Raw genomic sequence first — 69,102 nt, 5'->3', positions numbered from 1 at the left:
AAATATTTGCAGAAAATTTATTAATTGATTTATTTTCTCAAAAATACTTATTTAGCACCTTTTATTGCCAGGCACTGTTTATATGGTGGGATTACAGCAGTTAATAAAATATTAAGGTCTCAACCCTGATGGAGTCTCAGTTGTTTTGGAAGAAAACTGATCAAAAAAGATCTATACAAAAAGAAGATCTTATTTTATTTTTGTCTTACCGTTACTAAACTAAATGATTTCTATGAATATTTGGTTTAATCATATCTCCTTATTTCCAATAAGACTGAGATTTTCATTTGAGCATTCCCTTTGTTTGTTCCGCTAATCCAGATGTTGTCTGGGACTGGTTGGTTTGTTTCTTCCCATTTCTACCCACTCCTTGATCTTCATCCCCACACACCTAATGATGTCTCTTCTCATTTGTGCCACATAACTTTAGAGATCATAAACTATGCTTCATTTTTTCTCTCTGACCTCTTGGTGACTTACCAAAGGGTCAGGTTCTGGCAGCATAACATAAAATATACGTTAACACTTTTGACCAAAATGTGCTAAATGCTTGATTTTGTTGCATTTCTTTAATTTCTTGTAAAAAATAACAATATCCCTTGACATATCATCTTCAAGCCCAGATTTTTTAACTAAATTTCTGAACTAAAAACGTTTCAGGAAAAAAGTCCCTAATTCATCTGCAAAATGTCCTTTCCAATATTTAAAAGCTCTTTATTAAGGAAAAAATTTTTTTCTCGATTTTTCTGATGGGTGCTATATAATTCTTTATTAATTTTACTTCATGTAAGGCCTCCATAAGTTTCCAAATAATTTTTTATTGTCAGTACTCAAAAAAAAGAAGATAGTGCTCTATTATAGATCATTACATATAGGGAAGATGGCATTGAATTTTCTTTATTTTATAATTAGTATTTTATATATCAATTTTTAAGCCAGAACTTCATTATTAACTAATATATTCTAAGTTACTCTTCCTTTAAATCTTCTCTTTCCTTTTTCTACCCAGGTCGTCTCTATTTCATCTAGAATTTTTTTACAGAACAAAACAGTTTCTTTTTAACTTAATTCTATATTTCAGGTGTATATTTTAATATTATTTTGAAATATTATAAACTAAATGATGAAGTGGGAAGTTGGATGTTCTAAACAAGTTTGCCAAATCCACTCTTCTTCTGAACAAGTCACTTGTAAACATTGCAAGTAGCACATGTTCCCATACAACTGCTGCAATTTCTTGACTCAATATGTTCCCTCCACAGACTACCTGTTGGATAAAGCTTTCCCATAGTTATTCATATTGCCAAACAATAATTTAAATATATTTTATTTTATGGCTGTGGTATGTTTAATCAAATTAGAAGAGATTTAATTCAAGAAAGAGATCTTTTAATATAGCCTGTTAATTAGCCTTGTACTAAAAAAATAGTAATCATTGTTACGACATTTTCTTAAACTCATAAAACTATTTAGTCGTTATAATTTCTACCAGTCTTTATAGGTACTTCTATTTTTTTTAACCTAAGTGTTGAAAATAGTGTCAACACTACCATAAATACCCTTATATCAAAGACTATATTTTAAGCAATTATTTTCTTCATATATCTCAACCTAGTTTGATATGAAGGTGAAGAGGGGATATGTCAAATTTATAGCTGAAATTCTTACCTTTTTTCCAAGGTGGAGGACAAGAAGTGAAGGAGTAGGTAAGTGGATGATGGTTTGGTCTGCCTTTGTGGCTGTTTATATACTATATTTCATGGGATGCTAATTTTGTGGTTTGAAATAAAATCAATGGTGAGTTTCAATTCCAGGAAGTCTGTATAATTAGAAAATGATTTCTATCTATTATCTGTCCCCAGAAATTCTGGGGAACATTTTAACAAGGCAGCAATTCACAAGCTAATACAAGAAATTTGTCCAGGAAATGTGATTGCCTAGTAATTAAAGACAATGACTGAAGGACAGTGAGACTCTGGCCCAGTCCCCAAGTTATTGTGGACACAATTAGGTCTCTTTAGCACTTGGTGGGTCTTCAAGATTTCAATTGTGGGACAATTACATATGAGCACCAGAGATTCACAGGGCCTTCACAAAGGCCGCATTTTCATGCTAACCTGAGCAGTTGATACTATTTTGCACTACAATGGAGAAACTGACAAGATAACAATTCCATGTGCTTAGTCAGGTAAGGCAAACTGCTTAGTTCCCAGGGCCATTTGATTTAAGACAAATAAATCATTCACTTCAAACCAGTATTTTGTACACAAGAAGAATAAACCTTCCTCTGCAATGAAACATCTCAGAAAAGTAACCTGGTAGGCTGGTAGAGGCAAAATCCTTGGTAAATCTGTTATAGAGGTTTTGCAGAATGTCATGGAGTATATTAACCTGATAAATATTGATTAGCTTCTATTTCAGGCATAATAATTATAACAGTCTTTTTTTAATTTAGTATCAACCCTATGCCAGGCACTGCGCACTTTACAGACAGTATTTTGTATAATCTTCACAAAAATGTCATGAGGTACCTCTCCTCTCCATATTTTGTTTGAAGAAATTGAGACATCAAAAGGTTATGTAACTTGCTTAAAACCATATTGTTTGTTAATAGCAAAATTCCTTTTAAAACCAGACTACATATGTGTTTCTATTTGATCATATGCAGCGCCTAAGTTTTAACCCTCTGAGATTTTGTTATAAAATTTAGCTAGCAATGTAGCATTTGGCCTTAAATATGCAGAATTTAACTATGCCTGGATTAGAGGACTGGGGTATTGGTGTTGAGTATGGACAGGGTCAGCTGGTGATAAAGGAGCTGCTATTTTAGTTGGACTTTAAAAGAATGAGTAGAATTTTTAGGGACAATTAACTAGGAATGAAGTATTTTGGCTGAAGGAAATACAGGAGCTCAAAGAACAAAATACCAAGTTTGATAGGTTCTGTATTTTAGGATACATAGAGGGTATAGAGCCAGCCTTCAGGGACTAGTGGCTAAGTTTCAGCACTCACTGCCACAATGTAGGTTCATTTCCTGGTCAGGGAACCCTACCACCCATCTGTCACTTGTCATATTGTGGCAGCTGCATGTTGCTGTGATGGTGAAAGCTATGCCACTGGTATTTCAAATATCAGCAGGGTCATCCATGGTGGATAGATTTCAGCAGAGCTTCCAGATGAAGAAAGAGTAGGAAGAATGGCCTGGCCTCCCACTTCCAAAAAACTGGCCATGGAAACTTTATGAATAGCAGCAGCCTTGCCTGATATAGTGCTGGAAGGTGAGAGGATGGCCTAAAATGGTTGGGCAGGTTCTCCTAGGGTCACTAGGAGTCAGAATCCACTTGAGGGAATGAACAGAAACAAAGCTGGTTTAGGGTATGAGTTATCACTGCAGAGGTTTGATGGAGTAAGATCATAGATGCCTTTAAATTTCAATTATGTAGTGTGACATAATTCACTGGAAATAAGGGAAGATATTAGAAATTTTAAAGAAGGAGGGATTGTGAAATTCTTTGTATTTTATGACTTGATGACAATATCTCAGGTAACATAGTAAAAGAAGCTGTTACATCATGTTAATATGGTAATTTAAGACAGTTACAGGATTCAGCGCAGGCCACCCCAAGATGTGCCACTCTGGTATGCAGATTGTTTTGAGCTGAAGACAATAAAGGCTCAGACTCAGCAAGAACGTTCGACCATTCCCCTCTAGCTGCCTAAAAGAAATTTAAAATAAAGGCCTGTCCCCAGGACAGATCATCACTATAGATAACTTTGGGTTCAGTAGACTGGTAGGATCCTTGCTAAGCCCACTCTTATCAAAGTTCTATTTACCAAACATCTGCCTTTCCATTTCCATGTGGGTTGCCTTCCTCCCGTTTGAAGACTCAAACCACTGCCCCAAAGGTCCTCCTTGTCTGTAGCTGAAGATACTTAGACAGGCAGCCTCAGCCAGTTGGCTGAGTTACTCAGTTTTTCTGGGTCTCTCCCATGTATACATATTATAAAGCTTTGTTTAATTTTCTCCTGTTATTCTGTCTTATGTGAATTTAATTCATTGTCCAGCCAGAAGGACCCAGAGTGGGTACAGGAAATGTCTTCCTCCCCTACAACACACATTATGATGACCTCAACTAGGAAGAGGATGCTGAGCTTCTCAGTCATTGAAAGGCAGACTTGTCATTAAAACATGAGAAACACAAGAAATCAGGGAAATGAATAAATAGAATATGCCTGGGTGATTGAAAAGTTAGCCATGCTATTGCAGGGGACTGGAATTGGCCACCTCAAGATACATCTCTTTGGCATGAGGCTTATTTTGGGCTGCTCACTTTTAAAAACTGCAGACATGAGAGAAACTCTGAAAAGTAGAAGTTACCCTTTGTTAAGAGACATTTACATTTGTAAAGGAAATCTCCATCTGTAAAGGTGTGACCCTCTCTGTACCAGGGAGAAGGGGGAATGCCTTATCTCTAGAAACTCTTATCAGTGTGGAAGGCAAGGACTTAAATCTGCATAATACCCTTACTCTTGTTTACTGTACTTTTCTAGTAACCTCCCATAACTGACTTCCTCCACCCCCAAAATCCTCCTCTGTCTTTAGCTGTGGATGGTATTTAAGGTGAGAGCTTCCACCATTTTGGCGAGTTGCTCAGTTTTTTTGGGTCTCTCCCATGTGTACATGTTATAATGCTTTGTTGGATTTTCTCCTGTTATTCTGTCTCATGTGAATTTAATTCATTGTCTAGCTAGAAGGACCCAGAGTGGGTAGAGGAAATGTCTTCCTCCCCTACATTATAAACCAAGATAAGAAACCAAGCTGAAATTAGAAAAGAATTCAAGTATCCCCTATTTTTCAGGGGCTGGTAAAGCAAAAGGAACTAGGAAAAATACAGAGTATCAAGGAGAAGAGAATAGAGGGTCATGGGAGCCATGGGAAGAAATAATTAGAAGAAGCAAGTGGAATCAAAAGCATAAATGCTACAGAAACTTGGATTAAGATGGAAACAGGGAGGAGATTTTTGAGCATAGGGATTCATTATCACTGAGATGCAGTCCAAGTGGTTAAGAAGTAAGTAATGTGTGAGGAACTGGAAGCAACACCACTCATTTGAGATTTTAGAAGAGGAGGTAAGGAAACCTACGGAATGGTGTCTATGACTACAGGGACAACCAGAATCACAGGAAGGTATTTTTAGAATAGAGATTTGCAGCTTAAAAGTAAAAGGCCAGTGGTGAGAAAGAGCTGAAACACACCAAAGGTGTGGGAATAAATTGATGGAGCAAGTTCCAGTAGGATCAGAATCACAGCCAAAAGAAGTAGACCTATAAAAATTGCACCAGTTTTCCTGAGGCAGGAGAAAAGGAAGAGAAGATAAGTAAATATGAAACATACTTTGAAATATAAGGTAGAGAAGCTGAAATTAAGTGGTCTTAATTTTCCAGTGAGGTGGAGGATGGGGTTCTCAACTGACAGTAAGGAAAGTGGTTAGGAGTTTGGGAGATTTAAAAGAGAGGAAAATTTTGGTTAATGTGAAAATAAAAATGAATAAAAGATCCACAGCAGTAAGTAATACCTAGATGAGATTAGACATTAGATTGTTTTCTTTACTCAAGTAAATACATGTCAAGATGGTGCAGTCTAATATCAAAAGGTCAAGAGAATTGCTGAGGTGAGGAGAGGGTATTGAATGTATTTGTACTGATATGACTAACAATGAAGTATTGATTGAGCTAGGAAGAAAAAGAAGCCAGTGGTTGAGTAGTCAACCAGCACACTAGAAAGAGCTTGAATGACTAGAGATAAAAAAAGGCAAAGACCAGGCCTTATGAAAGTGAATCAGTCTTCAAGGTTCTTTGCTTCTTTGTTGACTGGTGTTCACAAATGTAACTGACTGATTGTATTTGGCACTACTCATTTTTGTAATGCTCTTTTCTTCTATTCACTGCCTGAAATGGGTATATGAGGACTTAGGCACAGATAGATGTCCTTCTAAAGAAAGCAAGTAGAGTATTGGCATAATTAATAATTTTCTTTCATGACATAAACTTGCATTCATATCTTGCGTGTATGAGGGAGTGGATTGCTTCTGATTTTCATATATGTTTGCTTAGAGAACCTAAGTCAATGTCTACTATGTACTTGAATTACTCAGTTAATATTCATTCTAAGACTATGTTCATATTGAGCCAGAAGGAAGCCATGAATAGAAATTGTGAAATGACCCCAATGTCAAAAGTCCAATTAAAAAAGCCCTTGGCTGCCCAGTGTGCCCTTATGTATTAGCTCTCAGCTGCCAAGGCCATAGGCAAAAAAGTATGGTTTCTAAGAAAAGGAATTCAAAAGCAAGCATGCCCTACCCATTCAATATTTCCTTTTTCTTTTCTCAGCAAGATGTTCTAGATATTGTGCAATAAATATGGCATTTCCTTGTGACTTTCTTTCACCAATTTTGAGTTATGTTAATCAGTACAGTTATGGACTCAATTGAGCCAGAAAAGTAATCAAACCTGGATCAAGAAAATCACTAACAACCTACTAGAGAAAGAGTCTTGTCCGGGGGAAAATTGAAAAGCCAGAGATTTAAGATCACACAGGCGTCACTAGCCAGGTAAGCATCAGAACACAATGATAAGTAAAGAGCAAAGTGCCATGTGAGCAACCCAAGCTTTCCTAATGCATACCTTATGAATTGCCATTTTCATAAAGTAAAATGACAATTTCATCCCTTGAAATTTTATAAGACAATCCTGGGGGAGGAGAAAGATATAATCAAAAAAGATGTAGGACTTGGACTATTTGTCATAAACAGAATTTATTCAGTCAAAGCTCTTTCCCATATTGGGTGATGGACATGAAATAGGCAAGCATGAGATTTGGGAGAAGCAAAAAGGTGAAGCCATGTAAATAACACCCTCAAGAAAGAAAGCAGATAGAAAGGCAGGATAAAGAGTACAATAAAGGGACCAAACAATGTTCAGAAAATAAGAATTGGAAGAGACTCTAGATCTCATCCATATGCTTTAAAGATCTTTTAGAGATGAAGTCCTGAGAATTTGCAATATTTGCTTAGGATGCTACAGCTATTTATAAATGGAGCTTGTACTAAAAAACCTCTATTTCCTGAGTAATATTTAAGGCATTGTTTAACAACTTTCAAAACATGGGGGTAAATAGGAAAATAAAATAAACAAATAGTGTAGATTTGTATAATGATCCAGGTTTATGAAGAATATAACATATCATTGATTAACTCTGACAAATTATTAAAGATAAATATCTTAGCCTTATTCGTATAGATGGAGTATTTTAATTCTCACAACAAGATTATTCAAATATAATAAAATAACATCTTATTTATCTGAAATGTATTTGTTAAAATTAATTTGTAAAGTTAATCAAGAATCATAGATTAAGAAAAATGTTCTCTAAGCAGAAGGCCATCATGGAGCCATAAAGGTGCTGATTCATAGGACAGATTCTTAATCGTAATTACTCCTATTTTACATAGAATCATAAAATTTCACTCAACTTCAAGATGCATTTGTTAATTAACACACTCTACGATAGACCAAGGTTTCTCAACCTTTGTACTATGGACGTGTGGGGCAGGGCAATTTTCTGTTGTAGTGGCTGTCCTGTGTATTGTAGTATGTTTAGCAGCGTCCCTGACCTCTACCTATAAAATGCCAATAACACCAACCACTCAGCTATTAGAACCAAAAATGTCTCAAGAAATTCTCAAATGTCCCCTGAGGTGGGCAAAATCATCCCAGATTTAGCACCATGCTGCTACATGATACAAAAGGTCACACAATGATACAGAGATGAAGATGACATGGTTCATGCTAATGAGCAGATCACAAATGTGGAAGGACAAATAGACTTTGTCATGTAAGTAGCTTCATCATTCCATAATCTTATTTTCATCCTTCCTACTCTCCTATACCATTTCCTATCCACTGAATAAACCCTTTTTAATATCTGAAGTAAAAAGTTGATTCCATCGGAACCTAGGATCTTCCAATGAACCTAACAATTTTTCAGCGCCCCTTAAACTCCTTATGTCTACGTGTTCTTTTCCCATTTCGAACTTCATGGTAATCATATTGTCACACCTTTACATATATACTCAAATTGTGTACTTGTCTCTGATTTTACTATACTAGCTTAACTAAATCATCTGCCAAGTTAAAGCAAATTCTACTTTCTGCCTCTGTGAATATAGCTTAGAAAAAATACTTAACCATGACAATTGTTCTCAGTTTAAAATGAAGCCTAGCAGTCATATTCTATACTTATTCCCATTTTTCTAGACCATTATTTAATACTCAAAGCAGCAATACCACTTCTCCATCTTCATATTCAACAGCAGATGACTTTGCTTCCTATTTTACTGAGAAAATAGAAACAATCAGAAAAGAGATTTTAGAAGTTTGCCTCACCTCATGACTCCCCCATCTATTTATTTTCCCATAGTCTTTGTCTCTTACTCTGCAGGAGTTATTCCTGCTCTCAGCAAAGCCAAACACTACACTTGTGCTTTAGAAACCATCGCCTCCTGCCAACTCAAGGAAATTGCACGGCATCACCATTTTCCCTTCCTTAACACATCCTTCTCGTCAACCTTCTGTAATTTCTCCCATCTTAAAAAGCATACTCCTTTGATCCCATTCTCTTGGTGACACTACTCCATTTCTCTCCTACTGTTTGCAGGGGTAGGAGAAATAACTTTATCAAAAGGTATCCATAGTTGATATCCCCAGTTTCTCTTCTCTTGTTTTTTTTTCGTGTAACAACTCTTAGCAAGGTCAAAATTGACATTTGTTTTTCTAAATCAAATAGACATTTCTAAGTCTTCCTCTCACTTGTGTTAACAGAAACATTTAACATTTGTGACACTTTCTTTGTTTGACCCCCTGCTGCTACCCTCTCTTCATTCTTCTATCTTTTTGGTCAGTTTTTCTCAGACTCACTGATAGTTCCTCCTCATTTACAGGACATAGGATGGAAAAGTGTCCTAAGGATCAGTTCTTGGGCTTCTCTTTTCTTTCTATTCTCACTTCTCTGTTGAACTTAATCCAGGCTCATGTTTTTAATTATCATCAACTTATGTCTGTCAAATTTAGCTGCAAGCAAAACCTCTCCCCTAAATTTCAGGCTTGCATATCCAACAGTTTAATCACCTATCTCCTTGAATGTCTTAACAGAAAATGTCCAAGTTAACATATCTAAACCCGAGCTCTTGATCTTCTGCAAAAAACTTTCTGCTCTTATAAGCTTTCCATTACAATTGACTTTCCATCATCATTCCTCAGGCCAAAAACTATGTAGTCATCCTTGACTCGTCTCCTTTTTTCTCACACCCCACATCTAATCCATTAGCAGATCCCTTTGGCTCTATTTTCAAACAATATCCAGAATCTGACACTTTCACTAGCTTATTGCTACATCTATAGTTCAGGCCACCATTATATTTTCCTTGGATTCTGGCAGTAGCCCTCTTAACTGATTTCACTGCTTCTTCCCTTCAAGCTATTTGTAAATGAAAAGTCAGAGGGACACTCTTAAATGCAATTCATGGTTTCTCACTCCGTTACATACAATCTTCCACTGGTTTCCTGTCACTCCCAGATTAAAACCCAAAGCCATTAAAATAACCTAAAATACCTTACTTCCTCAGGCTCCTTGATGCTTCTCTGACTGCATGTTCTAAACTCTCCATCTTGTTCTTGCTCTTATCCTGCTGGGCTCTTTGCTATTCTTTGAGCACACAAAGTCAGCTGCCACCTGAGAGCTTTCCACTTGCTGCTTCCTCAGTCTGGAATTTTCTCCTTAGATAAACACAGGAACCACTCTCCTCTCTTCTCCTCCTTAAGTCTTTGCTCACTTTTTTCTTGAGGCTTTTCCTGGCCGAATTATCCAACACTCCTCCTGACATTTCCTACCCCACTTTCTTTACCTAATTTTCTTCTTAGCATATATTATCATCTAAATACCATACACTTTACACTTTTAAATTCTGATTTTTTTGCTACCTATCTCCAATTATTTGTGTTTCTAGAACCCTGCACACTTTTAAATCTGTATCCCTTAAAAAGAATGTTAGTTTCGTGAGGGCTATATGCCAAGAGTCTAGTATAATGCCTCTAGTTTAGTTTAAATTGTTTTTGTAATAAATTTATGTATGTTTATTTAAATATTTTAAATAACTGTTGAATGAGTGAATGAATGAATAAATCTATGTTATTAACTAAAATATAGCATCAATGTAAATACTCTGTTAATGAACACATCAAACAAGCAATTACTATACCTATCCGAGGCTTGGAAGATATTTTCACAGAAATGTTCAAATTTCAACTCTGTCTTTTAAAATATATAGGAGTTTGTTAGAGAATGTGAAGGGAGGGCATTCTCTGTCAGAGGTCTATAGGAAAGTCATAAAGACGTAAAATTATGTTTTCAGGAAATGGAGGAGGCATAAGGAGAGGTAAGAGGTGAGGCTAGATATATCTTCCAGGAAAGATATGAAATAGCCTTGAATGCTCTGTTAATACCGTGGATATTATTCAGTATATTATATGAGGCCATAAAAATATTTTTTTGCAGTGAAATGACTTCTCACATCTGTTTTTGCAATATACTTCTGAGAATAATATGGATAATGACCTAGAAAAATGTCAGGTTAGAAGTAGAAAGACCAATTAGGAAACAAACTACAATTATTCAATAAAATGATAGTGACATGAATGAGGCGAATGTCAGGTGAATGAAGAAGTTATGGAACAGAATCCACAAATATGTGTCTTTTTGGTTGTTTGTTTTCCTACATATTTCAAGGTAAAAGGTAGGAGAAAAGTGATGATGTAGCTCAAGGAATTGAGAATTATGAGGTAGTATTTGCAGAACGTAGGCTCAGAGAAAACTGATGGCCTGTCTAAGCTAAAGGAAGACCGGTGGAAATCAAGTAAAGATGTAGAGAGAAAAGGGGAAAAATAGGATAATGGGCTTAGAGGAGGCATTAAGGGAAGACCTACCCAAGACAAATGATTGATTCAGAGCTTCTCCGGAGAGTTAGAGGAATGAAAAAGCATGGGTATCAAGCTCCAGGCCGGTTGATGGGGATGCACAAATGACAAAGATAGATTTCTTGCCCTCAGGAGACAACGTTTTATAATAGATTCATACAAAACAATATGACTGATAGGCAGTCATAAAAATCGATGGGCACAACAATGTGGTTGAAAAGACATACAAATCAGAAACAGTAAAAAAATAGCAATTTTAGGAAACCAATCCTATGTGACAAACCACTTTAAATTAGTCAATGACTGTAAATAAAATATGCAATAATTGACCTTCCTTAAAACTACTTTTAAGCCATCATTTTAAGAATATTTTCTTTAGTATTTCAGAGTTTAGTAATGTGTGGTAAATTTTAAAATTCTTTCTCTACAAGATGGTTAGTGATTTTTTTAACATCTTTATGCTTAAAAGTTAATTTTTAGGCTAAAGAGAACACCAGCTGTCCAAAATGACCCATTCCCCAGAATACAGAGAACACAAACATTGAGCATAAAACAATATGTAATAATAGTTACATCTTAGAATTCAGATGGGTTAGTGGTATTTTAAACCACAGAGTTACCATATCATGGAGAAACAACGTTTAAATAGTGCTGAGATAACCCATCTCAGAGCATCACTCCCTGGATTTCTTGTCTTCCTTTTAGGAAAGAAGGTAATATTTTCATATATGTTTTGTCTTGTGCATTCTTACCTATGAAAAATATATGTACAACCAAATAATATTTAGCCAAAAGATACAAATAGTATTTTTAAAGACACTAAAATAAAGATATTTTTGAGAATGTTTCTACTAATTAGCACAAGACTTATTTATCATTCTTTATCAGGTTTTTCTTGATAGAATTGACATATAGAAACGAAACAGTTTATTATGTTGGTTTTATTTTATTATTACATGCCAAGATCTTACTTTTTAATGGGAGGACATTCAAAATGAAGATTTTAGAAATTCAGGAAACTCTTCATCCGTAAAATAGTGATTTTTTTATCATGTCTTCATATATTTCATTTCCCTTTACTCATTATCTGTGAAAAAGATACACAAATGCAAAAAAATATAATTTGAAAGGAGGAAATGCATTACTGATTTTCTCTATCTACGTTCACAGGACTAAGTAAACATGAAATTCCTTTTCCTTGCCTGCCTTCTGGCTGTTGCAGATGCTAAACATGCAAGTATAATGGGACTTTTAACCATCTCCATCCTTATTCAAAGAGAAAATCTCAGGACATTTTACTATGTGCAGAGGATAGGGGGTGAACAACACTGATTATGTTCAAACTCTGTGGCTCTGAGCTATTGAACAGCAATTACAGACAGCACTAACCCTTTCTTCTCCAGAATGTGAAAGTGCTATAATATCACAGAGGTTTTGAGATGCCCTCACTGTTGTATTGGAGTTGCGGTTCTAACTAGATATGGAAAAGCAGGCATTATACCCTATGTTTGAATTCGCTTGAGAGCTCACATTCCTTTGGCAGGGTAGATAAGGGGCCCAGGTACATCATGGTTTGTTAGAACAATGGCAGCATTTCACCATACTTAATAACAATGGTCCAGAATCCGTGATGGTTAGACACAAGAAAACAATATGTGACAAAGATCTGAACTTGCATTCAGAATGTCTGACTGTGAGTTGGAACCGTGCAATTTACTAGTTCTGTGGCCTAGTGAAAATACCTCAGTTTGTCTGAGCTTTATTTTCCCTAGATGTGAGGAACTCATAACGGTACTCATACAAATTTTGAGTATTTAACTAGATAAGAAATACCAAAATGCTTTATACATTAAAACAACACTATAAAAATGTAATAAAGCATCATATTCATTATCATCTTGCAGAATATTATAGGAATATCTCATAGTTTGTTCCTTAACCTACAGGGCACACCCTTCCCTTCTCCCACCTCAACTGCTCACTCCCTCTCCTCACAATGTATTTTGGTGCTGAAAGCCTTCGCTACATTCAGTATCTGATGCATACATTTTGAAGGGCTTTGATACCGTCTTAAAATTGTAGATAATTTCAAAATTAAAATGTGGGATTTGCACTCCATATATAAACAATTTGGGTAAAAAGAAAAAATCTGAGTAATTAATCATTCACATCAATCAGTTGGTTGACTCTTCCTTTCCCTCTGTTATCCTTCAACCATTCTTTACTTTGTTTTCCTTCCAAGAGTTTGACTCCATCATTTCTTTTCATGAAATCTTTTTACTCAGCTTAGAAAAAGATGAAGCCGTTAGCAGTTGTAAGATAATGAGAACTACAAACTGCTTTTGCCATCACTTTCTAAGAACTTAAGGATAATGATGGATTTGTATATCAAGTATTCACAATAAGAAAATTACTTCAGCCTTCAATTCTGACTTTGGTAGGTGAGGAGACACTTGCTAAATGTTCTTAATTACAACATAAAATATAAAACAAGATGAAACATATTATTCCCCTGAAGATCTAAATATGATACCCAAAATAGTTCAGTATCTTATGGTAGGTTTACATACAAACCATTCTATATTTAAAATATTTGACAAATTCATTGACTTTATTAAAAATCCAAGAGCCCAAGCAATTGCAAAAGGTAGGAAATGTATTAAGGGGAATAGGATTTACTCCAAACACAAAATTTTTAATGTTTACATTGTAGAAGGCTGCAAAATTACTAATTTTCCCCCCAGTAAAGTATTGTGAAGGTTTTCTCACTAAATGGAAAAAAACAAGATACCGTTTGGTTTTATGGGTGAAACTAAAAATGAAAATATAGTCTTTTTCATTTCTATCTGGAAGAACATACAGCTCTCTTCCTCCACTGAGGTAAAGAACTTTATTAGGAATATGATATCCTGGCACCTAGTAAGAGAGATTGCATTCTGTGCGACTCAACCCTCAACTGTCGTAGAATACAGCAAGTTTGGGGAAGGCCCACCAACAACACATACATTTGAAGGCACAGATTGGTTTTGCTCACTGGCAGAATCTTCAGAAAATTCCTCTTTACTGTTCTAGATGTCACTGAACAACAGTAATGTTGTCACCATGGCCATGATGTTAAATATACCTTGTGAACAGAGACAAAGTGAACTCTGAAACAAGACAGGGCTTTCTGCTTCCATTAAAGAGCTAATTCAATATCGCTGAAGAATTGGCCTCCCTTCCCTGCTGCTTACTTTATCTCTAAAAAGGAGGAAAGTAATCTGAGGAAAAGTAAAGAATTTCCTCCCATAGTTGATGTTGATTTTTGCAAAGAGCTGTAATTCTCTCTATTTAGCCGAGTTTGAGAAGATAATGACTCAGCTATGTGGAATATAATGAGTTAGTTACCTAGAGAAAATTTGACTGTATGATGTTAAAAAAAATTGACTTTACACTATGGTCATACTTACACTATAATTCAGCTAGAGGCAACATATCTCACCCGGAGTTTTCATATGATTGTGGTTCTATGCTTCTTTTGTATATATATGGAAAATAATGTGAGAAAGTAAGTCATCAAAAAAAAATTTTTCCCCTAAGGAATCTGCCAACTTCTCTCAGGAAGTAAGTCATAACATTTTTATATACATAAGAATTTAAAATTGTTTTTTTAATATTGCCAGAGTTATTTATTTTGCAGAAATATGGGTGGTGTAGAAGGTGGACATCATTCCAAGTCAAGTAAAACATATTTATTGTCCTGTTCATTTTTTATTTGACAAGGTATATCTTATTCCAGTAAACATTACTGATTTTCCCACTCACCCAGAATGAGTGTTGTTTTTTATATTTGAGTGTAAAGGTGTGATGTTTTCTCTGCTGTACCAACCGTAGACCTGTGTGAAGGGATCCCAGGCAGGAAAGCTGACTCCTGGGCCATTTGAGAACCACACTGTCAAAGCAGGATCTCTCTGAAAAGAGTTAATGTTAATGTTCCATCACCTTCATTTGCTTTTCTCAATTCTGTAGTCTTTTGATCACAATTTTGTGTTTTGTAAGGTACTATTTGATTTTATACCAAAAAATACTGTCCTGGCATTGCTGTAGAAGATAGATTTCTCTTCAAATGAGTTAAAACAACACTTATTTTTTGTTTCATTTCTTTTCAGGGAGACATTCAGTTCACCTTCCATTGAAGTAAAACACCTTGACCCATGTCATCATAACATGAATTTAAAATATTATTCTCATTTTTATATAGGTTTAAATTAAGGAGATGGTAAAATAGAGCATAAATTTTAGAACTCATCTGTTATTTCCTTTTTCTGAATAGGATGGAGTGTAAAGTCCAAATGAAACATATATTTTCTCATCTCTCATATCACACCTCACTACCGCATATTTTGGTAAATTTAGCAAAAGGACAGTGCAGAAAAAACGAAGACCATGATGCAATGTAGTCACTGTGTTTTGTGATACTTGCCTTCCTGATTGATGTTTGAGGAGATGGTTGTAATTTCTAACTGTTGATCTGTTTACACTGCTGTTTCTAACTCATGGAAACTCATTTTTTTCTTTCTTAAAGAAATAAATTTCAATCACAACCTTATGTTTATAGTCTTAATTTCTATTTTTCATATTGACAGACTAAGCTGGCATAACCATTCCTTTAACTGCTTCCTTTTCCCAGTTTGAGTAGCATTGAAGCAACCTTCTATGAGAGTATCTTTGAAGTCAACTAATTCTAACTTATTTTATTGTATTTCATATCCTCCAAATATATAGTACATAGCTTCAGCTGGGTTCTCTGAACTATTTATTCTGGCATTTGCCTGAATTGTCCCTGGCTCCATTTACCACAGTATCTATCCTAAAGTATCTAACTTCACCAGGGTCCTCACATTTCCTATATTAGTCCATAGAGGCCAAAGTTAACCCCTAATGTCACTCCATAGCAGTAGGCAGGCACTGAGAACATAAATCTTTTGATGCCTTCAATAGCGGTGTCAACGGTGAACTCCATTCTCAAATATTTATTCAGTGTTTGTTTATTGAGTGGCTAGCCCTCAAGCACTGTCCTAGGTGCTGAAGGCGTAGCAAGGAAGAAAAAGAGTCAAAAGCCCTGCCTTCATGAACATTAGATTGCAGTTGGGAGGAACAGACAAGAAGTAGGCTCATAATCCATAATCCTTCAAGTGATGATAAGTGCTCTAAAGAAATAAAAGGCAGGGCAGGGTCACCGTGGCAATTCTAAATAGGAGAGTCAACAACATCTTCTCTGGTACAGTAACATTGAAGAAAAGTTATAAATAAGTATGGGAGAGGGCATGGGGGAAGAAAGTTACAAATAGAAGAAATAGCAAGTGCAAATTTACATCAAAAGAAATGCGTTTCTTGTGTTTGAGGAAACTTCAAGGAGACCAGCCTAGAGAGAGAAGAAGGCAAGAAGTGAATATAAAGAAACCAGGTCACAGAGAAAGGGGAGTGCAGGCTATTAGAGCGTCTACGTTAGGTTTAGACTTTGGTTTGAGATGGAAGCCATTTGAAGAGGATACAATCTTATTTATATTTTGGAAAGAGGCAAAAGTTGGAACAGAGATACTTTTACATTGATTTTACAGAAAACTCTAGGCCCTGGATCTTCCCATTTCCTGTTATTTCCTCTGTTCCTTTTCAATTAGTTCATTTCTTCTAATCTAGCATTTCATATTCATCATTTACTACATGCCTGCAATAACTCAAATAACTCCTGTGAACCTCTGGTTTTGAGGAGCCCTACTTGCTAAAATCTCACTCCTGGGAAGTCCTTAAATTTCCTTATACTGCAGCCCCATCAAGGATACTCAATTCAAAAGGAAAAAATATTCCTTTTATGTTTTCCAAACATAGAATAAAACACTGTTTACCAAATATTTCCCTTGCATTTGGTCATATACCTCTCACCTTTTCCCTTCAACATATATCATTAATTTTTTGAAGCACCTAAATCATCCTACCTGTGAGTCAATTCTGGAAAATGATTATCTATTTCATAATGAAAATTGAGTTCATTTGGCATAACTGCCTTCAACTTCCCACCCTCACTCTTCTGTAAATTGATTTTTGCCTGATCAGATTTCTAACTTTCACCCTCCATTCTTACAGGTTCAGGTAATGCTCATATTTTCCAAAGATATTTCATCACTGTACTTTGATCTTCATTTCCTCCTTTATCCTTAGAGAATTTTTTAAATGAAGATGTTCTTTCTAATGAAGATTATGATCACAAAAATTAAAATTTATAATCCTTAATGTTTATATTTGAACAACTCCTATTTGCAATGTGATTTATGTACATTCTCATTTAATCCAGTCCCAATTATTGGGATAACTATTCCAGATAAGAAAATTGTAGTTTAAAGAGATTAAGCAACCTCCAAGGTCATTGTTACCTTTGTTCATGATGATTAAACTTCCTTCTTGAAATCTGATCCCCTTGGCTTCCACAATTCACCAATTGCCTGGAAACTCTCCTGTCTTCTGTTATTCTTTTCCTTCCAGGAGATTTTTGTGGACTTCTCCATTTTCTCTCACACATTACATTGGTCTTCTCTAAGGGTTCTGTCCTCAGCTTACTCCTCTTCTGACTCTGTATTTTTTCTCCTATATTATCTCTTCAATTTTCACAATTTTGATTAAAATCGAGAAGATGATTTCTCCTATATCTTCAACTATAATCTGAACATTTTCTAAATTTAGATGCATAGATTCAGCCGTTTCCTAGGCTCTTCTCTCTGCAGTTGCCTTTAACCTTGTTTGTTTCACAAAGTAAAAGACGTCTTAGTCAACTAACCCTGCTCTAACGAAGTACCAGACATTGGGTGGCTCAAACAGCAGATATTTATTTTTCACAGTTCTGGAGGCTGGGAAGTTTTATTATTTGTCTACAGACAAATAATACATTTATGAGACTATTATGTGACTTCTTAAACTTTACGGTACACAGGAATCTCCTGAGATATTGTTAAAATGAGATTCCTAGTGCTCTTCCAAGACCCTGATTCAACATGTCTGGAAAGACGGCCTATGTATTTGCATCTCCAACAAAGTCTCAGGTGATGCTGATTCTGATGGTCCCATATACTACACTTTGAGTAACAATGGACTTGGATACACAATTTACTTAAATTTTACAAATCATTTTATGATATTCAATTCTGAATATACTGAATCATCCACCCAACAGCAAAGAGGACCATTTTTATCCACCTTAGCCTAGAGACTTGGTGAAACCTAATTTTTCCCTCTGACTAGTATAATCATGCCAACACATAGCTTCCCTTGAGGAACAGGAACCCCTAAAGACTCAGAAGAAGTAAAACAAATTCCAAAGCATATGCATCTAGTTGCTATGTGAGATATATAGTATGGAGCTCCTGTGGTCATTTGACTTTAAAAATAAGAATTATTTTATCACACAATACCTAAAGTGTTACCAAATTTTTGCAAACATTTGAATATCCTATCAGAGTTAGTATACTCTAAAGTCAATAGAATAAATGTGCAATTTAATAATTTGTAGGAAACACATTTGAAATAAATCACGGCTCATTTCATTATGCCAGATGTTACCATATGTTAGGCAACAGGGCACATTTTCATAAGACATATCATTTTTAACATAGATTTGTTCCATGTTGTACACACAATTGTTGAAATAGATTAGATGGCCTTCTACGGAAATATGTTTACCATTTCAATTCATTTCTATACTTGATTTACTCCTGTAAACTTTTCCCTTTGTCTTATTCACACATGCCGAGACTAACACTGGGATTAACATTTGCGGGTCCATTTGGTTCCTGATCACTGCTTCACAATCTTCTATTGTAAAATCACCCTGTTAAGTTCACTAGTATCTGTGGGGACAGATTTTGGGCATTATTTCCAGTTCCATAATGTGATGTCATAGTCAACATGATTTAGATAAACAAATGGAGGATTTCAGTGTGTTTAAACAGATGAGTCTTCTGGAAAAGCACATCGTTTCTGAGGAATTCAGAATTTCAGCTTCTTTGACTCAAGTCTCATCTTTGGTAAAAGGTACTATATTCATATACAATCTAACATGATGTCTTATTCTAATCTTTTGTTTGCTAGAGTAAGTTGAAAAAATTTATAAAATGTATATTATTGATTGATAATTTCTCATAAAGAAACGCTTTAAAGCAATGATAACTCTATGTCAGAATCTGAAGGTGAGTTCACGATCTCAATGCCTCTGAATTGACAGCAATCATTTTACAAAGTGAATGATGTGTAAAATGGAGGAGATGTGTTCCATCTTCTTTGTTCGTGGGATACCTAGAAGCCTTTTTATTTTTTGACTAAATATATTATATCCACATTGTTAATAATTACTTTTACCTTTAACTTCAAGCTGAAGTTTAAACTGTATAAGAAAATGATCTCTTGAGTAGCATAAGCTCTCTTTTTGCAAATATATGTATTATTTCCAAGGTTTAAGTAACCTTTTTCTTTTCTTTTCTTTTCTTTTGAGGAAGATTAGCCCTGAGCTAACTACTGCCAATCCTCCTCTTTTTGCTGAGGAATATTGGCCCTGAGCTAACATCCATGTCAATCTTCCTCTATTTTATACATGGGACGCCTACCACAGCATGGCTTTTTGCCAAGCGGTGCCATGTCGGCACCCAGGATCCGATCGAGGGAACCCGGGGCCGCCGAGAAGCAAACGTGCACACTTAACTGCTGGGCCACTGGGCCAGCCCCACAACTAACTTTTTTCAAATTCCTTTATTGTCATCTAATTCATTTTCCAAACCTTTTCATAATTCAAAATTGTTTTTGATTTTCTGCATAATTAACACTGTGTAAGAGACTATTTTGTTTCAATAATTCATTTCATTTCACACATTTTCATTTCGTTTCTGATTTGGCTGCACATAAAGGTTTTTCTGTGTTAAAATTTTATCATTGTGTTCTTTGGGAAATATTTTCTCAAAGCCCTGAAGTTATCTCTCTCTCTCTATCTATAGAAGACCACTTTCTGTGAATTTCCTTCAACAACTCTACTTTCAATAAAATTCTAGGCATAAAAACAATGAAAGTTGCATCCTTTTTTGTGTCATAACATGGCTGGCTATTTGATTCAACTAGTAGATGATACAAAAATTTCGTCAAGAGATATATAATTTTCACAGTTTTTCTAATGCCACAGTGCTGAGTTTAAACCAATGAGGGAAAAGCAGCAGATGAGAAACAAAGGAAGTGCCATCAGTTCTGACTTCTGCTTCATGTGTTAGAGGTTTAGAGTAAGTTAGTAGAAGAATAGTTTCTTCTGTCATTAGACAATGTTACTGTAATGTTGTATCTAAGCTGATGGCTAAAATGATCAAGAGAAAAGAAAAAACCCATTATTTACCTTATGGTTTGTAAAATATTTTCATTTAGATGTCTATAATTCAGAAATAAGTAATCTGCTTAACTTCTTTTTCAACAGCAACGGAATTGGGTTCACTTGCATATACAGAATTACAAAGACATATCAAAGATTCCCAGAGTAGGTTAATTTTGCTGAATAAGATCCTTTGGAAGATTAAATCATTTTTACCAATTCACTTTATCAAAGCATCTACAAATATTTTCTGTGAAACTTCTTTTCAATTTGATTTTTCTCTACCCAGTATCATTAATTTTGAATACCACAGTTATACTATCTACACAATTTTCAAGCTTGAAACCAGGATCATTTACACTAACTCTATTATAAAACCAGTCCCTATTGCTTGTCATTCTACCTTCTAAACATTTCTTTTAGTTCTGCCTTAATTATTACCGTAAATGTCTTTATGTAAGGCCTGTATAATCATAACCGTCTAAGTGGTCAGCCTGGCTCCATTTTTCTCCTTCTTACATGCTGAACTACTTCACTTCCTACATGTGATCCTCACTCTCATTTTTGTTTCTTTACAGGGTCCCAATATATCTCTTTACTTATTCTAGATCATCTAACACTAGCGTTAGCCTTTCTTTACTTTAATAGTCCCATTGTCTTGATTTGTGTAAGATGTCTATTTTGTTTGTTTTTTTAACATTTTAGAATTTCCATATCAAAGCACTTACCTTTACTTATCAATGTCCCCCACTAGTCTCTAAGTTCCATGATGTCAGGCAACGTGTTTCAGTTGTCTTTGTATTTCTAGTATGTTTCACAATGCTTGGAGCCTAGTTTGATTAACAGATGTTTGATTTGTCATACAGGAACGAATTTACTACTGATTTTTCATATATGCTTTCACAGGACTCACCCAAACGTGAAGATCCTTGCATTTGCCTTTATCATGGCTCTCCTGGTTACCATGATTGTAAGAATATCAGGAAAGTTTGAAGCATATGTTCTCAATATTTCTCCAAAACATCTCTCTTATTTCCTGGGTTCTGCCTATATTTGTATTTAGCTCAACATGGCTTTATAAATTTTAATGGTTTTATATGGTCATTTTCCTTGAATTCACTTATATAAGCTTTTTAAGGACTTAGATAAATCTTGAGTATACACACACACACTCTAAACACACACAGACACTCAAGTGTAATTAGCCTAATTTAAGAATAAAATTCTTTTTTTTTTTTTGAGGAAAATTAGCCCTGAGCTAATATCTGCTGCCAATCCTCCTCTTTTGCTGAGGAAGACTGGCCCTGAGCTAACATCCATGCCCATCTTCCTCTACTTTACATGTGGGATGCCTGCCACAGCATGGCTTGCCAAGTGGTGCCATGTCCTCACCCAGGATCTGAACCGGTGAACTCCAGGTCGCCAAAGTGAAATGTGCTAACTTAACCGCTGTGCCAGCAGGCCAGCCCCCAGAACAAGATTCTTAAAAGAGCTCAGTAAAGTTGTAGAACTGAGAGGCTGATAAAAGACAATAAATTATTAAAAGCTCTAGACCTACCAAATGTCAAGAGTTCCCTACTAGTATCGTCGTTCACTACTGTGCGTCCAGGCAAAACGCTTGACCGCTCTAAAATTCCTTCCTCTTCTTCCTCCTGCTCTTCTCCACTCTCTTTTATTTCTTCTTCTGTTAAAATTAATGGTTCCTTTCACTTTGGTATACTCTGTGTCTAGTTACTGAGAAATTCATCAAGAAATAATAATACTTCAATTCATCCAACAAGTTCTAGTGGATGTTTCAAAAATAAATTAGTTATGACAACCCAGTTTATCATATTACTTTTTTATAAAAGGATAGAAATGGAAAGCATAAAAATCAAGGAGAACAGAGAAAAACAAAATAGCAGACCCTATCAGCATAACAAATACTTGAATGTAAATAGCTTTTGAGCTACTTCAAACATAGTCATTCGAAAACCATTGCATTGAGCAAATCCAAAGTTTAACTTTTCATTTTTCACTCTTCTTTTTACAGTGATGGATTTTCCTCCCTTTCACACATAAAAGAAATACAAACCAAAGTGAATTGACATTTGAATGTACCAAATTATTCATAGCAAAAGCCCACTCTTAACTCATTTGAAAGACATCATTATTCAAAAAAGAAACTAGTTTAGTGGATCTGTAACTCAAGACTTCGCTTGCGTTTTGTTTAATCATGTGCTTTAAACAAAGTAGCTAAGTTCATTTTTACACTCTGCAGTCATAAAATTAAGATGTTAACTATTTTCTTCTTTTCTTTTTTCCAAGGGTGCTGATTCTGGTGAGGTAAGACACTTTCACTTACTAGAAAATGAGAAATTAAATATGCATTCAATTTTTAATCTGTTCTTTATTTTAACAGAAATGTTGGCGTAAGAGGAAACACCATGTAAGTATTTCACTGATACTGTGGTAGAATACAAACATGTTTTCCTCTCTGACTGTTTAATCTATAATAAGAACCAAACTTTATCCCTGACGTATATCTGTATAATGAATGACTCAAGTATACACTGATTTTATTTGTGATACACTGGTAAAGACCCAAAAGTCTTGTGTACTAGTAGCATTTAAATAGAAACTCATAATGCCTCCCTAAAGAATCCAATTGTTCTCTCAGGTCTTAGGTGTTTTTTGTAGGTAAAGAATTGCCTTGACTAAAGAATAGTTTAAATTCTTATTCATTAAGGAGAGCATATGCCTAATGGAGCATAGAGGCTGCTAAAAACACATATGATGTGGTGAGTTTCCACCTTCTGATTCTTTCAGAGGGTGATGTAGTCATTAGGTTAAACTGACCATATTAGATAAGAGAAAATTTCATTTATTTAATGTATTTCTGAACAAAAGGTATCTTTGATGATCTCGTTATTTTCCTACTCACCCCGAATGAGTGTTGTTTTTTATACCTAAGTGTGAAAGTGTGATGTTTTCTCTGCTGTACCAACTGTAGACCTATGTGAAGAGATCCCAGGCAGGAAGGCTGACTCCTGGGCCATTTGAGAACCACACTGTCAAAGCAAGTTGTCTCTGAAAGGAGTTGAGGTTAATGTCCCATTACCTTCACTTGCTTTTCTCAATTCTGTAGTCTTTTGGTCACAATATTGTGTTTTCTAACCTACTATTTGCTTTTATACCAAAAAACACTATCCTGGCATTGCTGTAGAAGATAGATTTCTCTTGAATTGAGAGTTAAACCAACAGTGATTTACAATTTCATTTCTTTTCAGAAGGACATTCGGTCTACATTCTATGAAATAAAACACCTTGAACCATGTCACCATAACATGAATTTAAAATATTATTCTCATTTTTATATAGATTTAAATTAAGGAGATGGTAGACTAGAGTATAAATTTTAGATAGCTAATCTGTTATTTTCTTTTTCTGAATAGCTTTGAGGGGAGAGTCCAACTTCTACATTTATTTTTCTCATCTCTCATATCACATCTCACCTCACATCACATCTCACTACCACCATATTTTGGGAGAATTGTCAAAAAGATGATGCAGAATAAAACAAGACCATGATGCAATGTAGTCTCTGTTTTTCATGACACTTGCCTTCCTAATTCATATTTGAAGAGATGGATGTAATTTCTAACTGTTAATCTGTTTTCACTGCTGTTTCTAACTCATAGAAACCCATCATTTTTCTTTCTAGAAGAAATTAACTTCAAGCACAATCTTACGTATGTAGTCTTTATTTTTGTTTTCCATATTGACTGACTAAGCTGACATAACCATTCCTTTAACAACTTCCTTTTCCAGTTTTGGTAGCATGAAGCAAGTTTATATGAGAGTCTCTTTGAGGTCATCTAATTCTAATTTATTTCATCATATTTCATATCCTTCAAATATATCATCCACATCCTCTGCTGAATTCTCTGAACTATTTATTGTAACACTTCCCTGATTTGGTCCTGGCTCTGTTGCCACAGTATCTATCCTAAGCTTTCTCAAGGTTCCTCACATTTCCTATCTCAGTCCATAGAGGCTAGAAGATATCCCCTGATGTCACTGCATAGCAGTAGGCCTGCACTGAGAACATAAACCGTTTAATGCCCTCCATCAGTGGTGTCAACAATGACTTCCATTCAACAAATATTTATTCAGTGACTATTTATAGAGTGGCTAGAATTTAAACACTGTTCTTGGTGCTGAAGACACAGCAGGGAAGAAAAGAGACAAAAGCCCTGCCTTCACAAACCTCACATTGCAGTTGGGAGGGGCTGACAAGAAGTAAACAAATAATCAATTATCTCTCAGATGGTGATAAGTGCACTAAAGAAATAAAAGGCAGGGCAGGGGCACAGAGACAATTCTAAATAAGACAGTCAAGAACATCTTCTCTGTTAGAGTGACACTGAAGAAAATTTATAAATAAATTGGGAGTGAGCATGGAGGAAGAAAATTCCAAGAAGAAGGAATAGCAAGTGCAAATTCACTGCAAAAGAAATATGTTGTTTTTGAGGAAACTTCAAGGAGTCTAGCTGGGATAGAGAAGAAACAAGACATGAAGACAAAGAAACTAGGTCACAGAGAGGGATGTGCAGGTTATTAGAGTATGTGGGTCAAGTTTAAACTTTGGTTTCAGATGGAAGCTATTGGAAGAGGATATGATCTTATTTATATTTTGGAAGGAGGAAAGGGCGAAGGAAAGATATCTTTCCTTTGACTGCAGAAACCTCTAAGCCCTTGATCTTTCCATATCCTTTTATTTTCTATGTTCCTTTTTAATTTAGTTCCTTTTCTTCTAATTCAGGATTTCATATTTATCATTTAGTATATACTCGCAGCAACTCAAATGACTCCTGTGAACCTCTGGTTTCAGGCGCCCTACTTGCTAAATCCTAATCCTAGAAACTCCTTAAATTGTGTTATGCTGCTGCTTTTGCTTAAATTTACTTACACTCACTTCTATGGGAAATCAAATATTCCTGTAATGTTTTCTAAACATAAAATACAATGGTGATTACCAAATCATTTTCCTGTATTTGGTCATATACCTCTCGCCCTTTCCTAGTTTGGACCTTTTTCTTAATTTAGACTCAGAGATTCAGCCCTGTCCTGAACTCTTCTATCTGCAGTGGCATTAACCATGTCTGTTTCATAAATTACAAGATTTCTTAGTCAGCTCCGGCTGCCCTACCAAAGTACCACAGACTGAGTGGCTTAAACAGCACACATTTATTTGTCACAGTTCTGGAGGCTGGGAAGTCCAAGGTCAGGGTGCCAGCAGAGCTCTTGGTGGGGGGCCTCTTGCTAGATTGCAGAGCTGCCTTCTTCCTACATCTTCCCATGGGGGAGGGAGGAAGCTCTGGTGTCTCTTCCATTTCTTAGAGGGGCGCTAATCCCATTATGGGGGACCTCATCTAAACCTAATTGCTTCCTAAAGGCCACACCTCCTAATAAACACATTGGGCGGTAGGTAGGGCCTCAACATATGAATTTGTGGGGACACAAACATTCATGCCATAACATAGGGTAAGTCCCTGAAGGGCAGAAATAGGATATTGTCACTTTGTATTCCCAATGCCCCAGGAGGATTCATGTTATCTGGTAGGCAGTGATCTTTTGTTCTATGTCTGGTCAGGTGCCGTACATTTCATTTTAGTAATTCACACAGGAATATAACACAAAATGTCTTTTTAGTGAAATAAATAAACATCACGGATTTCATCATTGACTGTATACCATGCCTTCATTGTAGGAGAACTGAAGGTAGGGGAGGAGGAGGAAGAAGAAAAAGAGGAGGAGGAGGAGAAGGAGGAAAAACATCCAGCATAAACATCACCGTTAATATCCATTCACAGGTTGCATCCTTACGCCACCAATTTAAGGTCACAGCTGTGAAACAGCAGTAGCTCTTATTGATTTTTCCCTTGTAAATGAAAGACCTGACATTGTTCAAACAGTATGGTGGTTGTTTATAGAGGATAAGATATCTGTTTTGCTTAATTATAAAATATCAGGATATATTCTGGTCCATCAAACTTTTAAAATGACCTTCTGTTCCTGGAGGATGAAACTATAATTAATACAAGGAGGTTGCCCTTGTGTTTAGAGTCCACTATTCTTCTTTCCCACTGTCATACGTAATCCCTACATTTCCTACGACGTTGAAGCGTTGACGTTGAGAATGATGGGTGGAATAATGCTTATGTTTTGGTGTCCCAAGCTAAAATCTGGGTAAGTTAAGTTTAACTGTAAGTTTTAAATGTGTATGTTAGCATCTGTCAGGTTTTATTACTGGCAATTTGTGTTTGTTGTCATTGTGAGCTTATGCCTTTGGAGCATTAGTTCACATTTTCTAAACTTAGGCTATGAATTTCATAGATTTGTTAAAATAGATTCTAGTAACATTGGCTAAATGAATCCGTGAATCCATGGAGGGAAGAAAGGAAGGGAAGAAAGTCAATGAGGAAAGAGACATAAAAAAAACAAGAAAGGAAAGAAGAAAATCATTTGACATTTCCAAAATGAATAAAGCAAGGTTTGTTTTTCAAAATCAGACTATTTCAATGCTTACTAAACTATACATATGTACCATTTTCCCAGATTTTATGAAGATTGGGTATGTTTTGGACTTGAAAAGAGACTATACGTCTATGATGCTTAGAAATCAATGAAAAAAGAGCAAAAAGCACCATTTAAATTGAATTTGACTTTAATTCTTGACTTGCATTGTAAATCTTTTAATTATTTTGAAAACGACCCTGAAAAAAAGAGTAATTTTTAATGGGATGTTCAAATATAGCATAGAAGATTCACTTAGTAAATATTTCCTTAAAACACCTGAATCGAAATTAAACCTTAAGTCCTATTAATGGGATCAAGTCTATAGGCAATACATTTGTGATTTTATGATGTGGCTTCTTAAACTTTATGGCCCACAGAGAATCATGTAGAGATATTGTCCAAATGAGATTCCTGGTGTGCCTCCATGATCCTGATGCGTGTTTGGGGAGAGACAATATGTATTTGCATTTCCAACAAATTCTCAGGAGATACTGATTCTGAGGGTCGCAAATATAGCACACTTTGAGTAACAATGGACTAGGATATATAATTTATTTAAACTTTGCAAATGATTTGGCGATATTCAGTTATGAGTGCATTGAGTTATCCAACCAGTAGCAAAGAGGTCAGCTTTTTTTTTTTAAGATTTTATTTTTTCTTTTTTCTCCCCAAAGCCCCCCGGTACATAGTTGTATATTCTTCGTTGTGCGTCCTTCTAGTTGTGGCATGTGGGACGCTGCCTCAGCGTGGTTTGATGAGCAGTGCCATGTCCGCTCCCAGGATTGGAACCAATGAAACCCTGGGCCGCCTGCAGCAGAGCGCATGAACTTAACCACTTGGCCACGGGGCCAGCCCCAAGAGATCAGTTTTTAGTCTACATTAGCCTAGGGACTTAGTGAGACCAAATGTTTCCTTCTATTATAATCGTGTCAATTCATGGGTTCCACTGAGGAACATGAGCACCTAAAGACACAGAGGAAGTAAAGTATCTTGCAAAAAATATGCATCTGATTACTACGGGAGATGTATAGCACTGAGCTTGTATAGTCATTTGATTTGAAAAACAGGAATTATTTTCTCATGCAATACTGAAAAGATTACCAAATTTTTGCAAACATTTGAATATACTTTCAGATGTAAAATATTTTAAAGTCAATAGAATAACCATACAATTTAATAATCTGTAGGCCCACATTAGAAATAAATGACGACTCATTTTTCATGACCATTTGCACCATTTGTTAGGCAACAGTGAACATTTTAAGAAGATGATATAACTTTTGACATGGATTTGTTCCATCTCAAGCATGCACGTGTTGAAATACACTAGGTGATGTTCTACGGAAGCATTTTTACCATTTCAATTCATTTCTACACTTGATTTACTCCTGCAAACTTATCCTTTTGTCTTATTCACACATGCCGAGATCACACTGGGATTAACATTTGCTGGGTCCATTTGGTTCCTGATCACTGCTTCACAGTCTTCTATTGTAAAATCACCCTGTTAAGTTTATTCTTGGGAACTGTGGGAACAGATTTTGGGCATTATTTTCAGTTCCATAATATGATCTCATAATTGACGTGATTGAGAAAAACAAATGGAGGACGTCAGTGTGTTTAAATAGGTGAGTCCTCTAGAAAAGCCCATCATTTCTTAGGGCTTCAGAGTTTCAGCTTCTCTGACTTTTGAGTCTCCTCTTCGGTGAAAGGTAATATCTTCATGTACAATCTAATATGATGTCTTTTCTAATATTTTGTTTGCTAGAGTAAGTTGAAAAGAAATTTGTAAAATGTGTTTTATTGATTGATAGTTTCTCATGAAAAAACAATTTAAAGAAATGATAATTTTATAGCGGAATCTGAAGGTGAGTTCAGGCTATCAATGCCTCTGAGTTGACAGCAATCATTTTACAAAGTGGACGATGTGGAAAATGGAGGAGATGTGCTCTATCTTCTTCTTTGGTGGGACACCTAGAAGTTCTGTTTTTGGCTAAATATATGATATCCACTTTGTTAATAATTACTTTTTGGGGCCAGCCCAGTAACGCAGCGTTTAACTGCGCACGTTCTGCTTCGGCGGCCCAGGGTTCGCCGGTTCGGATCCTGGGTGTGGACATGACACCGCTTGGCAAAAGCGATGCTGTGGTAGGCGCCCCACATATAAAGTAGAGGAAGATGGGCACGGATGTTAGCTCAGGGCCAGTCTTCCTCGGCAAAAAGAGGAGGATTGGTGGCAGATGTTAGCTCAGGGCTAATCTTCCTCAAAAAAAAAAAAATTACTTCTACATTTAACTTCAAGTTGAAATTTAAATTTTATAAGAAAATGATCTCTTGAGTTGCATAAGCTCTCTTTTTGCAAATGTATGTGTTAATTCAAGGTTTAAGTAACCTTTTTGAAAGTTACTTTATTGACACTGTAATTCATTTTGCAAAGGTATTCAGGTCCTCTACATCATTCAAAGTCATTTCTGGTTTTCTGCATAATTAACACCATATAATTATTTTGTTTCAATAATTCATTTTACTTACATTTTCATTCTCTTTGCAATTCTGTCAGAAAAAGAAAGTTTTTACAATTTCAAACTTTTATCATTGTGTTCTTTGGGAAATATTTTCTCACAGCCCTTATGTTATCTATCTGTCTGTCTGTCTATCTACCAAAGACAACTCTTAGAATTTCCCTCAAGTCACCACTTTCAATATAATTCCAAGTATAAACAACACTAAGAGTTACATCCTTTTTTGTCCCATAATATGACTGAATATTTAAGTAGTAAATGATAGAAAAACTTTGCCAAGAAATATGTAATTTTCACAGTTTGTCTAATGCCACAGTGATGAATTTAAACCAATGAGGCGAAATGAGCAGATAAGGAACAAGCGAAAGACCATCAGTCCTGAGTCTTGCTTCATATGTTTCAGATTTAGAGTCATTTAGCAGAAGAATTAGACAAAAGATGAGACTGGAATGTTCTACCAAAATTGGTGGCCAAAAATGATCAGGAAGAAGAAAGGCCTTTATCCATTGTTTACCTTTCAGTTTGCAACATACTTTTCTTCAATGCCTATAAGTCAAAAATAAATCATCAACTACTTCTTTTTCAACAGCAACAAACTGAGTTCACTTGCAGATACAGAATTACAAAAACATATCAAGGAGTCCCAGAGGAGGTTAATTTTCTTGAATAAGGTCATTTGGCAGATTAAATCATTTTTACCAATTGGACTTCTCAAAGTATCTACAAACATTTCTTGTGAAACTTCTTTTCAGTTTGATTTTTCTCTACCCAGTATCATTAATTTTCGAACACCAGGGTTACACCACCTAAAATTTTCGAGCCAGAAACCTGGCTCATGTTCACTAACTCTACCATAAGACCAGTCCCTGCATCTTGTCATTCCAACTTCTAAACATTTCTTTCAATTCCGCCTCAATTATTACCCCTGATATCATTATATAAGGCCACTATAACCTCACAACCATCTAGGTGGTTAGCCTGGCTCCATTTTTGTCCTTCTTACAGCTGAACTATTTTACTTCCTACGTGCTATCTTTTCTCTCATTTCTGTTTCTCTGAAGGTTCCCAACATCTCTCTTTATTCATCCCATATCGTGTAACACAAGCTTACTTTTCTTTAATACCTCCATTCTCTCCATCACGTTAAGATGTGCACATCCATTTTATGTGTTTTTATAGCACTTTAGTGTTTCCATATCAGAGCATTTGTCTTTATTTGTCAATGTCCCCCACTAGTCTCTAAGTTCCACGATGTCAGGCAACGGATTTCAGTTGTCTTCGTATTTCTAGTATGTTTCACAATGCTTTGGAGCTTAGTTTGATTAACAAATGCTTGATTTGTCATCCAGGAATGAATGTGCTACTGATTTTTCATATATGCTTTCACAGGACTCAGCCAAACATGAAGATCCTTGCATTTGCCTTTATCTTGGCTCTTTTGGTTGCCATGATTGTAAGTATATCAAGAGAGTTTGAAGAATATATTCTCAGCAATTCTCTAAAACATTCCTCTTATTTCCTGGGTTCTGGCCTATATTTGAATTTATCTGTACATGGCTTTATAAAGTTTAATGTTTTCATATGGACATTTTACTGGAACTCACCTATGTAAGTTTATCAAGGATATTGATAAATCTTGAGTATTCACACACAGATGAGTGTAATTAGCTTAATTTAAGAATAGAATTTTTGAGAGCTCCACGAAGATGTGAAACTGAGAGGCTGATAAAAGACACTTAAATATCAAAATCTCTAGACCTACCAAATGTCAGGAGCTCCCAACTAGTATTGTCATTCACTACTGTGTGTCCAGACAAAACAATTGACTTCTCTGAAACTCCTTCCTCTTCCCCCTCCTTCTCCTCCTCTTCTCCACCCACCTCTGTTTCTTCTTTGGTTAAAAATAACGGTTCTTTTCACTTTGTTATGCTTTGTCTAGTTACTGTGAAATACATCAAAAAATAATAATATTTCATTTCATCCAACAAGTTCTAGTAGATGTTTCAAAACAAGTTGGTTTTGACATCCCACTTTATTACATTATGTTTTTATGAAAGAATAGAACTGGAAAAAAAATAAAAATTAGGAAGAACTGAGAAAAACATAACATCAGACTCTATTAGCACAACTAATACTTGAATATAAGTAGCTTTTGAGCTGCTCAAAACGTTTGCGTATAAAAACCATCATCTTGAGCAAATCCAAAGTTTAACTTTTCATTTTTCACTCTTCCCTTCACAGTAACGGATATTCTTCCCTTTCACACACAGAAGAAATTTGAAACAAAGTGCATTGATATCTGACAGTAGCAAATTATTTCTAGCAAAAACCTACTCTTCACTCATTTTAAAGATTTCATTACACAAAAAAGAAGCGAATTTAGTGCATCAGTAACCCAAGAGTTTGTGTCCATTTTATTTAATCGTAAATGTAGCAGCTAAGTGTATTTTTATACTCTGGAGTTATAAAATTAAGATGTTAACTATTTTCTTCTTTTCTTTTTTCCAAGGGAGCTGATTCATCATCTGAAGAGGTAAGACACTTTCACTTACTAGAAAACTAGAAATTGAACATGTATTCAATTTTTAATTTGTTCTTTATTTTCACAGAGACGTCATTATCGGCGTAGAGGAGGAGACCATGTAAATATTCCTCTCATCATGTGGTGGAGTATAAACATGTTTTCTTCCATGAGTATTTATTCTATAATAAGAACCAATACTTATCTCTGACATATAGCTATAGAATGAATGATTCAAGTATACAGTGAGTTTATTTATTTATGATACAAGGATAAAGCACCCCAATGTCTTGTGTACCAGCAGCACTTAGGTGGATACTCATAATGCTACCCTATAGAAGCCAATTATTCTCTCAGATCTTAAGTGTCTTTGCTGGCAAAGAATTGCCTTGACTAAACGATTCGTTGAAATTCTGATTCTGTTAAGAATAACATTTGCCTAATGGAGCATAGAGGCTGCTAAAAACACATCTGGTGTGGTAAATTTCCGCCTTCTGATTCTTTTGGAGGGTGGTGAAATCATTAGGTGAAACTGACCGTGTTAAATAAGATAGAACATTTCATTTATTTGACATTTTTCTGAATGAAATGTATCTTTGATATCTCATATTATTTTGTCATGTCATGTTAATGTGATAAGATCTTACCAAAAATTGATCTTACTAATGTAGTAAAGAGATCAATTTAAAATGTCACCAAATAAAATGATGAGAAGGAGAGTTAAAGGTTATTTGGGTTATCAGAGGTAAATATCAAGGAATGTAGGAATTTTAAGAAGAAATAATCTCCTTATAAGTCAAAAGTGACAAGTAACAATTCCCTCGAAGCTGGAATTAAATTGTTCCATCCTGGAATAGTCAAGGACAGGCAATGTAGTAGCTTGGAGGTAATATTATAAAGAATATATAAACCTTTCTTGAGTGGTTGGCAATAATCAATGCTCCACGTGTATTATAAAACAACCAAATTGTCAACCATTAATAAAAATGGAAACTCTTTATCATTTCTCTTTTCAACGTCTTTCTCATAAAAAAGGGAAAATCTCACCAACTATTTGAAATACAATCATGGAGATGATATATATAAGGTCCTGCCAACTTGAACAATCTAAGTTTTTTAAGTGAAATGATTGTGAAATATTTGCACCGTCGCTGTCTCAATTTTCTGCCATGTTCTCTTTGCTTTTGTTTGTATACAGAGAAGGGATGACCGATCTCTGCCAAATCAAGGAAATCCAGCCTATCCTCCATTTCCAAAAAATAACCCCAATCCTTTTCCAAATCCAAACCCAAATCCTTAGAACGCTGCTCAGCACCACAGGACAGGATTACAGAGGTAAGCTGGGTCAGCTGACATTTTATGTTCCCCAGACAGATCAATGGTGACAGTTAGAGCAAGAAAAAAACAAAGCAAGTCATCAAACCAAAAGCAGCCCCAGTTTAAGATGTGTAGCCTGGTGTAGCTCTCCTGAGGTGTATTTATTGATCTAAATGTTACCAGAAGAATACTTCTGTCCTACTATGGTGAGGAGGTTCAGCTTTGGGGACAGGAACACCCGTGTTTCTGTCGTGATCCTGACAACTGCTAGTTTCATGACCTTGAGCTATTCTTTTGTTTTTTAAATCTCAATTTTCTCATGGATAGAACAGGTGTTGTAATAGTACTTAACCATCTGTACAATAGGTGAGACCATTAAACCACATAGTACATAAAAGCCCTTGATCAACATTGTCTGTGACTGTAGGCTGCCCTGCCACTCAGGCTGTGCCTGGATGTTGTTTAAAACTTATTCTTCTAAATGTACTCTTTGGGGCAGCCATGCAAGCCCCCATGGAAACTTGTCAGAAATTTAGTCTGAAGCCACATCCAGAACTATTGAATACGAATCTGCGTTTTAACAGGTTCTTATGTGGTTTATAACAGTACAAATTTTGAGAAGCTTTGCCTTGAGCAATTAGGATAGAGATCACTGCTCTAATATTGTACCAACAACAAGATAAGGAAATATTAGCAATCCATGTTTTAGAAAGTCAATTTTACCTAAAATAAACTATATGTTCCAAATTTTATGAAAGATTCAATATTTCCCACCAAAATAAAGCAATACTTTTGGAGATAAAAGAAGACAGCCTTAGAATTCAAATTTAAAATAATTGCAAGGATTTCAATTCTTTTAAATGCACGTGAAGTATTTCTTCCAATGGAATTCGCTATTGCCATTAATGACAGGGCCAAGAGTCTGCACTTGTCTCCCTAGGCATTAGGTAATAGCTGAGGATAGTTGATCAAGAAATGGTACATCAGAAATATTATTTTGAGGAGATAAATATGTAGGCTCCTTTTAAGCAGAGGGGTGGAAGGGCTGAAATAGGTTGGTATCAGAAAAACTTAAAAGAAACAAGAAACATGAAAAAGAGTGCCTAGGAAAGGCTATCAATCAATTTCATGATGGACTGAATGAAAGACCAAATCAGGAAATGAGAAAAAAGAAATGGATGCAAGTCATCAGGATTAGATTAGCAAACAAAAGTGCCGGGCACATTTGCCTTTCAGAAGAGAGACAACACTCTGCTGTTGTTTGACTGTTTCTTTGTTTTTGTTTTTCTTGTTTCCTTCAGGGAATTTTGTTTAATGCATATGTTTTGCTTGATTGAAGTAGGGGATGCTGAAGAAGATAATTCTGTTACGTTAAGTCTGAGAGACAATAGCATTCAAACTGAAAAGCCAAGTGGGCTAAAATACAGAACTGAATCACTGAACCTCATGTCAGAAGTGACAAAGGGAGGAAAAGATGATAGAAATTCCTGCAATGAATATTTCCCAAGTCCCTTAATTATAAGGAAAAGTAATAGCAGCTTAGTATAGAAACAGTTTGACTATTGGAAATAGAGGAGTTCTTTAAAAGTTTGGAAAGAAATAATTAGAAATAGATACTTTTTCTTGTGTTACTGTTTTAGGAAACAAGATTCCAAAGAAATTTGTATTCATTCAGTTATCAGATATTTCTTGACCACATCATGAGCATGCAATGAGATAGCCAAAGTGGATATAAACACCAATAGGCCAGAGACTCTGTACTCAACACTTATGATCTAGTTCTAATCGTGGATATTAAATCAATCATCAGTCAGAATATCATTTGATTAAGAAGTGATGTGATTGCATTGTTATTCAGGCATATCACGCAAGCGGTAGTATGGCAGCTAGAGAGAGAGGGAGTATAGACACAATAAAGAAGTCCATGGGGAAACTGTCAAAGTAATTTAGAATGTGTAATAAGAGCTTGAACTAAGAAATAAGTAGTATAGACAGGAGCAACTTCCTCTAAACTAGAGTCTGATTATGTAATTACTTTGAATAATTTTGGTAATGCTTTTTCATGTGAATGTTCTTAACCAAGGCACAGTTTTTGGTCAAGGATGTTTTGTTGTATCAAATCAAAACAAATCCAAACTTCGACAAGGAGAGTCTTGACTCAGAATAAAGGCTTTTGCAATAGGGAGAACTCTCAAATCTCAGCAAACATCTCAATATCAAAGAGAAAAAGGCTTTTCTTTTCTTCGATAGGGTAAGGTAAGCAATGATTAGTAAAAACTTTCAAGGGGAAATTGGGCACACGAGGGGAAAGGAGCAGCAGTCTGTGACAGGCAAAGTGTCCACTGTAGTCAGTTAATTCTCAGGATAAGCTGGTAACGGGGCACATTTCACTTCTTAGTGCTTACTCAGGCTCGGGGGTAAGCAGAGTTCAGGGGCACCCAGGAAGGAAAGAATTCTAACATTTGATGGAGAAAAGCAGGGGGTAACAATTGGGCAACTGAATGCTTGGTCCATCACCAAGGGATATATTTACCTAACACTCAGAAACAAGAAAGCATAAGGGTATTAGAGATGACTTAATCTGAATGTTTTCTCTTTACCCACAGGCTTGACGGAAAGTCAGATTTGCTCCATGCTCAGGATGATTCTTCCTACTCAAAAACCCTTTACCCAACTTGCAACATCATATTAGCCCTCATCTAAAGAATACAGCCGAAATGCTTTTAAAAAAAATTTTTATAAAATAATTCAAAAAAGCAGAGTATTATCTGGGTTCTCTTAAGTATGATATTGCAATTTAAAAATAATTAGACCCATAAATAATTTTCCAAAACCAAAGAAATTTCAATCAAATACTGTTACATGAACAACACACCTGAGATCGATGATCAATATTTTAAACAGTAGTAATAATATTCTCTGAACTATTTGATTTTCTCTACTTTGTTCTCTGTATTAATTGTACTATGAAAATCAAAAAAAAAAAAAAAAAAGACTTGCCCTGCATAATAAAGTGATCTATCAGCATGTCCTGAATATGTGCTTTTTATTTCTCACTGTATTAGTTTCTCAGGGCAGCCATAACAAAGTAGTCAAACTGGTGGCTAAAAACAACAGGCATTTCTGTTCTCCTAGTTCTGCAGGCAGGGCCTGGCTCTCTCTGACAGTTCTAGGGCATGGTCCTTCTTTGCCTCTTCCCAGTTCCTGACTGTTACTGGAAATCCTTGTCATTCCTTGGTTTCTAGATGCATCCTGCAGTCTGTCTCTGTTGTTACAAAGCTGTCTTCTCCTTCTGGGTCTCTCTCCTCTTCTCATAAGGACATCTGTCATATTGGATTAAGAGCCTGCCCTACTCCAGTAGGACCTCATCTTAACTAATTCCATCTGCCATGACCTGTATTTCCAATAAGATCAGATTCTGAGGTATTGGGAGTTAGGATTTCAGCATATCCTTGAGGGAGGGACACAATTGAACACGCCACCTCTCTTAATCTTGGTTCTCATTAAGTTTTTCTGCAACAATTATATGCCAATACTTCTAATATTCTTCAGTTTGTCAATATTTCTCAAGGAAAGACATACAGTACTATTTCATAATCTTCTGGAACAGTGATTATAGAAGGAAGCAGGTTAAGACACATCTGAGTGAGTATTCAAAGGGAAAGAAAATCATGCAGCCAGTCTCATTTTAACTTTGAAATGTACTGCACTACAGGAATTTCAATGCATGTAGTTTGCATGAAATCGCTAGAATACTAATCAGAATCTTGACTTTAATTCTGAGTATACTTACAAAGAAAACTTAGTCACTTTTAGCAAGCAACTGGAAAGAAACCTCAGCTATACGATGATTATAAATATTGGCAGTTAAAAATCTACAAATTATGCCAAACTATAGCTTTTATGAGATAGAAAGTTGGACTCAGAAAATTCTTGGAGGCAGGGCCTCTCTTCCTGAGAAAAGCAGCCAAAACTGAAGACCAATCTCCACTCCCCAGAGGACCGCACACAACAGACAGGCCCACTGTTGGGAGCAGCAGAGACATGGAAAGGAATGAGAAGAGGGCTGAGGATCAGAGGGAAGGGAAGCCGGTAGAATGCTGAGTTATGTGTGCTGTGTGTTCTCTCTGAAGTGCCTTTTGACTCTCCACTTGACATTCAAAATGCTACTCTTTGTCATACTCCTCCAGTTTCAGTTGATTTTATTGTGCATTTGCTCAGATTCAAAACCTAAGAATAATCATTGATTTTTTTTTCTCCTCAGCCCTTTGCTTTTTACTTATAAGCAATGTATATCTTGTAGTGGTTCCAAAATATAGATGTCTTTGAAAAGGCAAGAGGTCATATAGACGTTCTATCCATCAGGCATTATTGAGAAATTAGGCACCGAGGATTAAATTTTCTCTGTGGCTTTCTTTTGGAAGAGGCTGGTTATTAGTATCAGCTTTAAGATATCTGATCAATGGCCTGCCACTCAAATAAGCATGCTTACACATCTCTGTTTTTCTTTTTGAGGAAGATTAGCCTGCACTAACATCTGCCATCAAGTCTGCTCTTTTTGCTGAGGAAGACTGGCCCTGAGTTAACATCTGTGCCCATCTTCTTCTATTTGATATGTGGGACGCCTGCCACAGCACGGCTTGACAAACCGTGTGTAGGTCAGCACCTGGGAACCTAACCAGCGAACCCAGGCCTCCAAAGCAGAACTTGCAAATTTAACTGTGGCACCACCTATCCAGCCCCCACATCTTTTTCTTTCCAATGTTTTCATTATGACTCTCCCACTTTCTGGTGACATGATTCTGTCCAAGTACCTTAGCCTATCTGAACGCCATATTTTCTTGGGTGACCATATCCCAAAGCAGTTTCTGGAAGAATTAATGTAATAACAAAAATAATGCACCAACACAATGCCTGACACAGAGCAAACACTTGAAAATGGCTCGAGGACTTAAGTGCTTTCCCACAAGTACTTTTATTCAATCTTTGCGCAATCCTATTGAAGCAGGTATTATTACATCCAGATAAAGAATCCAACATTGCACAGAATTAGGTCACTTGCCCCAAATCACACAATGAGTAAATTGTTAGAGGAAAAAAAATCAATATTCAGGTCCATTAAATTCCAAAGTCCATGCTCTTTTTAATCCTCCCACACAGCTTATACTAGTTTCCTATTGTTGCTGTAACAAATTATCAGAAACTTAGTGGCTTAAAACTACACAAATTATATTTTACTATTTTTAAACCAATATATTGAAGTATGATTGACATGTAAGAGCTGTACATATTTACTGCATACAACTCAATGTGTTTGCGTATAATTGGACACCTGTGAAACCATCACCACCATCAAAACCATAGACATATCCATTCACCTCCCAAAATTTACTCCTATCCACTTCATTATTATCATCATCACTATCATTATTATTATTTGGTATATATATGTGTGGTAAAAACTTCACTTAAGATCTACCCTTTTAGCAAATCTTACTACAATATTGTTATAAGCATTATGCTATGTAGCATGTCTCCGGAACTTATCTTGCATGACTGAAACTTTCTACCCTCCGACCATGACCTTCTCTTTTCCCCCTTCTCCCAGTCCCTGAGTATAACCATTCTGCTCTGTGCTTCTATGATTTGACTCTTTTAGTTTCTACCTACAAGTGAGATGATATAGTATTTGTATTTCTGTATTTGGTTTATTTCACTTAGCATAATGTGCTTCATGTCCATCCATGTTGTCACAAATGGCAGGAATTTTTTTATTTTTTAAGGCTGAATTATATTTCACTGTGTGTATACACCACATTTTCTTTATCCACTCATCTCTCAGTGCACAATTAAGTTATTTCCACAACTCAGCTCTTGTGAATAATGCTGCAAAGAACATGAGAGTATAGGTGTCTCTTTGAGATCTTGATGTCGTTTCCTTTGGATAAATACCCAGAATTGGAACTGTTGGATCATATGGTAGCTCTATTTTTAATTTTGGAGAAACCTCCAAACCGTTTTCCATAACGGCTGCATCAATTTACATTCCCACCAACGGTGCACAACAGTTTCCTTTTCTCCACGTCCTCACCAACATTTATCGGGTTTTTTTGTGATGGACATCCTAAAGGAAATCTTGTAAGTGCCACCTTCAATTGCCTCATCACCTTTAGTGTTGTTGTCATATAATTTAGTTCCAATAGGTAAAATCTTACACAGTGCATTCTTAGTACTTTTGTTTTAAAGATACATTTATCTCTTAAAGAGTTTTAAGATATAAGAAATTAAGATGCTTCATATTTGCCCTCTATATTTCTTGTGTGCTTCCTGTGGGGAGATACAGTTTTCCAAGTGGTTTCATTTCCCTTCTGCCTGAAGGATTTCCTTTAATATTTCTTCCAAGGCAAGTCTCCTGGTCATTAATTCTTGCAGCTTTTCTGAGTCTGAAAAAATTAATTTGTCTTCATTTTAGAAGTATATTTCACTTGAGAAGTTATGGGATTTATTTGGCAGATTATTTTCCTTTCAGTATTAAAATTTTGCAACTCTTGTCTGGCTTTGCAAAATCAAGCTAGCTGTCATTCGTATCTTTGCTATTCTGTACACGATGTGTCTTTTTCTTTCTGGCTACTTTTAAATGTTATCTTTATGACTGCTTGAAAGCAATTTGATCATGATGTGTTTGACGTTTCTTTCATGCTCTTCACTTGTCATTGGTTGAGTTTCTTGATTTATAGATTACAGCTTTCCTAACATTTGGAAATTTTTCAGCTATTTATGTATTCAAATATTTTTCCTACCTGCTCCTCCTCACCTTCTCTTCAATTACGTATTTACTAACACAAGTTGTCCCACAGCTCATGGGGCAATGGTGTTTTCTTTTCAGTTTCTTGGATCTTGTCATTTTGGACAGTTTTACTACTCTATTTTCAAATTCCCTAATCATTTCTTCTTCAGTAAAATTTTTAGTTTCCTAATCTTTTTTTCTAAACATGCTATTAATTATATTCAGTGTACTTTTCATCTTAGACATTGTATTTTTCCAAGTGCATGCTCTACTCTATTTAAATGTATAGAATATAGTTACAAGTATTTTGATAGGCTAGCTTACTAATTCTGTCGCTTGTGTCACTTCTGCATCTGTTTCTATCTATCAAATTTTCTCTTCCTTATGAGTCATATTTTTATTCTTTTGTACATGCCTTGTCATTTTGATTCCATCTTTTCTGGGTGCTGATTTTTTTTATTCCTTTAAATAGCATTGACATGTTCTGGGTCACAATGAAGTTACTTGTAAACAGTGAAGTTACTTGTAATGGTTTCATCCCGTAGAGGCTTGCTTTTAAGCTTTATTAGGCCATCAAGGGCAGACTACCCTTTCACTTCGACCTAAATGTCACCTACTGTAAAGCATTCTAACAATGTCAATGTCATGTAGATTGCAAGGCATCTCCACTCTGGCTGTGGTGTCAGGGTCTGTTCTCAGCCCCGTTTCAGCTCCAGGGCTTGGACAACCTGCTTCTTGCTCATGTTCTGTGCCCAGCCTCATGGAGTTTCCTCACGCTTGTTTGTGCTCATCAAGATCAGCAGAAGATTAAGGGCAATCATCTGTAGATCCCGCTTCCTTTCTCTGTGCCGTCCTCTCCTGTCTTTGCAATTTCATCCTGTTCAGTATTCCACTGTGTTAATTGTAGACCTTTACCTCCACTAGTCTCAGTTATTTCTCTTCAATTCAGGGGAATTGCCTAGTCTTTTAAGCCCCACCTTCCTGTGCTGCAGTTTGTAAGTTCTTTCCAGGTAGCGAGCTTGGACAATGACAGGACTTACCTTGCTTTCTACCCTTTTCTTGAGGATCATGTCCTACATTTCTTATTGTATAATATCTTAAAATTGTTGTGTCACATATTTGGTTCTTTTTTCAGTTATCTAAAGCAGGGAGAGAAATCCAGTCCCTGATATGCAATCATGGCCACAGAAGCTGAATTCCAGAGTAGAAGTCTATTGAAGTCCTCCCACTGCCCTAAAAATCCAACATTTTCTGGTCATTTTGAGCTTCTCTAACCTCAGCCCCACATCTACTCAACTCCAACTACACTGTCCTATGTGCTTTCTTCTTTTTATTATTTTCAGCAGGCCAGGCATGCTCCCATCTCATGGCCTGGACTGGAATGCTCTTCTCCCATTTATCAGCATAGTTTACTTCATTATTTCCTTCACGTTTTTACTCTTCTGCTCAGGAGGGCATTTCCTTGCCACTCTAATATTGAAAACCCATCCCTACCAAAACTTCCTATCTTCTTTCTCCCATTGAGTTTTCTCCTTAGTATATCTCACTATCAATCCAACCCTTTATCACTTATTGTGTTTGGTATCGCTTCCTTCCAGTTAGAGTATATCCACAAAGGCTGAGATTATTGTGTTCTTCATAGCTCTGTTCTCAGTGTTCAAAGAGTTTTTATCAGATGTTAGGTAATCAGTAATTATTATTAAATAAACTACAATTATATCTCAGCATCTATCTACATATTCATATTTATAAACTGTTTTATTAAATATAAAAATAAATTTTCCTAAACAAGAGAAGGTTGTATTTATGATACTTGTGAGATATTTTCACAGCTGTGGTCAAATTTCAACTTGATTTTAAAGAACACATAGTAAATTATCCCTTGGAAAATGTGAAGGAGGATTCTGGGTCAGAGAGAAAATGGGGAATCGCAGATACGTGATAATCCATGATGTTATGAGGAAAGAGTGTGAAAGAGACTAAAGAGTAGCAAGTAATGGGACTGCAAATACATGCTATGCAAAATTTGAATGGCTTTAAATGCTATGTTAATATCTTCAACATGATAAGAAGTCAAAGAAATGCATTTAGGCAAGTTAAGTTATCTGATATATCTATTGCTTAAAGAAACTTTGTGAAGAAGTTGTGGAAATATATTTTGGAAATGAATGACAAAAGTTTGGAAGACTGATACTGGATACTATTATCCGGGGGAGAGAGGATGAGATGAGTAGGACAGAGGCAGTGGATTGAAGAGGTTAGGGAGAAGAAGTCACAAATGTGAAGTCTTTCAAGAGGAGGGATGGTCAGCGAAAAGAGTGAGTTAGTAGTGTGAGTGATGGGAAGCACAGAATGAAAAGATAGTATCTGTAGTTAAGAGAGAATTAAAGATCCTTGTAGACAGAGGGAATGAACAACTGCAAACACAAGTATAGATCTATAAGAGAAAGAGGATAACCACATGAATAAGTTCTTAGAGGAGGAAAGAGAAGTAGATGGACATTTATAGTAACTAGTAACTTGAAGAAAATTTTCTGGAGTGTAGAGAAATGCAAAAGCAAAGTTGCCTGACTTCCAGTCTCTCAGAAAATAGAAGTAATAAATAAGAGTCAACATGGTGGCTATAAGTCAAGCAATGCTGACTGTAAAATTAAAGAATTTACTGAACACCACAACGTGCCAGGTGTCAGGGTACATGTTGGAACTACAAAGACGGTGAGGTCAGGTCTCCAATCTAGAATGAACAGTGATTCAATGAAATAGTTCCACAAAATGCAATATAATGAAGGGAAGCAACAAAGAAAATACAAAATCAGACAGAAATTTTTGTTAAAATGAAGGAAAATACAACTTTAGGAGAAATCACTTTGTCAATGGCTGAGAAATTCCATATACACTAGTACTTTATCGTTTAAAATTGTGGTAATATGTGTGGTCAATTTTAGTACAACACTTACACAAAATAATAAGTTAACATATTGAAGCTTTTAGATTCATTCGTCAGCTAACCAGCAAACCTGGCTTTCCAAAATGACCCCTTCCCCAGTAATTACCAACAATCATAACCAGACACTTTGCATAGATGTCTCATACTGTTGGCACTTAGGCAGAAACTTGTATGCTGTGTTTGATTGGCCCACACAATATTTTAAGACATGTTTAACCTGTTTACAACATATAAAGCAGATTCACATAAATATTCAAACTCTTGTTCTGCCTTTAAAAATAAGAAGATGTGGCAAGATTGGGGTATTTATTGTATCCGTCACAATTACTTGAGCTCAGCTTTAACTGTGCCTTTTCAAACACGCTCGCACACTTAGGCAAGCCATAGTCTGAACCGTATCTTCCTCTCCTTATCCCTGCCCCTTCTTTATACTTTATGTCACCTGCATGGTCAATGTAGTTTCTTGAAATTGTAACTTCTGCTTTAGTAGTTTCCATAAAATTATGTACTTATCTGTACACGTTATCGCCAACTCTGCAGCAGTCTGCAGATTAAGTATTATCATCACCATCATTGTTACTACAGCAACTTTACAGAGGTGAAAGTCAGAGAGAAGAGAAAAGAAATGTCATTCCTGACCCTTATTCAGGAGATTGTAGAGCAAGAAAAGCATTAGAAAACTTTTTGTCCACAGCACCTTAATCTGGTCCAGGAAAAGAGGTGCCGGGAGAGAAGGAAAAAAAACTTATTTTAAATCAATCAAGTATTTTAAATCAAAAAACTAGTTCACGGCAGAGGCAGGCCTATGCACAAAATACAGAAAATCATTTAATCAGGGAAATTATTTTTTAATTTTACAAAGCAAATATTAAGCAGGTTAATTTAAGACCTGTACACCCTCTGTATGCACGGAGGTCCAGATCACAACCATATCTTGTTATCATTTGGGTAAAAATTAAAATTACTCTTTAAAAACATATTAAATTTGTACACTCGAAAGAGTAAAACATATAGAAAATACATTAGAACAACTTTATTTCAATTGTTACTTATTTACCCACCAGGAAAAGAAGGTGCATTTATAAGTGGTCAGAAAAGCTTGCGGCCAAAGAATAGAGATTGATCTGGCTGGAAGGGATCTTAGAAGTCACGCAGTCAAGTCCCTTACATTAGCTGTGTTCAGTGAGACCCGGTGATGCTCAGTGGTTGTGAAAGCATTAGTAGGCAGCCCAGGGTCCAGCCAGGATTAGCAGGACACCTGATGCCCAACCAGGGTATTTCCACCTGCTACTTAGGAGGATCCAGGCTGTATGCTGGCTCACCTGAAATCTGATTTAAGAGAGAGTTCCTGTGGTATTTGCTATTTCTGATGGGCATTCTTCAAAAAGTTCCTATCAGTAGAAATTAATCCTATGAATGGACTATATCTGAAGGACTCTTCCACATTTTAGCAAGTATGGCTTTACATTCTGTCCTGTTAAACAACAACAACAAAATGGCTCTTTCAAAATAAAGTGTGAGATTCATATTCATGAGCTTCTTAAAATCATCTGCTTTTATTAACCTTTCTTGTCCTTTCTTCAGTACCTGGTATAAATATAATGATAGATAAATGTCAGAACATGTAATTCTTAAAAGAAAAATTCGAGGCCAGCCCAGTTGCTTAGTGGTTAGGTTCCCGTGCTTCACATCGGCGGCCCGGGATTTGTGGATTCGGATCCAGGGTGTTGGCCTATCACCACTTCTCAAGCTACGCTGTAGCTGCATCCCACAGAAAGTAGAGGAAGATTGGCACAGATGTTAGCTCAAGGCCAATCTTCCTCACAAAAATTTTAGGAGATAAATTCTATTATTGATTTCCTATATATGTTATTACAGGACCAAGTAACCATGAAGGTCATCATCTTTACCTGCCTTGTGGCTGTTCTTCTGGAAAAACATGTAAGCATAATGGTACGCATAATATTTGCTCTTAATTAAATAAAGAAAAGTGCACTTTTTACTATATGCGGAAGGTGCAGATGGGCAGCAATGAACAGAGACTAAGAATGGAAACTTTTAATCCATGATCAAAGATAGTATTGATCCTATCTTACACACAGTGTGAAGATGAACAAACTTTCCATGAAGTGTCTTCACTGTAGTGTTGGAGAAGCTATAGTTACAGGATGAAAGACATAAATTCCCCTTCATAACATGTTGGAATCTTCTAGAGAAGCTATTCCATCTCCCCAGCATGTCTCTGGAATTGTAAGCAAGTCCCACCATTCTAATTTGGGATTCCAAAGTCAGCTATCAAGGAAGTGACAGAATTTCACCATTCTTAATAAAAATAGTTCAGAGACCATGAAGATAAAATACAAACTAAAGACATGTGAGAGAGGACAGATTAGTGGATCTGGATTTGAGTGGTAACTTTCTAAAGTGCTTTGGAAACATATGTAAATGCAGAATTTACACATATATTGTAGTATATATCATTTTAATCTATCAGCATTGCTACCACCATTGTTCTCAGTGGAGCTCACACACCCTCGTCCCTCCCACCCCAATATCTCACTCTCCAGGAAGGGCAATTCGACTGCTGATGGTCAGAGCCTTTGCTATAACACGTATCCCCATAAATAAAAGATACCTACAGACAGGCATTTGTGCCATCTTAAATCTGTAGCCAATTTTAGGATAAATCTACAGCGAGAATTCTATTTCTAATATGAGTAAGTTAGTTTAAAAGCAACAGCAAAGCTTCAGTTACTAACATTGTGCAGGATCAATGGTTTCTTTTTTCTTAAACTCCACTAAACATAACCACTCTCCCCCCTTTCTTTTTATAGAGAAGATGGCCTCAATCATCCCTTTTTTTGTTTTTTTTTTCCTTGAGGAAGATGAGCCCTGAGCTAACTGCTGCCAGTCCTCCTCTTTGTGCTGAGAAAGACCGGCCCTGAGCTAACATTCATGCCCATCTTCCTCTATTTTACACGTGGGACACCTACGACAGCACGGAGTGTCAAGCGGTGTCATGTCACCACCTGGGATCCCAGCCGATGAACCTCAGGCCGCAGAAGCGGAACGTGTGACCTTAACCACTGCGCCACTGGGCCAGCCCCTCAATCATGTCTTTTAAAACACAGGATTCCTCAGCTAAAAGTAAGGAGGTGCCACTAGCAAGGAATAGATTATGACATTCAAAAACACATGTGTCACAGTGTTCCTGAGAACTTAAAAGTACTGTGATCATTGTTTACTCATAACAATGTATTTGAAACATTGAAACAATGTATTTGTATTTGAAACTGGAATAAATTTTTGAGGGAAGCCTTGTTCTACTCAACTTCCCCTAGAAATAAGTTTTTAGAAACTTTTTTTGCTGTGAGACAGTAAAATCAGAGTTTCCCCTTGGTTCTCCAAGTATGCCATAAAAACACAAAAGTTAAATTTTTGTGTGCTTTTTGTTATTTACATAGAAGATAAAGTACGTCTCCTCCAGTGAGGTAGGCACTTTACTATGAAGACAATTCCTGGCACCTAATACCACGTAGTATATTCTGGGTTAATTGTTCTCGGTTTGTGATCAATTACTCTAGATCTATAACATCAAGGAAAATTTGAAGTTCAATCATTGCAAAAAACTTGAGGGTAATAAACCAAAATCTTTGCATCCAAACACACTAAGATTCGATTTGTAGACTTTTTTATTGTTTCTCCACTAGTCGTCCAATAATTGTGATGTTAGGACAAGAGTAACAGTGAGCCCTCAAGAGCTTCTGAATACGATGACAGCAATCCATTAGAGCTCCTTCTGGAGTGAGAGACTCATGCTCATCTGAATCCATATTAAGTGCTAATTTCTAGATGTCCTCTTGTCCGTGGGTACATAGCAGATGCCCAAAGCTCCTTCAGTGTTGCCGAAAGAATTACCCTGTTCTCCTGCTATGCATTTAGTTTAAAAATCAGAGAGAAAGAAAGAAAAGAAAACTGTGCAAAAGACAAATAAAATGTTCCTTCTTTGCTGCTGGTATTTACAAAAGTGTTATAATTCAGTTATCACATATGAAATTGAGAAAGTAGCATAAGTTATTTAACTAGAATATAATGAGTTAATTATCTGGGAGAACAAAATTTTAGGTCAAATTCACTTTCCTTCAGGTAAAGCCTAGGTATTTTATCTCGAATTCCTGTATAGAGTGTGTTGATTGATTCTGACTCTGTAGGATGAATAAAAACTTCACAAGTAATACTTACACATTATTAGCTTCGTTTTTTTTTTTCTTTATTTTACCTTTTTCTCCCCAAAGCCCCCCAGTACATAGTTGTATATTCTTCGTTGTGGGTCCTTCCAGTTGTGGCATGTGGGACGCCACCTCAGTGTGGTTTGATGAGCAGTGCCATGTCCGCGCCCAGGACTCGAACTGACGAAACACTGGGCCGCCTGCAGTGGAGCGCGCGAACTTAACCACTCGGCCATGGGGCCAGCCCCTATTAGCTTTGTTTTTTAAAGTAATCTGCCAAAATCTCCCAACAAGTAAGTCATAACTTCTTCCATTAGATACATTTATAAATAACTTTTCATTTTTATATTACTTTAAAATAAATATTATTTACTTTTTCAGAAACATAAGCAGGACAATAATGTGGGTTTTTTAAAGCCATCAAGTAAATTTCATATTAATGTATTTTTGTTTGATAAAACAGGTATGTTTTCTATCAGTTATGATATTTTCCCATTTGCTCATATGAGTATTGTTTTTCATCCCTGAATCTGAAATAGATGATGTTTTTATTGTCTTACCTGCTGTGAAATAATGTGAAAAGAATTCCAGGAACATATGTTTGTTGTATATTTGTGACCCAAGTTCTTAAAATGTCATCTTTCTGTATGGAGTTTTTATTTATGGTTCATCACTTTCCCTTCCACTCCCCAATTTGGGACTTTTTTGGACCACCATTTTGTATTATGTCTCACTTATGACACAAAAATTCTATATAGGGATTACAGATTGTAAGTCTCTCTTCAATCAGGATTTAACACAGCTGTGATTTTCTTTGTTTTCAGGAGAACAGTTGCTCCAAATCCCATTAGGTATAAAACCTTGATTTCAAATATGAACATAATGTGTCGTATGTTATTGCTTTGAGTACAGTCAGCATTGATCAAAAAGGCATTCAACACCCACAAAACTTGAAAATAAGGACAAATACATGCACTGATCCTAATTTGATCATCAATTGAATTGAAGAATATTTAGTTGTATCTGATTCAACTAATCCACTGAATACTTCCCCAGTTAGTTCCCACATAGAGTGGAGACCTCATCATTTTGTGATTTTAATTAATTAGGGTAATATTTAATATTTTTCTCAAAACTTTTTTAAATTAAATAAATCTGTTAATAGGAACTTTCTGTAATTTCTACCCAAATCTCTTTCTATAATCTCTACCCAGATTTGGTGACTTAATTCTATATTTTAATATACATTAAAATAAATCCTTAGTTATTAAAATTTAAAAATTATCCATATACCACAGAAATGAATTTTGTCTATTCACTCATTCATTTAACAAACGTGTATTGAGGAAGAACTATGCCTCAGATGCTATCGTAGGCTCTGAAACACAACATTGAATTCCATAGACCAAATCCCTCCCTCATGGTGCTGACATTTCAATTAAACATGGCTGCATATTTATTACCAATTGGAAATTTTTTATCTGAAACATGCAAACCTATAAAATGAAAGTAAATTCGTCTTTATGCTTCTCTCTATGTGAGATTGGTTTTCTGTTTCCATTCCTAGAAGATATAAACAATGTGTGGGGAAAATACATCTAATTATTTTTTAATTAGAAAAGAATAAAGAGGATAGAAGAAATGGTGAGACATAAGGTTTATAGGAACTATATTTAATTGACACTATTTATACCTAATCCTGATTATTAATAGTAGTCTATAAATCATTCCTCTTTAATACACTAGAAAATAATTTTTATAGCACTTAAACTTATCATTTCACCCTGCCTATATCAATTTTATGCCCTAAATTTTCACTTTTTCTCATAATGGAGATACTACCATTTAAACAGCAGATAACATTTATCCTTCTCGTTTGTTTAGCAAAGGCAATTCACATAAGTATGAATAAAAAATGATTTTACTGCTTTTATTTGAATCCTTCTTTCGAAGTCACCTACTAATGATGAAGTAGGTAACTAACAGGGAGCATGTCTATAGTAACTACTGATATTCACAGAATAATGCTGAAGATTCAATTTCTTTGTGTCACCAGATTTTTTAAATTATCTTATTATTATTTTTTAATTTCTCAGGAATCCTCTAGGAGTTCTAACAATATCTAGAAGATACTGTTTCTTTTAAAGTTGAAGAACTCTCGCAAGAAATAGCAACTTTTTATTACTGTTATATAATAGTTTGATAATTCTTGGCAAATGCACAACCAAATATTCAAGCTTGGAAGTAATGGGAAAACCACACAGGTGACTCAAAATCATTTCTCAGTGACCTAAGTTGACTATCTTCCTAAGAAGCATATATTGTTTATTCTACCCTCTTCTCTCTGAAAATGGGTATGCGACTTCATAGGCAACCACATTTCACATCAAGCCTGCACCAAATCAAGAGCTTGCCAATTGCCTTCACCATAGCTTCACTTTGGAAACCCTCTCAATATCATTTAGAGGAGCCATTCTCAAAGGGCTAACCCCAGATTAGGAATATCAGTGGCACGTGGACAATTATGAGAATTATAGATTCTTAGGCTTCACCCCACACCTATTGAGGCAGGAGGGTTGAAGTGGAGCTAAGCTATCTGTATTTTAGTGAGGCCTCCAAAGGATACTGATGAACATTAAACTTTGAGAACTAATTTTAAGGGTGTTGAATGAGGGTTTGAGTTAGGAATCATGTAGGTCACCAGAACAAGAAACATCTTCTGTGGTGGAAAAGGCCACAGTGTGAGCGCATTCTGAAAGAGCAGGGAGGACCGTCATGGATCGTGTCCGGAGCCTGGTGGCCTTGGGGAGCCTGGATGCTCCCCAATCATTTCCTTCAGAAGCCTGCCTTCTCCTTTCTATAGTGCTAAGTCTCAAATAGAGACTGAGAGTCTCAAGCCATGTCTGTCATTTTGACAAAGAGCATACAAGGTTTAGTTTGCTGGCCTACTGTCCAGGTCTATTTTGGTCACCTGTCTACACTCTGTCAGCATATGAAGTGGTGGAGATAATTTAGGATTCATAATGTCTTTGAAATAAGACATATTATTAGTCATGCTATAATGTTGGTACAAAATGAGAGAGAACATTCTGAAGATAAATATTTAACTTATTTAATTCTTAAAAAATGCTTGTTTTCCAGAAGCTAGTGGCTTGGACTCTGAACATTCAATTCATTGCCCCTGATTTTCTATAAAATTATTTTTATAAAACTAGTGCTATGCCATTTAAGTAAAGCTATTTCATAATTTGTTACTTTAGGAAACTACTGACGTCCTCACTGATGTTAGTATTTATTACTCAAATAAAGTTAGTGTAGTATTTTTAAGTAATTTTTTTATTTTGTACCTCTCTAACATGCTTGATTTTGTAACAAAAAATTGAGCTGACTAAAAGAAAAGATCTACCTAAAATAGATGGTATTTTTTCAGCTTATTACTTCAAGTAAGAGAATTTATTCTACAACTCAACTCTTTCTTATCCCAAATGATTACTTACCATTTCTTCTGAATGAAATATTTAAATCCAATAGAAAAAATTTCTTTATCATATTGTTGATGTGATATGTAAATAGTATCTTAACAAACAGATCTGGAGTTATCTTTTAAGAAAAGTGAGCAACTATCCAATTAAACTTGGAAGAATTACAAACCTCAGGTAAAGAGTTCTTGAATTTAAGTGATCTGAGATCTCAGCCTAGTCCGAAAGCACAGAATGGCTCACTGCTCTCTTTGAAGCAGCCACATGGACCGACAGGGGAAGGCAAAAGCTGTGAAGTACTCTCATCCCAAACCACAGGTGGGTATGTGACCCTTCCTCCCTGGACTAGAGAAGTCTGCAGGGCCAGGAAAGAGTCTGGGGACTTCTAGTCCAACTCCTGCTCAGCAACTGATTACTTAACCTCTCCAAACGACATTGTCATTAACTGAAAATGAAGTTAGTAATACTAATTCTGCAGGTTTTTATGAAGATGATGTTCGAGCATATGTAAATTACATAGTAGAATATTTGAGACAATTTGCATCAAAAGACAGCAATTATTCTTAAATTTACACATTGGAAAAATCCATTCTAAATCTTTTATAGCAGGAGCAGCTTCTTACTGAGCATTTCAAAACAAGATCTCTAAGTGAAAGCCATTTTATTTTTAGAAAGTTTATTTATTTTATTTTTATTTTATTTTTTTGAGGAAGATTAGCCCTGAGCTAACATGTGCTGCCAATGCTCCTCTTTTTGCTGAGGAAGACTGGCCCTGAGCTAACATCCATGCCCATCTTCCTCTACTTTATATGTGGGACGCCTGCCACAGCATGGCTTGCCAAGCAGTGCCATGTCCACACCTGGGAGCCAAACCGGGGGACCCCAGGCCGCAGAAGCAGAACGTGTGAACTTTACTGCTGTGCCACCAGGCCAGCCCCTAGAAAGTTTTAATTTGTCTAATAACCTTCTAATAATATTCTCTTCCTCTACCACTTTTGTTATAATCATGTGTTCATTCAACATTTATCCCCCGGCGATTCTAAAGGCAAATTGATTCTACACGCCTATTTACATAATCTATATGAAGTGAACATTTTTCAAGAGTTAAGATCTTGTTTTAAGTGATTCCATTTTTAATTTCTGAAGTAATCTATGGTCAAGTATACCTAGACAAATCAAAAAAGGAACTTACTAGAACATTTATTCTTCTGGACATATGTGATGGGTACTATATAAACCACTCTCCATATATCATTTCATGTACGCTTGAAATTAAATGATGCCCTGAGGGTCAAGCAACCAGCCCAGGGTCATGGGAAAATAAGCTGAGTTGTCCCTGACAAAAGCCCCGGGCTATCTCAACCAGATGAGAAAAACAAATGAAAACCTGAGACAGTTTGCTTGCTAATTCTCCACTCTCCTTCTTATACATTCTTTTACTTTTTACATTCAGTTATTTTCTTCTGGAAGACTTAATTTACCAGAGAATTTCTTCAATTCTGAATTTCAATTTATGAACATAGCGTTACAGTGGATTTTTTAAGAAAAACTTCTTGGCTTGGTCAACTGGGAATCATTTAGATATTATCTAAGTAAAGTTTTAGTTCATCTGGATTTGCACAGATATAAACCCACAAAGAGAGGAGAATCAATTCTAGTGTAAATATTGATACATTTCTTTCCTAAGAGAACAAAATAAATCCGTTTTACCAGGAGTTGAACTTCCCTTAATATATTCAGGCTTATAATCAACATCAGACAGTTAGGAACCCATGGAATCACAAGAGGACAAATGAATATGATCCGTTTCCCCTTCTGGGAAGTTCTATGTTTTTGCTTGTTTCTTACTTTTCTTTGAAAGAAAAGATAATTCAATTAACCAGAGCAAAAAATGCTTCATCATTTTGCATGTAGAAAGTAAAACAAATTTAAATAAAATTCTCTAGGACAGAAGTTAAATCACAGATCAAATAGCCAAAATACACCAAAAATAGCACTGTTAACACAGTGTATAAGTAAGATCTAACTGAACTGTCCCAAGTGTTCACCTGTCTTTCATTTTACTTGATTCTGGCAGCAGTCTCGAGGGAGGCAGAAGCAGAGAATCCCATATCCATTTCACGAAAGGAACTGAAATTGAAAGAAATGAAACCACTAGCCAACATTCCAGTTCATATCTGCCGTTAGTTTTATAAAGCCTTTTTGGCTGAGTGGACCTTTTCAAACATCACGAATAAGTGGCAGAGCGGGAGACTCAACGTAGGAAGCAGACAATTATACACAACATGAGGTTTGGAGTCCCAGAACTGCCATGAACAAGCTATGTGACCTTGGGCCCATCACCTCCCTTTCTGAGCTTCCTACTTCTTGGATGTGAATGATTTTCATCGGTGACCCATAGAAATTACAGATACGATTCCTAAAATTAGAAGAAATAAGTTTCTGTACTGGCGGCTTGAATGCTACACGCCTAAGAAATATCCTAAATGTCAAAATCTGTTTTCATCTGAAAAGAAATGCTATGAATCTTTGTTTATGATGAACAGAGGAGAGAAAATTTGGGAAAGAAAGACGGTGATTAACTATGTGGATCTGACGTGTTAACCAAGAATAACGAAGCGGTGACCCTGTCCAACACAGGAGGAGAAAGTCAGCTAAAGTTCGTGAAGTTTTTCTGGAGAACACAAGGAACTTTATGTCATACATCAACATCATGAGGATTTTACTATATGACAGAAGTGGAAAGCTAAGTGATTTGATTGTGGACAAAATATCTACCTACATGTAATATACCAAGAATGTTATACTCATTTTCAGGAGAAACACCATTCCTTACACTGCAAAGAGTGAAACACCATATACAATCCCTTCCCTGACCCTCAAATAGACATTGCCTCGGGGGATCACCATTTGCCTATGGTGCTCAGAGTCTTTGCTCTCTTGTTTATCTCACTATTTTATACATGTGCCCTGGGTGACTTCTGTGCATCCTTCACCTTACAGCCAACTCAACAGCAACGCCAAGGTAGAGAATTGCATATGCTATATATATAATTTAGCAAAGCAGAAGAAAGCTACTTCACTGATCAATTTTGTACATGGAGCAATAATTTCTTCTCCTTTAAACGCTGCTAAGTCTTAATCATCTTCGTCCCTATCTTTTCGTGCTACTTGGCTTCCTAACTAATATCTGATGAGACGGCTGTAATTTGTAACCATCAAGCTGTTTTCACTGCTGTTTCTGTATAACAGAATCCCATTTCTTCCTTTCAAAAAGAAATCATTTTCAAGCACAATCTTACGTTTCTAATCTTAATTTCTATTTTTCATATTGACAATCTAAGCTAAGTAAGCATTCTTTTAACCACCTCCTTTTCCCGGGTTATGTAACACTGAAGCAGCTTTCTATGAGAGCTTCTTTGCTGGCAGCTAATTCTAATTCATTTCATCTTATTTCAATCCTACAAATATATGATCCACAACCTCAGCTCGGTTCTTTGGAAACTTTGTTCCTACATTTCCCTGATTTGTTGCTGGTTCCATTTGCCACAGTATCTATCCTAACGCTTTTCCTGGGTCCTCACATTTCCTACCTCAGCCCACAGAGCCAAAGATGACCCCTACTGTCACTGCACAGCAGTAGGCACCCACTGAGAACATAACCTTCTGATGCCCTCCAGCAGTGGTGTCCACAATGACTTCCATTCAACAAATATTTATTTACTGACTATTTATCGAGAGGCTAGCCCTCAAGCACTCTGAGGGATGCTGAAGTCACAGCAAGGAACAAAAGGCACAAAAGCCCTGAATTCATGAACCTTTCATTGTAGTTGAGAGTGGCAGACAAGAAGCACACAAATAATCCGCAATCTCTCAGGTGGTGAAGAGTGCGCTAAAGAAATAAAAGGCAGGGCGGGGGCACAGAGGCAATTCTGAATAGGAGAGTCAAGAACGTCTTCTATGGTAGAGTGACAGTGAAGAAAAGTTATGCATTAATCATGGGAGTGAGCCTGAAGGAAGAAAAGTCCAAGCAGAAGGAATAGCAGGTGCAAATTCACTGTAAAAGAAAGTTCTTTGCTGTGTTTGAGGAAACTTCCAGAAGTCCAGCCCAGACAGAGAAGAAGGCAAGAAGTGAATACAAAGACACTAGGTCACAGAGAAAGGGGCATGCTGGTTGTGAGAGGTCTGCAGGTCAAGTTTACACTTTGGTTTCAGATGGAAGCCACTGGAAGAGAATATGATCTTGTGTATATTTTGGAAGGGGCCAGGGTTGAAGCAAAAATACCTTTCCTTTGACTTTACAGAAACCTCCAGGCCCTTGATCTTTCCACATGCTTTTATTTTCTCTCTTCATTTTTAATTCGGTTCCTTTTTTTCTAATTCAAGACTTCAAATTTTTCATTTAATCTGTCCTTGTAATAACTCAAATAACTCCTGTGACCGCTGGTTTTGAGGAGCCCTATTTGCTAACAGCTCACTCCTGGAAAGTCCTTAAATATCCTTATACGTCTCTACTGAGAACACTCAGGTGTGTAGGGGAAAAAATAGTTTCATTTATGTTTTCTAAACATGGAATGTGGTACTGTTTTCCAAATCATTTTCTTGTGTTTGGTCATATACCTCTCACCTTTTCCTCTCAATAGGTAGTCCTAATTTTTTGAAGCATCTAACTCATCTCAGCCATGAGCCAATTCCAGACAACAATCATTCGTAGAGAAAATTGAGTCCATTTGGCATAACTGCCTTCAACTTACCTCCTCCGCTCTTCTGTACATTGATCTTTGTCTGATCAGACTTCCAACTTTTTCCCTGTATTCTTCCAGGTTGTGGGACTGTCATATTTTCCAAGGATGTTTATCACTGTGCTTTGGTCTTCATTTCTTCCCTCATCCTTAGAGAATTTTTTAAAATGAAGACATCCTTTCTAATGAAGATTATGGTGATAAAAATAAAAAAAAATGACGAAACCAAATGTTTGTAATTGAACAATTTCTATTTGCAATGTGACTTATGTACATTCTCATTTAATCCAGTCCCAACTATTAGCATAATTACTCCAGGTGAGAAAATTGTAGTTTAAAGAGAGTGAGCAAACTCCCAGGTCATTGCAACATTGGATTATGAATGGAGCTTCTTACTTGAAATTTCCTCCCTTTGGCTTCCACAATTTACAAATCGTCCGGAAATTCTCTGTTCTTCTGCTATTAGTTCACTTTTGGGAGATTTTCATAGACTTCTCCATTTCCTGTCAATTGTTATCTAGGATTTTTGCCTTCAGCCTAATTCTCTTCTACTCTACACATTTTTTTTTCTATATGGTCTCTTCAAATTTCACAATTTTCATTACAGTCAGTAAGCTCTTAAATCCTCAGCTCCAGTCTAGAGAACTTTTTCTTAATTTGGACTCATATATTCAGCCCTATCCTGGACTCTTCTGTCTATGGTTGCCTTTAACCATGTCTGTTAAACAAATGACAAGATTTCTCAGGCAGCTAAGCCTGCTCTACCAAAATGCCACACACTGGGTGGCTTAAACAGCAGACATTCCTCACAGTTCTAGAGGCTGGGAAGTTCGAGATCAGGGTGCCAGAAGCGTCCTTGGTGGGGGCCCTCTTCCTGGTCTGCAGATAGCTACCTTCTTCCTACATCTTCCATGGGGGAGGGAGGAAGCTCTGGTGTCTCTTCCTCTTCTCATAGGGGCACTAATCCCATTATGGGGGCTCCATCCTCATGACCTCATCTAAACCTAATTACTGCCCAAAGGGCACACCTCCTAATACAACACATTGTGGGGTAGGGCCTCAACATACGAATTTGCGGGGACATAAACATTCAGTCCATAACATAAGATAACTCCCTGAGGGCAGAAATAGGAGATTGTCACTTTGTATGCCCAGTGCCCAGGAGGTTTCATGTTATCTAGTAGGCAGTCATACCTTGTTCTAGATTTGTCAGTTGCAGTATTTTTCATTTCAGTAATTCCCCTGAGAACATAACACAAAATGGTTCTTTGGTAAAATAAACCAACATCATGGATTTTGTCATAGACTGTAGACCGTGTTGTCATTGTAGGAGCAATGAAGGAAGAAGAAGAAGAGGAAGAAAAACAAGAGGAGGAGGAGAAGGAGAAAGACAATCCAGCATAAACACCGTTAATACCCATTCGCAGGTTGCATTCTTATGCCACCAATTAAATGTCACACCTGTGATTCAGTAGTAGCTCTTATTGATTTTTCCCTTTTAAATGAAAGGCCTGGCATTTATCAAACTGCATGGTGGTTGTTTACAGAGGATAAGATATCTGTTTTACTTAATTATAAAGTATCAGGATATATTCTGGTCTGTCAATCTTCTAAAATGACCTCTGTTCCTAGAGTATGAAACCATAACTAATACAAGAAGCTTACTCTGCTGTTTAAAGTCCACTATTCTCTTTCCCACTGTCATCCATAATCCCCATACTTCCTATGGTGTTAGAGCAGAAAACAATGGGCGGAAGAAAGCCTACGTTTTGGTGTCCCAACCTAAAGTATGCCTGAGTTAGGTTTACTTGTAGGCTGTAAATGTATATATCAGCACCTATCAGTTTTTATTGCTGGCAGTTTGTGTTTGTTGCTGTCATCGGGTGGCTGTGCCTTTGGAGCAGTAGTTCATGTTTTCTTCACTCGGCTGTGACTTTCACAGGTCTATCAGAATAGTGACTGGTACCATTGGCTAAATGAATCTGTGAAGAAACAGGGGAGGCAAGGAAGAAGGGGAAGAAAGTCAGTGGGGAGGGAAACAGAAAGGAAACAAGGAAGGAAGGAAGGAAGTCATTTGACGTTTCCAAAATGAATAAAGCACGGTTTATTTTTGACAATCGGAATTATTTCATCATTACTGAAGTCTGTATATCTCTTTTCCATCAGAATATGTCAAGACAGATGTGTTGAGCATTTGAGAAGATCCTGCCTATCTACAATGCTTAGAAATCAATGAAACAAGGAACAATCAGATTGATTAAAATTGAATTTGACTTTAATTCTCTGTTTGCCTTAATGAGGCATCTCTCTGGCTTTGTATACTAGCTAGAGAATAACAAAAAATTTTAATGAGGTGTTCAAATATACCATAGAATATTCACCTAGTGAATGTTGCCTTAAAACACCTGAAATAAAATTAAACTTTAAGTTCTGTTAATGGGGTCAGGTCTACAGACAAATAATACATTTATGTGTCTATTATGTGGCTCCTTAAACTTTATGGTACACGGAAATCTCCCGAGATATCATTAAAATGAGATTCCTAGTGCACTTCTGAGACCCTGATTCAACGTGTCTAGAAACAGGGCCTATGTATTTGCATCTCCAGCAAGCTCTCAGGTGGTGCTGATTCTGATGGTCCCACCCACCACACGCTGAGTAACAATGGACTGGTATAGAGAATTTATCTTAACTTTAGCAATCATTTTATGATACTCAGTTCTGAGTGCATTGAATTTTCCAACCAGTAGCAAAGAGGTCAGCCTTTATCCACATTAGCCTAGAGACTTAGTAAAAGCTAATTTTTCCTTCTATCTAGCGTATTCATGTCAACACATGGCTTCCGTTGAGGAACATGAACTTCTAAAGACTCAGAGGAAGGAAATTAAATTCCAAAACACCTGCATCTAGATACTATGTTTAATAAACAGTACTGAGTGCATCTGGTCATTTGACTTTAAAAATTGAATTATTTTATCACACAATACTGAAAAGACTACCAAACTTTTGCCAACATTTTAATACCCTTTCAGACTTAAAATGCTCTAAAGGCCGTAGAATAAAAGGACAATTTGATCCTTTGTAGGAAACACATTGGAAATAAATGCTGACTCTGATTTTGTCATGACAGTTTTCACTGTTTGTCAGGCAACAGGAAACATTTTGATAAGTTGATGTGATTTTTGACAGAGACTTGTTCCATCTCGGACGCCCCTTTGTTGAAACAGGGCAGATGGTGTTCTACGGAAACACTTTTACCACCTCAATTCATTTCTACACGTTGTTTACTCTAGCACACTGTTCCTTTTGGCTTACTCACACGTGCCTAGACTAACACTGGGAGTCATTTGCTGGGTACATTTGGTTCCTGGTCACTTTGCTTCACAATCCGCTATTGTAAAATCACCCTCTTAAGTTTATTTTTGTCATCTGTGGGCACAGACTTTGGGCGTGATTTTCAGTTTTATAATATAATCTCATAATTGACAGGATTTAGAATGACAAATGGAGGATGTCAGTGTGTTTAAATAGGTGAGCCCTCTAGAAAAGCACATCACTCCTCAGGGCATCAGAATTCCAGCTCTTTGGGCTCTTGATTCTCATCTTTGGTGAAAGGTAATATATTCATGTACAGTCTAATATGATGTCTTATTCTACTTCTGTTTATAAAATGTATATATTGATCAGAAAAAAAGTCTCTACTCATTATTTACCTTTGCGCTTGAAAAATATTATTTGGATGTCTAATTCAGAAATCAATAATTATCGTTACTTTTCAGCAGCCACAGAATTGTGTTCACTTGCATATACAGAATTACAGAAACATATAAAGAGTTCCAGATTTGGTTAATTGTGTTGAATAAGAGAGTTTGGATGATTAAATCACTTTTGCCAATGCAATTTCTCAAAGCATCCTCATATATTTTCTGTGAAACTTATTTTCAAGTTGATTTTTCTCCCCCTGGTATCACGAATTTTCTAATACCAGGGTTACACCATCTAAAACTTTTAAGTCAGAAACCAGGCTCATTTTCACTAAATGTATGATAAAAAGCATTCCCTGTTGCTTGTCATTCTACATTCTAAACATTTCTTTCAACTCCACCTTCATTGTTGTCTCGAACATCATTACGGAAGGCTACTAGACTCTCACAACCATCTGAGTGATCAGCCTGGCTCCTTCTTTGTCCTTCTTACAGCTGAACTATTTTGCTTCCTACACGCTATCCTCTCTCTCATTTATGTTTCTTTGCAGGTTCCCATTTTACTCATTCCGTAGAGTCTAACACTAGATTTACCTTTTCTTTGCTTTAATACCCTTATTCACTCGATCTGTTTAAGATTTCCATTATGGGTGTTTTTTTAGCACAGCTTTCCATAGCAGAGCACTTATCTTTACTTATCAACGTCCCCCTCTAGTCTCTCAGTTCCATGATGCCAGGCAATGTGTGTCAGTTGTCTTGGGATTTCTAGCATGTTTCATAATGCTTGGAGCCTAGTTTGAGTAACAAATGTTTGATTTGTAATGCAGGAATGAATGTGCTACTGATGTTTCATGTATGCTTCACAGGACTCAGCCAAACATGAAGATCCTTGCATTTGTCTTTTTTATCTTGGCTCTCCTGGTTGCCATGATTGTAAGTATGTCATGGAATTTTGAAGAATATGTTCTCCTTACTTCTCCAAAACATCTCTCTTATTTCCTGGGTTCTGGCCTATGTTTGCATTTACCTAAACATGGCTGTATTAATTTTAATGTTTTAACACAGACAATTTCTTTGAATTCAGCTACATAAGTTTATTAAGGACTGAGAATAAATCTTGAGTACGAATAAAAATGGACACACCTGACCTTCCTGAAACTCTTTTCTCCTCCTCCTCTCCACCCTCCTTTGTTTCCTCTTCTGTTAAAATTATTGATTCCTTTCACTTTGGTTTACTTTGTCTAGTTACTGAGAAGCCCATCAAGAAATAATAATAATATTTCAATTTATCGGACAAATTATAGTGAATGCTTCAAAAACAAATTGTTTATCACATTAGCTTTCTATAAGAGGACAGAAGTGCAAAACTTGAAAATCAAGAAGAATAGCCAAAAATGTAATGGCAACTTTATCAGCACAACAAACATTTGAATAGCTTTGGAGTCACCAAAACATAGTCATATAGAAACCATTTGTCTGGAGCAAATCCAAAGTTTAGCTTTCCATTTTTCCCTCTTCTATTCACGGTGATATTTTCCTCCATTTTACATGCAAAGGAAATTGAACCAAAATGAATTGATATGCGAATGTAGCACATTAGTTATTGCAAGAGCCTACCCTTCACTCATCTTAAAGACGCCATTAAACAAAAACAAACTAGTTTAGTGGATCAGTTACCAAGACTTTGCTTCCATTTTGTTCAATCATAATTGTAGCAGCTAAGTGCTTTTTTACACTCTAGAGTTATAAAATTAAGATGTTAACTCTTTTCTTCTTTTCTTTTTTCCAAGGGAGCCGATTCATCTGAGGAGGTAAGATATTCTCATTTCCTAGAAAACTAGGAATTAAACACATATTAAATTTTTAATTTGTTCTTTATTTTAACAGAGATTTAGAAGGCATGTGAGAAGATACCCGGTAAGCATTCCTCTGATAATGTGGTACACTACAACCACAGTTTCTTCTCTGAGTATTTATTCTATAAATAAGAACCAATACGTAGCTCTGAAACATGTCTGTATAATGACTGGCTCAAGTGCACATTGATTTTATTTATTTATGATACACTGGCAAAAGACCCAAAAGTCTTGTGTACTAGTAGCATTTAGATGGAAACTCACAATGCCACCCTAAGGAAGACAATTATTCCCTCAGATCTTAGGTGTCTTTGTTGATAAATAATTACCTTGATGAAACAATTGTTGAAATTCTAATTCTGTTAAGTGTAACATATGTTTAATGGAGCACAGAGGGTGATAAAGGCACATATGGTGTGGTAAATTTCCACCTGCTGATTCTTTTGGAGACTGATGAAATCATTTGGATAAACTGACCATGATAAATAAGATAGAAAATTTCATTTATTTATTATTTTTCTGAATGCAATGTATCTTTGACAACTCATATTATTTTGGTATGTGCTGTTAATGTGATAAGTTCTCAAACATTGATGTTACCAATACAGTAAAGAGATGAATTTAAAATGGCACCCAATAAAAAGATGAGAAGGAGGGATGAAGATATTTGCATTAACAGAAGTCAATATTAAACAATGTAGGAGTTTTAATAGAAAATAAACTCGTTATAAATCTCAAGTGAGCAGTAGCAATCCCACCTAAGCTGGAATTAGTAAATCCATCTGCCCTGGAGTAGTCAAGGATGGGCAATGTAGAAGCTTAGAGATAACATTATAAAGGCTATCAAACCTTTTTCCAGTGGTTGGCTATCATTTATGAACCATGTGTGTTACAAAACAACAACATTTTCAACAAACAGTAGAAATGGAAACGATCATTTTTACCTTCTCTTCGACATTTTTCTCAGAAAACAGTGAAAAACTAAACATTTGAAACACAATCATGGAGATGTTGTATAAGGTCCTATGAGCTTTACCAACTTAAATTTTTTAAGTGACCTGATTGTGAGATATTTGCACTGTCATTGTCTCAATTCTCTACAATGTTCTCTTTCCTTTTGTTGGTATACAGAGAGAGTATTTTAATTCTCAGCTATCTCAAGAAGATAGACCTTATCAACCTGATCCATCAATTTATTATCCTGAATATCCATATCCATATCCAGTGCAATATCGTTAGAATGCTGTTCAGTACCACAGGACGGGATTACAGAGGTAAGCTGGGTCTAGTGACATTTTCGTTCTCCAGAAAAGTCAATGGTGACAGTTACAGCAAGAAAAAGCAAAAGCAAGCCATCAAACCAAAAGCAGCCCCAGGTTAAGAAATGTATCCCGGGGGAGCTCTCCTGAAGTGTAGTTACTGATCTAAATGTTACTAAAAGAAATCTTCTGTCCTACTGTGGTGAGGAGCCTCTGCTTTGGGGACGGAGAGACCTGCGTTTGCGTCCTGTTCCGGATCACTAGTTTCATGACCTTGAACTATTCTTCGTCTTTTCTAAACCTCAATTATCTCGTGGACAAAATAGGTGTTACAACAATACTTAGCCACTCTGTAGAATTAGTGAAACTATTGAAAGACATATTATATAAGGGCCCTGAATCAGAACGTCTATGACTGTGGCTGCAGCCCGCCCTGCTGCTAAATCTGCGCCTGGAGGCTGTTTCAAACTTTTTCCTAAATGTGATCTTTCAGGCAGCTTCACAAGCATCATCTGGAAACTTGTCAGAAATTTAGGGTCTAAAGTTGTATTCCGACTAGTGAATTAGAATCTGCATTAAATAAGATTCCTGTATGGTTTATAACACCACAAAGTTTGAGAAGCTTTGCCTTAAACAATTAGGATAGGGACCACTGCTCTAATAGAATACCAGCAAGGAGTTAAGGAGATATTAGCAATTCGCTCTTTAGAAAGCCAGTTTGACCTAAAACTATACTATGTGTTCCAAATTCTATGAAAGATTCAATATTTCACTCCAAAATAAAGCAATCCTTTTGGAGATAAAATAAAACAGTCGGACAATTCAAAGTGGATTAGTTGCAGAGGATTTCAGTTATTTTAAATGCCCTTGGAGAATTTCTTCAAATGGAATTCTCAGTTGCCATTAATGACAGAGTGAGGAGTCCGCACTTGGCTCTCTAGGCTTTAAGTAATAGCTGAAGATATCTGATCAGGAAAGAGGATATAATCATATTATCTTGAGCAGATAAATACAGATGAAAAGTGCAGGTTCTGTTTAAGCAGAGGTGTGTGAGAACTGAAATAGGTTGGTAATAGAAAGGCTTAAAAGGAACATGGGCAATGGTCCAAGGAAAGGCTAGATTAAACAATGGGTTGAAAGAAAGACCAAATCAGGAAGGGAGAAAAAAGAAAGGGATGCAAGTTTTCAGGATTAGAGTAGCAAATAAAAGTGCTGAGCACAGATGCCTTAAAAGAGGCAATGCTCTGCTGTTATTTCTCTGTCGTTGATGTTTTCCTTCAGGGCATTATCCTTTGTGTGTATATTTTCCTTGGTTTAAGTAGGGGATGCTGAGGAAGACAATTTGGCTACCTTAGTTTGAGAGAGAATAGCATTCGAACTGAAAAAGCAAGTGGGCTAAAATGCAGAACTGAACCGCTGAACCTCATGTCCGAAGTGACAAGGGGAGGAAAAGATGATGGAAATTCATGCAGTGGATATTTCTGAAGTCCCTGAAGAACCAGGAAAAGTAACAGCAGCTTGTTTGTGTAATGAGTTTGGCTATGAGATTTGAAGAAGTGGAAATAAAGGAGTTCTTTAAAAGACTGGAAAGAAACGATTAGAAATAGATACTGTTTCTTGTGTTATTATTTTGGCAAGCAAGAGTCCAAAGGAAATTTGTATTCGTTCAGTCGTCAGATATTTCTTGACCACATCGTGGGCGTGCAATGAGATAGCCACAGGGATATAAGCACCAGTAGGCCAGAGTCTCTGCATTCAACACGTCTTACCTAGTTTTAAAGATGACTATAAAGTCAGACAATCATCAGTCAGAATAGCATTTGATAAAGAAGTGATGTGGTTGGGTAGATTTTTTAGGCACATTACACAGGCAGGAGTATGGCAGCTAGAGTGAGAGGGAGTATAGACGGACAATAAAAAAGTCCATTGGGAAACCATCAAACTAATTTCGGACGAGTAACGTAAGCACTTGAACAAAGAAAGAAGTAGTAGAGAGAGCAGCAATTTCCTCTAGAGTCCGATTATATAAGTACTTTGGAATAATTTTAATAACGCTTTTTCATGTGAGTGATCTTAACGTAGGCACAGTTTTTGGTCAAGGTCTTTTTCATGTCAAATCAAAAAATCAAAACAAATCCAAACTTTGACAGCTAGAAAGTTCATCCAGAAGCAAGAGCTTGCAGTAGGGAGAACTCTCAAATCTCAACAATCTGCACATTTTTCAAAATCAAACAGAAAAAGGCCTTCCTTCTATCGGTAAGGAGAGGGAAGCAAAGATTAGCAGAAACTTTTAAGGGGAAATTGGGCAAGCCGAGGGAAACGAGCAGCAGACACTGGTAGGCAAAGCGTCCACTGTGGTCAGTCGATTCTCAGGTAAGCCGGTAAGGGGGCACGTTCCCCTTCCTAGTGCTTGCTCAGGCTCGGAGGTAAGCAGAGTTCAGGGGCACGTAAGAAGGAGATAAACCTGACTAACATTTGGTGGAGACAAAGCAGAGGGCAACAAACAGGCAACTGTGAACACTTGGTCAGTTACATTTAGGTAACGCTCAGAAACAAGAGGGCACAAGGGTTTTGGCAATGACTTAATCTGAATGCTTTCTCTTTATCCACAGGCTTGGCGGGAGATTCGATTTTCTCTGTGCTCATGATGATTATTCCTACTCAACAACCCTTTACCCATCTGGCAACGTTATGTTAGCCCTCATCTAACAAATACAGCCAAAGTTTTTTTAAAGCATCCTTTTGAATAATTCAAAAGAGTAGCATATTATATGCATTCTCTTATGGATGATATTGGAATTTAAAAAGAATTTGAGCCATAAATGGTTTCCAGCATTTCCAACACAAAAAAGAAAATTCAATCAAACAGTGTTACATGAACAACACAACCCGAGATCAATGGTCACTCCTTTTAAATCAGTGGTAATAATATTCTCTGAACTATTTGATTTTTTCCACTTTGTTCTCTGTGTTAATTGCACTACAGAATGAGAAAAAGCTTGCCATGCATAATAAAGTGATCTATCAAGCACATACTGTATACGTTCTTTTCTTTCCCACTGTGTTAGTTTCCTAGGGCAGCCATAACGAAGGACCCAAGCTGGTGGCTACAAAAACAGGAGTTTGGTTCTCCTCCTTCTGCAGGCAGGGCCTGGCTCTCTGACAGCTCTAGGGCACGGTCCTTCTTTGCCTCTTCCCAGTTCCTGACTGGTCTCGGCAATCTTTGTCATTCTGTGGTTTGTAGATGCAACCTTCAGTCTGTCTCTGTTGGCACCAAGCTGTCTTCTCCCTCTGGGTCTCTCTCCTCTTCTCACAAGGACACCTGTCATATTGGAATAAGGGCCCACCCTACTCCAGTAGGAGCTCATCTTAATGAATTCCATCTGCCATGACCTCTGTTTCCAAGAAGATCAGATTCTCAGGTATTGGGAGTTAGGGTTTCAGCATATCTTTGGTGGAGGGACACAGCTGGCCCATGTCACCCATCTACTCTCAGTTCTCTATAAAATTTTTCTGCAACCATCATATGCCAATACTTCTAATATCCTTCAGTATGTCAATATTCCTCAGGTTAACACAGACAGTGCTATTTCATCATCTTCTGCAACAAAGATTATAGAAGGAAGCAGGTCAAGACACAGCTGGGTGGTTATTTAAAGGGAAAGAAAATCATCCAGGCAATCCCATTTTAACTTTGAACTATTCTGTACTAAAAGGAATTTCAATCCAGCCAGTTTGCATGAAATCACTAGAATACTAATCAAAATCTTACCTTTAGTTTTAAGCATACATGAGGAAACCTGATTCACTTTCAGCACGCAGCTGGACAGAAACTCTCAGCTATACAATGGTTTATTATAAACATTGGCAGCTAAAAACCCACACGTTATGCTGTTGTGTGACCTTTATGAGATACAAAATTTTATTCACCAAGATTCTTGGAGACAGGGCTTCTCTTCCTGAGAGCAGCAGCCAAAACTGAAATCCAATCTCCAGTCGCCAGAGGGGTGCACGCAACAGAGAGGCCCACTGTTGGGAGCAGAGACATAGGAAAGAAACAGAAGGAGAGGGCTGAGGAATCAGAGTGAAGGGAAGTTGGTAGAATGCTGAGTTACGTGTGCTGTATGCTCTCCCTTCAAGTGCCTTTTGACTCTCTGCTTGACACTTTGGTGTGTAAAAGACTTCTGAAATTTAACAAAGCCAAAATAGAACTCTTTGTTCTACCGTTACCCCAGTTTCAGCTAATTTGACTGTGCACTTGCTCAAATTCAAAACCTAAGAATAGTCTTCGATCATTTTTCTCCTCTACCCTTCACTTTTTACAAGCAAGCAATGTATATCTCGTAGGCTTTCCCTCTAATATTAATATATATTAACATATGTATTGTTTTATAATATATGCCTTTTATGTGTGTGTATACATATATACATATATATGTGTGTGTGTGTGTGTGTGTGTGTGTATATATATATATATAAAATTGACTAAAACTTCCACTCACTAATTTGACCCAGTGAAACTTTTATTTGTAAAAGAATTCAGATACAGTCTGGTTCCAAAACACATATTTCATTAAGAAAGCAAGAGGTCCTATCAACATTCTATCAATCAGGTGTTGTTAAGAAATTAGGCAGCGAGAAATAACTTTGCTTTGTGGCTGTCTTTTGGAAGAGACTGGATTTGTCAGCTAAGATTACAGAAATAAGGAGAGTAAGAAAGGATCACCATTTAAGAAAGTATGGGAATAGACTGGTGGAAGACTATGAGCTCTTAGACAAAGTTGATTAGGGATGATGAGTAAGAAATACATTTAAGAAATGTGTTAGAAGGCAGAAAAGACAGAATATCATTTAACTGACTCAGTTACAGAAATTGTATTTGCACGTACTGTGAGAGTTGTATTATTGAATAGTATGTAATATTCCAAAAGATTTTAGTCAAACAAATTTGTCTGATCTGGCACTCTTTGACATAGTTTCCTCTTTTTTTTTTTTGCTGAAGAGGAAGATTAGCCCTGAGCTAACATCTGTGCCAATCTTTCTCCACTTTACATGTGGGTCACTGCCGCAGCATGGCTGACTAGTGGTACAGGTCCGCATCCAGGATCTGAACCTGCAAACCCAGACCACTGACATGGAGCAAATTGAACTCAACCACTATGCCACAGGGCTGGTTCCTAGTTTACTATTTTTGCTGTCTGCAATGCACACTGTCAGGGAAGTGGGAGAATTCCCCCCATCGCTTTTCCTTAAAGTTCTTATGGCTGGTCAAATAATCGAAGAGGCAGGTTAAGCAAGAGAAAATCAAACAAAATTTAATAGCATGTATACATGGGAGAAACCCAGAGGAAACTGAGTAACTCAGCCATCTGGCTGAGTCCGCCTGTTGAAGTACCCTCAGCTACAGACAAGGAGGACATAGTGATCTGGGACTTCAAAGGAGGGGAAGACAGTCTACATAGAGATGGAATGTAAATGTTTGTTAAACGGGTTTTGCTAGGCCCAAAAAATGGCTTTGTTGGTGGTTTGTTGGTGTCCTTTTATCACACCTGTTTTACATCAAACTATAGCTATCACACGATATGAGCTCCTTCCTGGGACAGGCCTTCTATGTTAACATCCCTCAGGCAGTTTTAGGGGGAAGGTCGGATGCTCTTCCTGAGTCTTTTGAGCCTTCATTGTCTTCAGCTCCAAATAGTCTGCAGACCAAGTGGCACATCTTGGGGTGGCCTGCCCTGAACCCCAGCAACACATATTCCTTTATCTGAGTTATAATCACATCCAAATTAAAATACATTATGACACGAATATTTAATTATCACAGGAATTATAAGATTGTCACATTTCTCTTCTTAATCAGAAAAATACAAGAAAAATCATAAAAAGATTTATCTTGATTTTTTCTGTCAATAATAACAGCATATTATAGAGCATTTCACACTTAGAAAAAATTCTTGTGCTAAAAATTATAATTCTTACACACATGAAGTAGAGCTCATAGTATATTCTCCAAAGAACATATCATAAATATTTGAAAAAAAATCATTTTTTCAAAATTGTTTCTTTGTAAGTCTTTATTATTAAAGGGGTACATTTTCATGTGGGTCGTAGTTTATTCTAACAGTTAGTCGGCAAATGTTTGAAAATAAACACCATGTTGGAACTGTTCATGAAGGTATTACCCCTTGTCCAAGATGAGGTCTCAAGATTCAGAAGAGCTCTCTTGAAGAACTAAGAGATGTGCTTCTCAAGTCTGCTGATCTATTTAAACTTACGGAAATCCTTATTTTGATGTAATAAATCATGCCTATTGTGAGATCAAATTATGGAAGCTGATGATAATCCCCTTGGATGTTACGAAGTAAAATAACAAGGTTATTAGAATAGAAGATTGTGAAACAAAGAAGCCGAGTGTTAATAAATTTTTCAAATGTTTAATTCCAATATTAGTCTAGGTATACATGAATACGTCTATGAGGAAAACTACTAGAATAAAGCAAGTGTAACAATGAATTGGAATACCATATGTGTTTCTGTAGAATATCATCTTTTATATTTCAAAAACCTTGTGTTCAAGATGGACATCCTTGTACTAAAAGGAAAACTCTATCTATTTTCTCATATATAGTGATAAGTGTCAAAATATAATTGAGTTTTTAACTTATTTTGACTGTTTTATTGAAATTTATATTTATATTTTGCTATTTCATTTTCTCTCCAAAATGCAATGTCTCACTAGATTCGATGTGATAAATTCATCCTCCACAAAATATA

At 36.4% G+C, this 69,102-nt stretch overlaps 1 protein-coding gene and 1 long non-coding RNA gene across 2 annotated transcripts; both read left to right on the top strand.

Moving 5' to 3' along the window:
• The first annotated feature begins 26,495 nt into the window (after positions 1-26,495).
• LOC106838844 (histatherin-like) lies at positions 26,496-36,352 on the top strand. The gene is made up of 6 exons (XM_070506586.1): positions 26,496-26,635; positions 30,877-30,940; positions 31,997-32,020; positions 32,097-32,129; positions 33,207-33,343; positions 35,932-36,352. Exons 1-5 carry the CDS (start codon positions 26,586-26,588, stop codon positions 33,306-33,308), a joined length of 273 nt encoding a protein of 90 aa, XP_070362687.1. The 5' UTR covers positions 26,496-26,585; the 3' UTR covers positions 33,309-33,343; positions 35,932-36,352.
• A 22,680-nt stretch (positions 36,353-59,032) lies between these two features.
• On the top strand, positions 59,033-65,085 carry LOC139044857 (uncharacterized). Its single transcript, XR_011502212.1, has 6 exons — positions 59,033-59,124; positions 60,080-60,146; positions 61,004-61,024; positions 61,101-61,130; positions 62,201-62,343; positions 64,941-65,085. It is a non-coding gene; the product is annotated as an uncharacterized lncRNA (long non-coding RNA).
• Positions 65,086-69,102: the final 4,017 nt, after the last annotated feature.

The sequence above is a fragment of the Equus asinus genome, chromosome 3 (assembly GCF_041296235.1).
Source record: "Equus asinus isolate D_3611 breed Donkey chromosome 3, EquAss-T2T_v2, whole genome shotgun sequence".
Lineage (NCBI taxonomy): Eukaryota > Metazoa > Chordata > Mammalia > Perissodactyla > Equidae > Equus > Equus asinus.
The sequence above is the reverse complement of the archived record's forward strand: the minus strand, read 5'-3'. Positions and strand labels throughout refer to the sequence as shown.

Excerpts from the sequence above, each read along its gene's own strand:
- LOC106838844 (XM_070506586.1), top strand. The coding sequence starts at position 26,586 with ATGATGGGTGGAATAATGCTTATGTTTTGGTGTCCCAAGCTAAAATCT. Across the intron at positions 26,636-30,876 it reads TGTCCCAAGCTAAAATCTGG|GACTCAGCCAAACATGAAGA; the intron begins GTAAGTTAAGTT and ends ATGCTTTCACAG. Across the intron at positions 30,941-31,996 it reads CTCTTTTGGTTGCCATGATT|GGAGCTGATTCATCATCTGA; the intron begins GTAAGTATATCA and ends CTTTTTTCCAAG.